Source organism: Natator depressus, chromosome 3, assembly GCF_965152275.1.
Source record: "Natator depressus isolate rNatDep1 chromosome 3, rNatDep2.hap1, whole genome shotgun sequence".
Lineage (NCBI taxonomy): Eukaryota > Metazoa > Chordata > Testudines > Cheloniidae > Natator > Natator depressus.
The window spans coordinates 29555454-29627542 of record NC_134236.1 but is presented as its reverse complement, the minus strand read 5'-3'; positions in this window follow the sequence as shown (position 1 = coordinate 29627542).

Sequence of the window (72089 nt, the reverse complement as noted above, 5' to 3'; positions counted from 1 at the left end):
AGATGGGAAGCCCAAAATGGTAATCGAGGCAGGGGAGATTGGAGCCAAATGAGTGGAGGTGGCAGAAAAGAAGAAAACTGGTCGCAGTTGGAGCAGATACCAGAAGGGACAACCTGAGACCACACCCTACTACCAGGGGCAACCCAAGGCCCCAACTACACCCCAAGGAACACTCCAGACACCTTATCATCCCGCCACACCGTTCTCCAGCAACCCACCTCACCCCAGTGACCCGTCAGCTGGACGATGTTTTAAATGTAACGAGCCGGGGCATGTAAAGGCCAACTGCCCCAAGAGCCCCAACAGATTACAGTTCATTGCATCGGAATCACACCAGAGGTCCTCAGGCCCAGATGCCTCCCAGATACCCTCGGAGCGGAGGGAAACTGTAAGTGTGGGCGGAAAGTAGGTCACCATGTGGAGGGACACCGGAGCGCAAGTGTCGGCTATCCATGCTTCCTTAGTGGACCCCAATTTAATCAACCCAGAGATCCAAGTGATGATTCAACCCTTCAAGTCCAACTCTTTCAATTTGCCTACAGCCAAGTTGCCTGTCCAGTACAAAGGCTGGTCAGGAACGTGGACTTTTGCAGTCTATGATGATTATCCCATCCCCATGCTGTTGGGGGAAGACTTGGCCAATCATGTGAAGCTAGCCAAGAGGGTGGGAATGGTCACCCATGGCCAGGCTAAGCAAGCTGTCACACCTAGCTCTGTTCTGGAAACTTCTACCAGGACCTGGTCAGAGGTAATGGAACTGGACCCCATGCCAACGTCTGCAACGGCAGTAGTGGATCCAGTCCCCAGAGACCCAGACAGAGCCAGTCCCGGAACTGGCAGAACAACCAGCACCAGAACCATTGCCAGCACAGAATCCAGCACTTGCAACCCCAACACCAGAGGGCCCCACCGAACCTGCACTGGCAGCAGCAGATAACCCTACACAAGAGGCTCAGCCGGAGCCTGAACCCCAACATAGTGCATCAGCAGAAAGCGGTTCACAGTCAACGGAAACAGCCCCATCACCTGCATCGCTTCCAGAGGGACCAAGCCCAGATCCACAATCCAATGAGGAACTGATGTCTCCAGCTTCAAGGGAACAGTTTCAGACCAAACAGGAAGCAGATGAAAGCCTCCAAAGAGCTTGGATGGTGGCATGGAGCAACCCATTGCCTCTCAGCTCTTCTAATCGATCCAGGTTTATTGTAGAAAGAGGACTTTTATACAAGGAAACTCTTTCTGGTGGACACCAGGAAGACTGGCATCCTCAGAGACAGTTGGTAGTTCCAACTAAGTACCAGGTCAAGCTCTTGAGCTTAGCCCATGATCATCCTAGTGGCCATGCCGGGGTGAACAGAACCAAAGACCATTTGGGAAAGTTGTTCCACTGGGAGGGAATGGGCAAGGATGTTTCTACCTATATCCAGTCTTGTGAGGTGTGCCAAAGATTGGGAAAAACCCAAGACCAGGTCAAAGCCCCTCTCAAGCCACTCCCCATCATTGAGGTTCCATTTCAGCCAGTAGCTGTGTATATTCTGGGTTCTCTTCTGAAAAAGACACCCAGAGGAAAGCAGTACATACTGATTTTCATGGAGTTTGCCACCCGATGGCCCGAAGCAGTAGCTCTAAGCAACACTAGGGCTAAAAGTGTGTGCCAGGCACTAGCAGACATTTTTGCCAGGGTAGGTTGGCCCTCCGACATCCTCACAGATGCAGGAACTAATTTTCTGGCAGGAACTATGGAAAGCCTTTGGGAAGCTCATGGGGTAAATCACGTGGTTGCCACTCCTTACCACCATCAAACAAATGGCATGGTGGAGAAGTTTAATGGAACTTTGGGGGCCATGATACGTAAATTAGTAAATGAGCACTCCAATGACTGGGACCTAGTGTTGCAGCAGTTGCTCTATGCCTACAGAGCTGTACCACATCCCAATTTAGGGTTTTCACCATTTGACCTTGTATATGGCCGCCAAGTTAAGGAGCCATTACAGTTAGTGAAGCAGCAATGGATTTACACCTTCTCCAGGAACTAACATTCTGGACTTTGTAACCAACCTACAAAACACCTTCGAACCTCTTTAGCCCTTGCTAAAGAAAACCTACAGATTTTCTCAAAAAAAGCAAAAAGTCTGGTATGATAAACATGCCAGAGAGCGTTCCTTCAAAGTAGGGGACCAGGTCATGGTCTTAAAGGCGCTCCAGGCCCATAAAATGGAAGCATCGTGGGAAGGGCCATTCACGGTCCAGGAGCGCCTGGGAGCTGTTAATTATCTCATAGCATTCCCCACCTCCAACTGAAAGCCTAAGGTGTACCGTATTAATTCTCTAAATCCCTTTTATTCCAGAGAGTTAAAGGTTTGTCATTTTATAGCCCAGGGAGGAGACGACGCTGAGTGGCCTGAAGGTGTCTACTACGAAGGGAAAAGTGCAGGTGGCATGGAAGAGGTGAACCTCTCCATGACCCTTGGGCATATGCAGCGACAGCAGATCCAGGAGCTGTGCACTAGCTACGCGCCGACGTTCTCAGCCACCCCAGGACTGACTGAACGGGCATTCCATTCCATTGACACATGTAATGCTCACCTAATTAAAGTCCAGCCTTACCGGGTGTCTCCTCAAGCTAAAACTGCTATAGAATGGGAGATCCAGGATATGCTACAGATGGGTGTAATCCGCCCCTCTGGCAGTGCATGGGCATCTCCAGTGGTTCTAGTTCCCAAACCAGATGGGGAGATACGTTTTTGTGTGGACTACCATAAGCTAAATGCTGTAACTCGCCCAGACAACTATCCGATGCCACACACAGATGAACTATTGGAGAAACTGGGACGGGCCCAGTTCATCTCTACCGTGGAATTATCCAAGGGGTACTGGCAGGTACCGCTACATGAATCCGCCAAGGAAAGGTCAGCCTTCACCACACATGTCAGGCTGTATGAATTTAATGTACTCCCTTTCGGGCTGCGGAATGCACCCGCCATCTTCCAAAGACTTGTAGATGGTCTCCTAGCGGGATTAGGAGAATATGCAGTTGCCTACCTTGACGATGTGGCCATATTTTTGGATTCCTGGGCAGAACACCTGGAACATTTACAAAAAGTCTTTGAGCGCATAAGGGAGGCAGGACTAACTGTTAAGGCTAAGAAGTGTCAAATAGGCCAAAACAGAGTGACTTACCTTGGACACCAGGTGCGTCAAGGAACTATCAACCCCCTACAGGCCAAAGTGGATGCTATCCAAAAGGACTTTGGACTGTCCCAAAGTCAAAGAAACAGGTCCAATCCTTCTTAGGCTTGGCTGGATATTACAGGTGATTTGTACCACAATACAGCCAAATCACCACCCCGCTGACAGACCTAACCAAAAAGAAACAGCCAAATGCCGTTCAGTGGACCGAACAGTGTCAGAAGGCCTTTAACCATCTTAAAGCGACACTCATGTCTGACCCTGTGCTAAGGGCCCCAGACTTTGACAAACCATTCCGAGTAACCACAGATGTGTCCGAGCGTGGTGTGGGAACAGTTTTAAGGCAGGAAGGACCGGATCAAGAATTCCATCCTGTAGTGTTTCTCGGCAAGAAGCTGAAATATTTCTGTGAACAGATGAATGAGAGTGTCAAGCTCTGCCCATGAAGACTCATAGAAGGGGAGCCTGATAGGGTGAAGGGGGTGGTCCAAGCATTCAGTGCTAAAAGAATAAGTGCTTTGGTGAAAAATACTGTTAACCTGAAAATAGGGCTGACCAGATGTTAACTTGTTAGTTATGACATTTAATTTTGCAGAAACAAAGGCTAAACCACTTGCTGGTCTATCCCGCTTTGTGAGCATAACACCTTCTAAAAGAGGTTCAAAGCCTGTGTCACCTGGGGTGCCTCCCACTGGAAATGCCAAGGTCAGGGCAGGCTGCAAGAGGGAGAACAGATACCCACCAGTCTTGGGAGTAACACTGAAATTAAACTCCCCAATCAGTCACAAACTGTGCTTCTGGTCCCCCACACTGGTTATCAAGAAAAAAAAAAAGAAATCTCACAGCCCTTATTGCATTTCAGTTCTCTGGCTCCCAATCAGGACCTAGTTACAGTAAGAAATTATTTTAAAACTCTGCTCGCTATACAAAAAGTTCTTCTGAACCCCAAAGGGTCAGCCACATTACCAGATCAATATAAGTTTGGATCTTACCCAAAATACCATGCTGCCAGCCAATCCTTTAGCATCTAAAACTAAAGGTTTATTATAAAGAAAAAGAAAGAATAAGAATAGAGTTATTAAATGGTAAAGCAGTCACATATATACAAAGATTCCAACTCAGTGTATCAGATTAGCAGTATTGGTGAGTTTGCTGGCTTGAAAGTCCCTTTGGAATACATCCACAACTTGGATGGGTCATTCAGTCCTTTGTTCAGAGCTTCAGTTTGTAGCAAAGTTCCTCCAGATCTAAGAAGCAGGAATGAAGACAAAATGGAGAAGATGCAGCTGCCTTTTATAGTCCTTTGCCATGCAGCTTGTATTTCCTTTGTTACAAACACAAATTGCCCAGCACATGGCATGGAAGCCTTAGACATCTGTTCATATGCATGGCCTGCCCATCCCTGCATGCCTTGCTAAGTCATAAGGTGTAGCCCCTTGCCCTTTCAATGGGTTCATTGTGCAGCTAATGTCCCTTGATGGGCCATCAAGCAGGCTCAGTGCTGATGCCAATCTGTCTGGGAGTGTCACCCAGAGACACAGCACAAGTTTGGAAATACAGATATAACCTATATATCTATAACTCACAATACAAAGGTGATACAAACATATGAACAAGATTATCAGACTTGGTAAATTATAACATTTTTGCAGATACCTCACGCAGCATATCTGGCACAACTCACTGCAGTTTTACAATATTGATATTCATCATATCCCAAAGTGTCCCCCAGATTCCATAGAGCATCACAGCCTGTGTAACAAGACAGTCTGCCCTGTAACAAGAGCAGCTAGCTTTGTTCTGGCAAGGTGGCCATCTGACAAAGCTGGACAGCATTTAGTGATTGTGGCTGATTCCTAGCCAGGGGGTATAAAGAAGAGCCCCAGCTCCGTGAGGGATCCCTAGAACTAGGAGAGGGCTAGGAGTGCACACTCCTTTGGCTGTAGTACAAGGCTGTGAGAGGTCAGACAAGACTTGCAGACTCCCACCATATCCCCCATTAAACTACCAGAGGACCCCCCAAGCCCAGTCAAGAACAGGACTGAGGGAAGAGCTACTAAATAATAAATCCAGTGAGATAGTTCAGCAGTCTCCACACTGACTGAGATCACTTGGGTAGCAGAGTAGACCCATCAACTAAGACCTTTAAGGAACCCCGAGGAGTCACCGGCAGACTGTGAGCCATAGGTTACAGAATCACTAGTCTAAGGGGAGCCAAAAGAGGGGATTGTGTCTTTGGCAGTTCTAGAGCTACAGGTCTCCTGATTCAATTAGTTTTGCAGTTGTCTGTCTTTCAGCATCTTCCTATCATTAAAAAAAAAGAACTCTACTACTTGGTGCATTTAGGCATTGCACATATAATTCTCATTTTATTATTTTCAAATGAATTCTCTCAAGGCTGCTGTGACTAACATTGTGGGATTTCCAGGAAGTGCCTTTGCATTCAATTTGAATCAGTTTAAGGCCAAAAAGGACCTCCAGATCATCTAGTCTCACCTCCTGTATTTCAGGCCACCAACAGCACCCACAAACAGTATCCAGCAACTAAAATGAGGCCAAAGTATTTCAGCCCCCACAAGACCAGACTATTATGGACCACATCCAGAGAACCAGGAGGTACGTATTTTGTAAGTATCTTGAAGGCTCTAAGTCTGGAGCAGAAAGAAAGCAGTAGCACAGTTCAGTACCTGCTGCTGGAATAGATCCTTGTCCATATATCGTAAGGTTTTCTGTAACAGCCATCACCATAGTACCAACATCTTATATCTTCCAATGTGCATATTATTATAAAAATAGCATGTTTTTAGTTCCATACACTTTTTCATCTGGGTTGGGAGCACTGTCTCCATGATGCAACTTACACTTAACCCATGAAGTGTGAGATCTCACCTAGTACTAAAACCTGGTTCTTCTATGGAATGGACAAAACTAATTTGTTTATAGATTACATTTAATAAGAAACTATAAACTCTTCAGTGTTGTTCAGCTTAAAACACATTATCTTATTTTAACTAGTTAAGTATTAATAAACTCATGTTCTTTATCAGAACAGGCTTCATTTTTGGAAAATTATAACTGTTTTAATGTAATTATCTTGAACTGTTTATTAAACTGTATGAAAATACCCCTTGAAGCATTCTAATACAGGTATCAATACATCTTTAGTTATACCTGACAGAGTATTGATCCTTATCAGTAATCACCAATCAATCTACTCAGAGCAAAGTGAACAATTTAAACCCTGCTGGGTTGTTAGTTTGAGTTTGAGTCTGAACTGTAAAACTCTCACGCTATCAAAGGCACTATTATGCAGTTACTGTGACATTTTCCTGGCCAAAAAAATGTGACTGTGGATTGGGAAATAAAAAAACATCCTTAACTTATAAAGCATCACATAAAGAGCGCCGGCAGAGGCAGGGATTGAAATCAATTACCCATGGGGCAGCATTCAGCTGCTTTAACCATGAAACCCTCCTCTTTCTGCAATTCCCTGCCTCATTCACAATGCACCTTTAAACTTCCTGAAAAAATGTGGCAAGGTTGCTACAGACCGTGGCCTCACTAACTACACAACCCTGAATCACTCTCACAGCATTGTCCATCTTGTGCTCTGGCTGAGGCAGGGGGAACTATGGGGAAAAATATGATACATTTTAATTACATGATCACTTGCATATACACCTAAGTGTGTGAATTAAAATTAAACACGCAGAGACCTTAATTCTTGGCATTTCCTTTGCCATATTCATTTGAATACTTGGCTTTTCAAAACTTAAGAAATCATGAATGTTAATGTTCTAAACAACGAAAAACAACAACAACAAATTTTACCATGTGGAACTGCATTGACTCCTCCATATGGTCATCACCAGGATTAGGGCCATTCGATTCAAAGCAGACTTCTATCACTTCAGCTAGTTGTGTAACTCTTCAGCCACTATCCCCCGCACTTGTAAACAGTCTCTCTTTGCTACTGGAGGAATAGCATGGAGGGATCGAGAGCAGAGAATCTCCTGGCTCTTAGTTCCACTTCCTGGCACCGCAGTTGTTGGCACCTAAAAAGAAGTTTCAGGGAAAGTCCCTCAACTCTGCACTGCTGGGCTGGAGTACTCTCAGTGCAGACAAAAATTGGACAAATTTTCCAAGATTCTAACAAAACTTTCCCGAGCGTGTGCAAACTGCATCTGACCAAACTCAGGTGAATTTTCATGGGGATGGCATTGTAGTAAGAAGAAGGCCTGAAACATAAGCCTGTGTATCAGAGGCCTGGTATGATGCCTGAGGCCTGAACTAAAGTATTGGTCAAAACTTTGCCAACATGAAGCAAAATCAGGTTGTGAGCAAGAGGCACACAGAATCTGCTCACAGACACTGGCAAGAACAGGGCTAATACTGCAGAAACACACATTCCTAAGTAGTGCTAGGCACAAGAATATATACGCAAACACATTCCAAAAAGGTGGTACCAGAAAACCTCAATATCAGCACATTCCCCAAAGATAACAGGAACACACTGACACTCCTTAAGGATAAGGTCAGGATGACAGATGTTGGATAGAGATGTTTAGATCAAACCAAGAGGTACAAGGCAATGGGTGGCACCCTAACACATCTGTCACAAATATAAAGGGAAGGGTAACCACCTTTCTGTATACAGTGCTATAAAATCCTTCCTGGCCAGAGGCAAAATCCTTTCACCTGTAAAGGGTTAAGAAGCTAAGGTAACCCCGCTGGCACCTGACCCAAAATGGCCAATGAGGGGAAAAGATTCTTTCAAATCTGGAGGGGGGAGGGCAAAGGGTTTTGTCTGTCTGTGTGATAACTTTGCTGGGAACAGATCAAGGATGCAAGCCTTCCAACTCTGTAAAGTTAGTAAGTAATCTAGCTAGAAAACGCATTAGATTTCCTTTTGTTTTTTGGCTTGTGAAATTCGCTGTGCTGGAGGGAATGTGTATTCCTGTTTTTGTGTCTTTTTGTAACTTAAGGTTTTGCCGAGAGGGATTCTCTATGTTTTGAATCTGATTACCCTGTGAAGTATTTACCATCCTGATTTTACAGAGGTGATTCTTTTACCTTTTCTTAAATAAAATTCTTCTTTTAAGAACCTGATTGATTTTTCATTGTTCTTAAGACCCAAGGGTTTGGGTCTGTGTTCTCCTGTACCAATTGGTGAGGATATTATTATCACATCTTCCCCAGGAAAGGGGGTGTAGGGCTTGGGGGGATATTTTGGGGGAAGACGTCTCCAAGTGGGCTCTTTCCCTGGTCTTTGTTTAAATCGCTTGGTGGTGGCAGCATATCAGGTTTTTAACCTAAGCTGGTTCCCAAGGCAAGAAAGAAATCTGTGTCTTGTGGAAGTTTTAACCTAAGCTAGTAAGAATAAGCTTAGGGATCTTTCATGCAGGACCCCACATCTGTACCCTAGAGTTCAGAGTGGGGAAGGAACCTTGACAACATCAGAGGGTGGCACCCTGATATGCCAGGGGTGATATGTAACTTGTTTGTTTTGGTGTACAAAGATGTATCTCAGAGGGAGTGTCTTTGGCCAGTCTAGGGGGCAGTGGAAAATCCTGCCACTGACTGAGCTGTGTCCATTGTCACAGGCATACATGTGCTAGTGTAAATGTAGACATTGATCCGGGGAGCTAGGACCGTGCTTCATCGGCAGTAAACCTGGCTGGGTGCCTTCATGTCTTAACAGATCTTGTGGTCATTGAGTGGTTCACTTGAGGTCTATTGTGCCAGCTGTCTGTGCAGAGCTGGGATAGCACACAGTGAGAACACACACGCACACAGCCGAACATCTGATGACAGGCATAAGGCCCTTTTTATGCAACGTTGATGTCCTTGTCAAATCTTCAGTCCCTGCTCCAAAGCATGGAGACATAATGAAATGACTGTAGGGATTTTTTTAACATGGAAAAAAACACTTTCTTCTCCCTAATCTTCTTTGAAGTGAATAAACTATTCAGCTGAAAGTTTCAAAGAACAATTGAGCCTGAGGCAATTGCCTAGCATGGCAAATTTCAGCTTGAACAGTTGAAGTCTAGCAAAGTTACGAGCAACTGAAAACAGGGTCTCTATTCTCTTCACCTAACCAATGCCTCACTTTTTACACTGCTATTTATACTGATGCTAGGGAGGCATGTGGTGTATGTATTCTACACGCTGCAGTAAGGAGTAAGCATTGTAGACATACCCTTAGGAGGGAGGAACAAATGGTCTACCACCCATGGGGATCAGTGGCTATAATAGAAAACCTAATACAAGTCTCTTACAAGAGCTGCTATAAATGTAAGTCCTAGGGCTGAATTTACTGATTGCTAAGAAGGCACAAAGAAGCTGAAGTCAATAGATACACGAACACTTAAGTCAGTGGTATAGCTGAGGAGACTCAAAGAGCTTGGCTTATTTAGCCTAACCAAAAGAAGGCTGAGGGGAGATATGATTGCTATCAATAAATACATTAGAAGCTTAAATACCAGGGAGGGAGAGGAGTTGTTTTAGTTAAGGGCCAATCTGGACCCAAGAACAAATGAGTATAAAATGGCCATCAACAAGTTTAGGCTCAAAATTAGGTGAAGGTTTCTAAACATCAGAGGAGTGAAGTTTTGGAACAGCCTTCCAAGGGGAGCCGGGGGACAAAAAACCTAACTGGCTTCAAGACTGAGCTTGATAAGTTTATGGAGGGGATGATATGATGAGACTGCCTATAATGGCGTGTGGCCCATCAGCAACTGCCAGTAGCCAAAATCCCCAATGGCTGGAGACAGGACAGTAGATTGTGAGGGCTCAGAGTTTCTACAGATAATTCTTTCCCAGGTGTCTGGCTGGTGGGTCTTGACCACACGCTCAGGGTCTTACTGATCACCATATTTGGGGTCAGGAAGGAATTTTCCCCGGGTCAGAGTGACAGAGACCCTGGGGGTTTTTTCACCTTCCTCTGCGGCATGGGACATGGGCCACTTGCAGATTTAAACTAGTGTAAATGGTGAATTCTCGGTAACTTGAAGGTTTTAAACAATGATTTGAGGTCTTCAGTAACTCAGCCAGAGGTTGGAGTCTGGTTCAGGAGTGGGTGGGTGAGGTTCTGTGCAGGAGGTCAGATTAGATGATCAAAATGGTCCCTTCTGAACTTAGAGTCTATGAGCTGGTCACCATTCTGTTCTATGTTTCACAGAGTCCAAAGGTCACAGTGTAAACAAAGGTTTCAGAGTAACAGCCGTGTTAGTCTGTATTCGTAAAAAGAAAAAAGAAAAGGAGTACTTGTGGCACCTTAGAGACTAACCAGTTTATTTGAGCGTGAGCTTTCGTGAGCTACAGCTCACTTCATCGAAACAAACATATTACAAAATGTATTTCTGATATCTGTTTTTCCTAACCCTTGCTTACCTTTTACCCTACCCCTGGTTTAGCTAGGCCAGTGCAAGCTTACCATGTACTGCCAAAACTTCCTTTTCACACTGTTCAGCACAACTTTAGTTTCGTTTACTCTTGCAATTTTGATCAGAAGTCCTACAATAATTGGTATATTTCTCAAATCCCCAGCTCTTGGAGAAATGTGAATACAAGAGTATTTACTTTCATTTCAGAGAAGTATGTTTCTAAACCGGGGTGGGCAAACTTTTTGGCCCGAGGGCCACACCTGGATATAAAAATTATATTGCAGACCATGAATGCTGATGAAATTGGGGTTGGGGTGCGAAAAGGGGTGAGGGAGATGGCTGGGGGTGCGGGTTCCAGGGTGTGGCCAGAAATGAGGAGTTCAGGGTATGGGAGGGTGCTCTGGGCTGGGGCAAGGGGATTGGGGGGGAAGAGGGGGAGGGCTCTGGCTGGGGATGAAAGCCCTGGGGTGGCTGGGAATGAAGGATTTGGGGTGCAGGAGGGTGCTCTGGGTTGGGATCAAGGGGTTCGCAGGGCAGGAGGGAGATCAGGGCTGGGGTTGGGGCATGGGGGGGATGGCTCAGGGGTGCAGGCTCCTGGCGGCACTTACCTCAGGCAGCTCCCAAAAGCAGCAGCATGTCCACCCTCTAACTCCTACACAGAGGTGTGGTCAGGCAGCTCTGCTGTACGGTGCCCCATCAGCAGGCACCATCCCTGCAGCTCCCATTGGCCATGGTTTCCAGACAATGGGAGCTGCGGGGCTGGCGCTTGGGGCGTGGGCAGCATGCAGAGCAGAGCCCCTGCCTGCCCCTATGCATAGGAGCCAGAGGAGGGACATGCCACTGCTTACAGGAGCAGCACAGGGTGGCCCCTGACCCTGCTCCCTGGCTGGAGTGCCGGAGCAAGGCAAGCCCCAGACCCTACTCCGCAGCAGGAGCTCAAGGGCTGGATTAAAAAGGCTGATGGGACAGATTCAGCCCATGGGCCGTAGTTTGCCCACCCCTGTTCTAGACCTTGTGATTGTGGAGAGAAGCTTGAAAACATAACTCAAATGTACCCTTACAGGCTTAGAAATTAGAAGGCATATTTCCCCAAACCTCATGATTTTTATGCCATTCTCATGATTTTGGGGGGGCTAACTCATGACTTCTTAACATTTGGTGTTGGCTCTACAGCTGTCTCTGTGAGTGCAGTCACTTCTTAAACCTGTGCAATACATTTACATACGACCTTGCATTGATAAGAGACCCTTCACCATAGGCAAGACCTAAACTTTATATATGTATATATGAAGCCTGCATTTATTTAAGGATCCTAAAGAGGTCTGGGTTGATGATGTGAAACCCATCAGGTTTAGAAAGGAATTTAAAGTTAAGTAAGCAGGGAAAGACAGCAGAGTAGAGGATGGAGGAAAAAAGATGATCTTAAATGAAAGTGACAGCCTCCCACTGCTTTCTTGTATACTGCACATCTAGTTTAGTTGTAGGATGAAATACTGTAAAGGCTGATGGAATGACATGAGGTTGGCTAGAAGTTTGAACCTGCTGAATGAAATATACTAAGCTGATTATGGCAGTGTTTGTATGTCATCAAGTATGTTTATGGCAATAAAGTGACATTTCATTGTAGTTGATAACTATACAACAAATATGATGTGCTAACTCAGTACACTATTTTCTTGGTAAATAATAATTTGTTTAAAATTGTTCATACGTTTATAGAGGATTCCTATAGGGTTTGTAATATGCAGCTGCAATACCTCAGGCTTTGATCTCATTAGATCACAGATGCTAAGAAGTGTCAGGCCTTGTCAGTATTTGACTAGGAGACCAATAACAGGGGAAAAAACTGACTCCTGACAGAAACGGTGTTGATTCTGTAATGGATTAAATAACAGAAGTTAAAGTGCTTCAGAGTCTTTGACTGAAACAACTTCTATATTGAGCAGCTAGTTTTATTCTGAATCTTATTCTTTTGTAATATATACATTTTTGAGTAAATTTCTTCCAAAGACAGTGACATACCTACACAAATACAAAGAACTTCTGATACCAAAATGCTGAACTAAGAATCTTCTCCTTGTGATTTTTTCTCCCTTTTCCCTCCTTAACTGATGGTCCAGAGATATTCAAAAGAATAGGGAATATTAAACAGATTTTTGTTTGTTTTTCCCCCCTAAGTTCCTCCAGTAACAATAAAGGGGGATCTGGTAAAAATGGATTAATTTTATGTTAATAAAAAATGTGCAATGCAAATCCTTCATGAGAGAACCATATGCTCCCCTGTGCCTGCTGAATGGGCCAAATTCTGTTCTCATGTAGCTAAATATCAGTTTCACAAGTAGCTAAATATCAGTTTGACTCAGTGTGAGATACACAAGAGAAGAACCTGACCTATAATATGGGGGCTAGATCTATAACTAGATTTGATTTTTTTTTAAGCAGGTATGAAGATGCCAAATACAACTAGCTACATGCTGCCTTCAAATTATCTAGCCTATGTGTCAGACATTCTAACTGCAATTTAATATCAATTAATTCAACCCTGAAGGTACCATCCCTGTAAAAGTGGGATTTTTAGGTATGTTGCTAGGGAAATGGACTGACTTTTAAGTCCAATAGAGTTAAACTAGCAGCTAATAAGAGAAGAATCTGGCTCGCTTTCCTTTCCCCCACTCGGCCTCCAAGCCCCTCATCTTTGTAACCATTTTTGCCCCTGAATGATGGATTCAGCTTGCATGCCTCATCTCTTGTATAAACCCACCAAAGGAATCCAAGATTGGGGGGGGATGACTAAAGCTTTCAGTGGCATCTAGATCAAGGTTTCCAATTACAACACATGCACTAGCAGAAGTCACTTATTGAAGAGAGTGCACTTTCTGTCTAGTGCTAACAAGGTGTGATTGACAAGGAGTAAATCTAAAAGCTGCCTTTACTCCCTAATGGGTTTACCCAGCAGGCATGGACTTTGTCTTGTTATTTAGTTAAATTTTTTTTTCACCTTTCAAAGCACTCAGCAGTCTATAAATTAGAAATAGCGGCAGCAACTGTGACCACTTTGTCAAACCCTGCACTAATGAGGTTGGGAAGTAAAAGGTGTTTCTGAAAAAAATCTGTTTGCTATGTTTCTGAGCCAAGATTTTTGAGTTGTGATAAAAATGGGGAAACCTTACATGAGATGACTGAAAGGCTTTCGCTTCTTTCGGAGACTTCTTTGGTACAGTTGCAATTTCTCAAAAGCCATTCTCAATACCTTTTGAGTTACCTCGTGGTTTGGGTTTTAGTAATTCCAGTCTTCTCATGAAATACTCACATGTGCATTAGCTCTTTTCTCCAAACCTCTTTTCATCCAAAGATGAACTGTATTGTAGACAACTATGATAAGGGAAAAAATAGATTCCATACACACAAAGAATATCCAGCCTTTTATTTTGTACAGTACCAGCATTATTACACTAACTTACTAATACTGGGCTCTATTTACTAGAAATAAAGTGTAGTCTGCAGCCTTCTACAACTTGCAACTACAAACTAATACTGATTCAGGAATTTAAAAAAAAACCCACAGGTATTTTTGGCTGAAGAATATTAGCATGTGTTTTCCACAGGGCCTCCCATTTCCATCAGCATAAACTTTCTGGATCTGATTACAAATGATCACTTCTACAGCTCTCTATAAATCACGCTGAACTGGAATCTTTTGGAGTCCATCAAAAGCGTGCTCTCCCTGGAGGAATGGAAGAAACTGTTTGTTTAGTAAGCCACAGACAGCCTTAAAAGCCCATCTGAATTAAAAATGGATTAAGGACACGGGGTCTTGAATCAGAAAGAATGGCTTTGTCTTGTTTGCATGGCTCCCTCAACAAAGAATGTTGCCTCCATATCATTGCTCAGAGCTGGATTAAATCCCTCCTGAAATATGCCTTCCTGTAGCTAATGGTCACAACTTCAAATGTTGGATTAATCTAATGTAGAGATACCTTAGGTGAAGATGAGGGTTGGGAGTGGAAGAGAGGCTGATTCTCCAGAACCTTGCGCTGTAACTTACATCTCAGCAAAGAGGTAGTAAAACACTACTGGAGCAGAATGGTAGTGACTGTACCCACTTTGCATAGCTGTAGATGACACACAACATCAGACACTGGAAAACAGGGCATTGTTTGTTAGCAACTGGGGCTTTGCTGAGGGCAGAGGTACATTTTTTAATTCACTGGTCTTTGGAAAAAAATGGTTCATTTTCCACTTCAAACTTATTCCTCTCTTGTTCTCAATCAGAAATTTGTGGGAATAATACTCAAATTTCTCCATGAAGTAGGTAGGTTTTACAGATAGAAACAACAGACATAGGCAGATTTATCATCATAAATATAACACCAGCCAGAGAATTTCATCCAGTCACCCCTATACTGAGCCCAATAACTTGTTTGACTAAGGCATATCTTCCAGAAAGGCATCCAGTTTTGAAGACATCCAGAGATGAAGGATCCACTGCTTCCCTTGGTGGTTTATTCCAATGGTCAATTACCCTGACAGCGTTCTAAGAGCTTCCACCCTATTTCTAAAGATGAGTGAAGTGGAAAGTGTATAGAACATATTGTGGAATAAGTGTGACATATGGGTTCATGCAGCTCATGTAATGAGAAGATATATCTAAACCTCTGTAAAACATAATTATTAGGTAGTATTTTGTACTGCATGGGCAATACAAACACATAAATACCATAGTTAGGCATTCATCACTCCCTAGTTTTCTTGAAGGAGCGGGAAGAAAGGAAGTCTAGCCGTATAGATTTTTAGCTATGTATTATGTCAACTAACTTAAAATGGTAATTAAAAGTTGTACTTTATAGACCAGGAGAGGCCAACCTGTGGCTCCGGAGCCATAGGCAGCCCTTCAGAAGTTAATATGCGGCTCCTTGCATAAGTGCTGACTCCAGGGCTGGAGCTATAGGGGCCAACTTTTCACTGCTCAACCCCAGGCCCTAACCCTACTCCACCCTTTACCCCAAGACCCCCGCCCCTTCCCGCCTCCTCCATTGAGCCTGCTGCACCCTTGCTCTTCCCCCCTCCACCCCAGAGCCTCCTGTACCCTGTAAAACAGCTGATCGCAGCAGGCAGGAGGCATGGGGAGGGATGGAGAGGCGCTGATCAGCAGGACTGCCGGTGGACAGGAGGTGCTGGGAGGCTGCTGGGGGTTGCTGATGTATTACTGTGGCTCTTTGGCAATGTACATTGGTAAATTCTGGCTCCTTCTCAGGCTCAGGTTGGCCACCCCTGTTATAGACCATACACTATGACCCTGTAGCTACAAACTCTTATGCACATGAGTAACTTTACACCTGTGAGTTGTCTTGAACTATGTATTTGAAGGAAAAAGCCCTGTTTGCTTAGTATTCCAGCTTGAACCTTCATCCAAAATTTAAATGAATTTCATAAAGTACCAGTTGTGTGAACTTTTAAAATTGATCATGCTCCTCTAGATATCACAGTGTAACTCCTAAAGTCCTTACTTCAGTGGGGATTTTGCCTGAGAAAGGAATGTATACAAAACTGAATAACAACTTGAGTGATTAGCCCAAAGTCTCTAGATGAGCATAACAAGTTCATGGAAGTTAAACTGTGGTTGGGGAGGTGGGGAGTGGGAGAGTCTAGACTAATTATGAATGAAGGCTCAGGATGGTTTTAAAGTTAGGCAAAGATAATAATAAAAAAACATTTTGTAACACTTTGTTCAAAGCCTGGTACAGGCACTAACCTTCTTACCCTTAAAATGCCTCTGTGAGGTGGATGGGGAAATGGAGATAGAAAGGTAAAGTGATTTAGTTAAGGCCACACAGTTGCAGCAGAGTCAGAATTAGAATTTGGGATTGCCTGACTCACCTCCACCCCCAGGCTCAAGTCTCCAGGCTACACGGCTTTATCATAGCTCTAAATAGTTATGCATAGACTTGTGCCAGCATCTTAAAATCAATAGCGACATAGGCCCCAATCAGCAAAGGCTTATGCATGTGCTTAATTTTTTGCAGTGTGAGGAGCCCCATTAAAGTCAATGGACCCTTGTAGGTTCAGGACTATAATCATGAAAGGATTTTTTTAAAATATCAAAAATCATTTACTCACCCCAAAGAATTCTAAAAATAGAAGGGAAAACTAATGATCAACTTCTTATTTATGAACTGATTGAATTACCTGCAAAACATTACTGGGTCATTTTGCTTTACAGAAGCTGAAGTATCTCCTCATTACATGAGTCAAAGGGACCTGTACATAACACTTACCCAACAAGCTATTTTATAGTCTTTCCATTTTTCTAATCTTGCCTCAGCTCTTATTGCTTTCCGCTTGTTATGTTAACTGCCAGGAAAGAAATAATTTCTCATTTTAATACATTTTACAATTTTTTATTGACCTCAATGGACTTTTGTCTGACTAAGTGTAAGAGGGTTTGATTTAGATTACTGATCAATGAGACATCAGATAGTTCAGCTCAACTGGTTTTATTCATCAAAGGCAAATCAGCACACTACAGAAAAGCAAAAGTTAATACATTACCTCTCCAGAGAGCAGACTTGCAGCTTAATCTATTCCAAACTCATAAGCCAAATTTGTTTTATTTTTTATACCCCATCTATTTACATCAAATAGAAAATAAACCAATTATTAGAGATCTTTTTCTCTTCTCTTTCTCTGTACCTTCTGTTTTCAGGATACAGAGGCTTCCACCTCAATTATTTCGAGCACTTGAACCATATTTATCTAGCATTTTATCTAGTTAAAGGCACCTGTACCAATTATCCCCAGAAGGTAACCAACACTGATAGTTGGCATCACTTCTGAAAGGTTCTGCATACTAAACAGGGGTTACATATAATTCATCATAAGCTTAGCATGAGTGCAAAGCATGTTGGTAGTTTCGTTCATAGTTAGCATAAGTGCTGAGAATACAAAGCCTTCTAGAAGCCTGCTATCCGTGTGTATCCCCCTTGTCACACTGACTTAACATCAGCATGGTATCTTTGAAAAATGAATATATGTAGCTGTTGTTAAAGCATTTAAATGAGGTGTGGGGTTTTTTTCAGCAAACTGTGTAAGTGACAGAACAAAATCAACACAAGTAAAATCAATACTACTTGAAAAACAATTAAAGCCTTAAAAATAACCTCTCTCCATGCTGCCAAACTGTCCTGCAGTGGCTGAAGACCATGAGCAGCACTTCAGGGCAGATTCTTAAGAGGCAGGGCACAAACACCAAATTGGTTGAGTTCTATACTTTGATTTCAGAACCCAATTATCAAGTGTAAATTCCTCAGGCACTTTAAGAGACATAACATGGACTCACAGACAGTGCTCTTGGGTACTCTATTCTATCTTGCCATCCACATGAGCTTACCTTTGTGATAGATAACCCCTTACACCAAGAATCATGACAGTATTCACATTACTCCCAGTCCCAAAGGAACAGTCACTTACCCCAGGTCAATCACACCTTAGCTCTCACACCAAAGACAACACTTATAGCCAATCCTTTTATAAGCTATTAATTAAGCAAAGGAAATAAGAGTTATATACAAGGTTAAGTTCACATCTTAAATTTCAAAAAAGTAATAGAAGCTTCTATAATGAGCAAGGTCCGTATATCCTTTAGGGCTAACCAGTCAAGCACTGGGGATCTTTTACTTATGCTTGCCCCCTCAGAATCTAAGCAGTATAAAAAATATTGTTCCTCCTTGTCAGGGCTTTTTTTCTTCTCCCCCTCCAATTCTGCTTCAAGTTGCAAATTCAGCTGTTGGAATTCACTTGCAGGTCTCCTCTTCATGGAGGGCAGGGGACAGCAATTAAGGAATGCTCTTGTCCCCTTATGTTGAATAACAGTTTGCCTGGTGTTGATGGGCCTCCTTTTTTGGGCAGAAGATCACATCTCTTGTTGGAAACTAGTATTTCACACATGTTAATGCTTCTTCCCTGTCTAGAGACTTACAGTTACAGAGCAAACACCTAAATATTTCTCTTATAACAGGGGATACATATATGAGATTAATGCATGAAGCAATTTAGAAGCATCTGATGAAGTTTAAACACAATATTAGCATTATACCAATTTTAACAATGCTAACACAGGTGAACCAGATTGATTCCAGCTATTTATTTGTCAGAGTTCAGTTGAGACCTATTGGCCTTGGCATGAGCTGACATCTTGTCTTCCAGCATCACACATGTATTAAAGACAAGTATTTCCAAATCACCATCATGGATGAGATTATTCAAAGCCTTTTGTGCATGTCACTGCTAATCTGAATAATAGAGGTGTCTTTTCATCTGTTAATTTTTTTAAGATTTAATGGATCAATACATATATGTATAAGTAGTGTATGTTCCACAGGTTTATCCTGGTGATGGAGCTCACTTTGCATAGCAAAGTCATTGTCTTAGTTTGGAAGGGAACAGGCATAATTATGGTTTGACCCAAAACACTTTGTACATGAAGAGTAAAACATAAATGTGAGTAGGAACATCACAAATGAGGTTTCATACATAAATTCCTTATAATTAGTTATTACACAATACTGTCCATGCATAATATAGGTCACCTTTACTGCTGGACATCACTACATGGTAAGCGTCACCGAACGAGATAGCGGTGGCTAGTTCATCTGTCGCATTTAATGGCTCCAGGCCAGCAGGGCCACATACTGGAGTTGCAAAGCCAAAACCATCCCATCTACATACATTGATATCCCTTAATGTAACAAGAAGTTGTGGGGCCATGCCCTCCAGGCTTGTGTTGCTGAATGAAATACCAATAGCTGTGGTAAACCAGGTGTTTCTTGTGGATACTTCCTTTTAAGTAACCTATTGAATGGACAGATGCCCATTTATCAAAAATAGCAGGTTTAGGGTCTAATATGGATAGAGGTACCATTAAAAAAAAATCTTGGAACTCAACATTGAACAAAACTGGGCAGGATAACATCCTTTGAGGATGCTGTTTCCCTGAGCCCAAATAAGAATTGTGCTAGAGGGAACTTGTTTGCACAATTTAACATACTGCTGGTTTACAAAAGTCTTTGATATATACTGCGGGCAATACCATCTGGCTAATTGTTCATCACTAATAAGATCAGGCAATTTACCCTTTTCCAGATCCCTTAATGAACTGGTTATGGCAGGTAACAAAATAAAAATCATAGAAAATGTTCACAGTTTGCTATTCACCATTAATATTAGAATACTAGAGTAGAAACATTATCTTGCTAGGTATAATGTATATAAATATCCCTATCACTCTCTTTCACAGAAATAGCACAAAATCTCACCAGACTGCCAGTACTTCTCAAGTTAGTCATGGCTTTCAGAATGATCTTTTATTGCCTCCAAGTACATTGAGTTCCTCCTTTTCAGAAGGTTATAGCATAAATGTCAACTTTGTCTCAAACTTGTAAAAGTTGCGGTTGCAATTGTTTCATGCTGTGTGCTTCTGAAATATACTTCAATACATTTCACTTCTACTTGGAAAATACACAAATTATTGTACATAACACTGTCCTTTAAAAGTTCACTATTCAGCATGTCACCAGTACAAATGGGGAGGGTACCAATGGGCCACGCATATGGAATCATCAGAAGGATAAGGCCATACAGTGTCAGCTCTTATGCCTCTGTGACAAAGCACTCCAATAATTGCTTTTTATAGAGAGAGATTCTACAGTCCAAGGAGCTAACAAATTCTAACTTTCAGAGCTTAAAAACAAAAAGAAAAAAAATAAAACTTCACAGTTTTCTGCATCTGCTGAACTCTGTATAACAGCTTTCAATGACTCATTGTTCATATGCTATGTTTACTTTTCAAACAATTATCCCTACAGTATCCGTAAAAATAATACATCAGCAGAAACTAATAAGCTATTTCCTTTAATAGAATACAAGCACTCATTCAGAAGAATGGAAAAACTATTTCTATTCCTCAAATAAGTATAACTTATATAAAAAGCCTCATGAGCAATAAAATTAACATCAAGATCGGGTTCTTCTGTTCTATCTTCACTTTCCTGTTTATTAATTAATGCAGCTCTAGAAATAATTAGTGAGATCAGGTGTGACTAAGATACCAAACACAATTTTTGGAAAATAAATGCAATAGTCAATAAAGCAGATAAAAATAATGTCCTTTTCTCTCTGTAAAATTAATTCATAAATTAAGGCTCTATTGCACAAGAGAGAACAAATATCCTCCTTGAAAAACAGGTATATGGGAATAATTCCAGAAATTAATTACTTAGATATCGGTGTAGTTTAAACAGCGTGCTAACTGCTTTACAGAAATATGAAGACAGTCACTCTGTATTTGACATTGGTGAGACTGATACTGGAGTACTATGTATGGTTCTGATGTCCATATTTTTGAAAAAGGGATGTTGACAAATTGTGGGCGGTGCAGATAAGAGAGCCACAAAAACTGGGGTGTAAAATTACTTGAGATGTATTTGAGGTCTGAAGAAAATGCCTTACATTGACACCTGAGCTCAACTGTTTAGCTTGTCAAAAAGATTGAGAGGTGACTTGATTGCAGTGTATAAGTACCAAGACATGGAGAAAATACCAGGTACTAAATCTAGAGGAGAAAAGCATAAAAGCAATGGCTGGAGACTGAAGGCAGACAGAGCCAGATTAGAATCAGGCAGACTTGTAACAATGAGGGTGATTTAAGCATCCAAGAGAAATGGAGGATTCTCATCTCTTGATGTCTTCAAATCAAGACTGGATGCCTTTCTAGAAGATGTGCTTTAGTCAAGCACAAGGTATTGGGCTCAATACAAGGGTAACTAGGGGTATGTCTATACTGCCTACATCCACACCCCACCCTGAGACAGAGAATTTCAGAGCCTGGGTCAACTGACTTGGGCTCATGCTACAAGGCTAAAAATAGCCATGTAGATTGTTCCCACTCAGGCTGGAGCCTGGGCTCTGAGACCCAAGTAGTGGGTGGATATCAGAGCCCAGGCTCTAGCTGCTAAGACCCACCCCTCTCCTTGGGTCTCAGAGCCTGGGCTCCACCCCGTGTGGGAACATCTACATGGCTAGCCCTGTAACATGAGTCCAACTTAGTTGACCATAGCTCTGAGACTCCTTGCCATGGATTTTCATGTTCACTGTAGATGTGCCCTAGGGTAAATTTCTATGACGTGTACAGAAGGTCAGACTAAATCTAATGGTCCCTTCTGGCCTTAACATTTATTAATCTATTTTATAATCTAAACTTATATGAAAGTCATTAGGGCTCTGCACAGGTGTGTCTATCCATGCATATTCTATGGCAGGTTTGGAGATTATAGAAAATAGAGAAATAAAAGGGAGGCAGGGATGGGCTATAATGATACTTGCATGCTTCATCAGTGGGACTGAACTTGCATCTTGGTAGCTTCATGGGCTTTGTTTGAATTCTATATACTTGAAAACTACATTAAAGTAACAATGGGAAAGAGGATTGTTGGCCTTTTACTGAAACTTAGTTGGTTTTTTTGATTGGCCATCTCCTAGTACCAAAAGAAAGGGCCAATGGGAAATCAAGACCTTGAGACTGACAGGGCCCAGGGCCAATATGCCAATGCCCCAGGTCAGCCCAATTGACAGGGCAGGCAGGCCAAAGGGGGAATCGGGAGCCCTGGGTACCATCTTCAGAGTGAGCTGGAGCTGCGTGAGCCAGAGTGGGGCCCAGCAAAGGGGAGAGCACGTGCCCAAGCTGAGCTGGGAGCAGAGCAGCACCAGTCAGAGCCAGAGAGGAGCAGAGCTGAGCTGAGAGCAAAGCCACAGCAGCAAGAGCCAGAGGGGCCAGAGAAGCAAACCAGAGAGCTGAGCTGGAGCAGAACAGCAGCAGTGTTGAGACAGAGTGGAGCTGGAGCAGGCCAGAGCCAACGGCAGTGAGCAGCTGGGGAGAGCAAGGGGGAACCTGGGCAGCAAGGGCCCATCGCAGGGAGACGCCACCAGCCAAGAGGTCTTGCTGGCTGGACTTGGTGTGGGGTTGTAACTCCGATGGGAGGGCTGATGCCAGGAAGAAGGGTCCTGCCGACTAGAACATGAGGTCACGTGGCCACCTCCAGAGCAAGTGTCCAGTCTGTGGCATCCCTACAGCACAGCCAGAGCCTGGAAAGGAGGCCTGGAATACGTGAGGAACAGACTATGAACTTCCCTTACCTTCCCAAGACTGCTGTTGTGGTTTGCTCATGCTCACAGGGTGGGGTTACTTGTTTCCTTTAGCCTTTCCCATTGTTTTCCTTATTTTTTTCTTAGTTGCTGTTTAATAAATTGTATTTCCTTTGAACTGTATATAGTGATCAATGTGTCAGAGAAGCATCCAGTGCAGAGAGAGAGAGCACCCCAGAGTGGGGACACCCTATCCCCGTCCTAAGTGACCATGACACGACTGGGGGTCCAGTCCCCCAGGAATCCTGGGCCCAGCCTTATGAGGATTATGAGGACCCTGCTGCATGGGAGTGAGGAAGGGGAGTCCTCGAGGTCAGGCAGGCCTCTGGGGAAAGGGAGTGGGAGTGAGGACTTCAGATCCTTTGGCTAGCTAATTCCATCAGTATAGTGTAAAAGCCAGGAAAGTTCCCCACAATAGTGGGACCATTCCCCCACTTACAAATACCAAGGGGGTTATAAAATGTGGAACAATTTCAACAAGAGCAACTGAGGGAGATGCACCTCCAAATATCCCATAGTTCAGTGATTAGGACACTCTGCTGGGGGATGTGAGTTCAAATCTGTGCTCTAAATCAAGTAGAGGGGGAACTGAACCTGTGTCCCACCTCCTGCCTGCGTGCTCTAACCACTGGGCCATAGATTATATGCAGGGTTACCACCTCCTCCCTACAGTTTACTGATTTTTTTTCAAGACAGGCTTAGGCACCTAACTCCAGAAGAGGGTTCATGGCAGTAAACCACAAGCAGAGGGAGATGCCTTTCTCTGACCCAAACATAGTTGCTTAAGTCCCTTTGAGATGTGGGGCATAAGCCACACCCCTCTCCTCAGCACTTCCTAGTGGCTAGCTTAAGCAGTTCCTGCTCAGCATGATGGCTTCAGTGAATTCCATGCTTAGGCACCTAGAGTTAATCATGGTAACAACGAATCTAAGTCCCCCGTTGGGACTCTTGCCTGCATGCTTAGGGTTGCCAACTGGCTAATCGCACAAACCCAAACACCATTGCCCTGACCCTTCCTCAAGGCCAAGCTCCTGCCATGCCCCTTCTCTGAGGCCCCACCCCCTGCTCACTCCAGCCCCCGCCCTCCCTCCATCACTCACTCACTCTCCCCCACTCTCACTCACTTTCATCGTCTTGGGGCAGGGGTGCAGGAGGGTGTGAAGGCTCTGGGCTTGGGGGATGGGGCCAAAGGTTTTGAAGTGTGAGAGTGGGCTCCGGGCTGAGTCTGGAGCAGAGAGTGCAGCAAGGGGTGCAGGCTCTGGGAGGGAGTTTGGGTGCAGGAGGGGGCTCAGGGCTGGGGCAGGAGATTGGGGTGCAGAAGGGGGTACGGGCTCTGGGAGGGAGTTTGGGTGTGGGATGCTGGTTCTGGGCTGGGGCAGGGGGTTGGAGTGAGGGAGGGGATGAGGGGTGAGAGACCATGCAAATAAACACAGCAAAGTGGGAACTATAATGACAAAACAATACAGAAGTGAGGATTTCACAACTACATCTATAAAGACATAAGGGTTTCCCAGCTGGGTCTATTGATAAGTGAGTTCTTACCAGACAGAAAACTATCAGACTAAATTTCAGAGTAGCAGCCGTGTTAGTCTGTATTCGCAAAATGAAATGGAGTACTTGTGGCACCTTAGAGACTCACAAATTTATTTAAGCATAAGCTTTCGAGAGCTACAGCTCACTTCATTTCCTTTTACATCTTCTAGGCTCTTCCCTTTCTCTGGAGGTGATAAATCAGATCACCTTCCTAACAGCCCCAGATTGCCTTATTTCAATGTGACTAGTTTGGAATGTGAGGATGTGACTGTTTGCTTCCCAGCCTACGGCTGCCTCTGCTGCTTGGCCAAAGGCCTTAGCCTAAGAACAGGGCCTCAGACTGTCACCGTAGAGAAGGCCCTTACACAGATTCTTTCTTTTATAACTCTATAACTAGCTAAATGATAAACATATACCTAAATTCTTAAAGTATAGGCCTTTACAGACAGGCTTGAACATCTATATCCTAACAAGTTATTTTTTGCACATAATTCTCATTTGTAAGTTCAACTTTCATGATAAAGAGATTGCACTACCGTACCCTTATTAGGTAAATTGAAAAATACTGTTTTGTTTTTACAATACAAATATTTGTAATAAAAATAAATATAAATGAGCACTGTACACTTTGTATTATGTTTTGTAATTTAAATCAATATATTTTAAATATAAAGCATAAGTATAAGTATAAAACATCCAAAAATCTGATTTTTTAAATTATTTAACAGCACGATTAATCGCGATTAATTTTTTAATCACGTGATTAATCATGATTCATTTTTTAATCGCTTGACAGCCCTATTAAAAATCATAGCACAAAGCAAAAAAGTGGTAGCCACTCCTTCAAACTTACTTAGGTAAACTAGTCAAACACTTCTAAAAAAACTAACAATCCAACTGCATAACGAATTTTGCTATTACTTGATGAAGAATGTGTCTGAATAGTATTATGGAACTGATCTAAAATAAAAAAAGTTAAATATTTTTTTCACAATGAAAACATGGCAAATTTACCATATAATGCATTTGATCAGCTCTGATACTTTGAGTATATGCCAGTTTGGACACTCTTAGACCAAAGTAATCCATTTTATTAAAACCTCAACCCTGCATTGTAGTCCCAGCTGTGAGAATATAATGTTCTAATCCCTGACAATTTAGTTTTGAATTAATACTTTACAGAACAGTAAATTCTGAATCTCAGTAGACCAGGGGATTATATAGTTTGGCAGAGAAGAGGGAAAAACACAAGCAAAGAATTAGAATGTATCATTATAACAGCAGGGCACATAAGCGAATAATTCACAACCAATAGTTTATCCGTGGAATAATTTTCTTTTCTTGAGCATGTTATGATTGTCTTCAATTTTTTACCTAGCCACTTTATTTACAGTATGCATTGATTTTCCAGTGTATTACAGGGGATTGGGCAACCACACCATGTCTGTGAAACTGTTGGCTTGATAGTTGCCTTCAGTGCAGGCTAAATGAGGGAACAATTAAATGTTCCTATTCTTAGTGATAGTAGGAAACCATCTCCCAGGGACCAATGTGTATGTGAGCTTTGGCAGTGGTTGGGCCATCCAATGCAAGGAGTCTCCTGGGGGTCTGATAACAAATGGAGGGGTGGAAGATGGATTTGACTGCAGGTGTGTGTATCTACACTGCACTCTCCTTACTGTGGCATATAGAGTACATGCACTGCTAAAAATAGCATTATAGACGGTGAACAGAATAGACACCTCAAAACCTTAAGGTATGTACCCTATGTAGCTTGCTATACACCCAAGCAGTGTCTCCCTATCTACAAAGCTATTTTTAGCAGTGTAATGTCCCGTTCCCTCTCCACTACCAGATTCTTTTCCCAGAAAGATTCTGGAAAGGGAAGGGAGTGGGGAAGGACTCTGAGAGCTCCTTTATCTGCCATAGGAAGGTGCCAGAGCCTTTCACTGCCAGTGGACACAGCCTGTTTTTTTTCACCATGGCATGTAACTATACATACCTTGCTGCAGCCAGTGCTGTGCACCGTAGATAACAAATCATAGAATCATAGAACTGGAACGGAATTCGAGAGGTCATCTAGTCCAGTCCCCTGCACTCATGGCAGGACTAAGTATTATCTAGAGCATCCCTGACAGGTGTTTGTCTAACCTGTTCTTGAAAATTTCCAATGATGGAGATCCCACAACCTCCCTAGGCAATTCATTCCAGTGCTTAACCACCCTGACAGTTGTAAGGAAGAGATACAAAGTCTGCAAGAGAGTGACCATGGCCAGAAGTAACCCTGCTCCTTATGCCTCCCATCAGGTACAAAGAGGTGGTCTTATTGCCCCCAGATTCAAGACTCACCCCCCTCCGAATGGAACATGACTATATATATTGGAAGGGGTGGTACCAAGTGAGGGACATTACAAGAATAATTCAGTTTGTCAAGAAGAGGAAGCTCCATCAGCATGTGGAGCTAGGGGTTAGAAGAAGAAGGGGTTCTATTGTCGTATAGAACTGTAGTTGGGCGAGGGAAAGAAGAAAACTATCAGCATATAGAGATAAGCCTGACTGATGTGAAGGGTTCGGAATATAGTTAAACTCTATCTGCATATAGATATAAGCTGACTTGTGTGAAGGGCTTCGGAATATGCTTGCTTGTTTAGTCCCAATAAACTCATTGAATTGCCTGCAGATTGGACTCTGGGCTGTTATTTTCCAGTAAACTGCGTCTGGGAACTGAGAGGGAGGAGGGAGCTGGACTCCCGCCAACAACAGTAGGAAGTTTCTCCTAACTAAGCCACATTTGCTGCAACTTAAGCCCATTACTTCTTGTCCTATTCTCAGAGATGAAGGAGAACATCTTTTCTCCCTTCTTGCAACAACCTTTTCTGTACTCGAAAACTGTTATCATGTCACCTCTCAGTCTTCTCTTCTCCAGACTAAACAAACCCATTTTTTCAATCCTCATTCATAAATTATGTTTTCTAGACCTTTAATCATTTTTGTTGCTCTTCTCTGAACTTTCTCCAATTTGTCCAAATCTTTCATGAAATATGGCACCCAGAATTGGACACAGTACTCCAATTGAGGCCTAATCAGTGTGGAGTAGAGCGGAAGAATTACTTCTCGTGTCTTGCTTACAACATCTTGCTAATCCATCCCAGAATAAGGTTTGCATTTTTTGCAACAATGTTACATTGTTGTCATATTTAGTTTGTGATCCACTCTGACTCCTAGATCCTTTTCCGCAGTATTCCTTCCTCAGCAATCATTTCTCATTTTCTGTGTGTGCAACTGATTGTTCCTGCCTCAGTGGAGTACCTTGCATTTCTCCTAATTTAATTTCATCATATTTACTTCAGACCATTTCTCCAGTTTGTTCTGATCATTTTGAATTTTAATCATATCCTCCAAAACACTTGCAACTCCTCCCAGCTTGGTATCATCCATAAACTTTATAAGTGTACTCTCTATGCCATTATCTAAATCACTAATGAAGATAGTGAACAGATCCGGACCCAGAACTGATCCCTGCAGGACCGCACTCAATGTGCCCTTCCAGCTTGACTGTGAACAATTGATAACTATTCTGTGGGAATGGTTTTCCAACCAGTTATGCACCTACCTTACAGTTATATTTCCCTAGTTTTGTCTAGGTTGTATTTCCCTAGTTTGCTTATGAGACAGTCATGCGAGAAATTATCAAAAGCCTTACTAAAGTCAAGATATAACACATCTACTGCTTCCCCCATATCTACAAGGCTTGTTTCCCTGTCAAAGAAAGCTATTAGTTTGGTTTGACATGATTCGTTCTTGACAAATCCATTCTGACTGTTACTTATCACCTTATTATCTTCTAGGTGTTTGCAAATTGTTTTCTTAATTATTTGCTCCATTATATTTCTGGATACTGAGCTTAAGCTGACTGGTCTGGAATTCCCCGGGTCGTCCTTGTTTCCCTTTTTATAGATTGGCACTATATTTGCCCTTTTCTAGGCCTCTGGAATTTGTCCCGTCTTCAATGACTTTTCAAAGATAATCGTTAATGGCTCAACTATGATGGCAGTCAGCTCATTGGGTATTCTAGGATGTATTTTATCAGGCCCTGGTGATTTGAAGACATCTAACTTGTCTAAGTAATTTTTAACTTGTTCTTTCCCTATTTTAGCCTCTGATCCTACCTCATTTCCCTGGCATTCACTATGTTAGATGTCCAATCACTACTAATCTTTTTGGTGAAAACCAAAGCAAAAAAGTAATTTTCACTTCTGCCATTTCCACATTTTCTGTTATCCCCACCCACCCCTCATTGAGTAACGGGCCTGCTCTGTCCTTGCTCTTCCTCTTGCTTCTAATGTATTTGTAGAATGTTTTCTTGTTACCCTTTATGTCTTCTAGCTAGTTTATTCTAATTTTGTCCCTACATACTTGAGTTATTTGTTTATATACATCCTTTGTAATTTGACCTAGTTTCCACTTTTGTTGGACTCTTTTTTGAGTTTCAGATCACTGAAGATGTCCTGGTTAAGCCAGGGTGATCTCTTGTCATACTTCCTATCTTTCTTACATAGTGGGATAGTTTGTTTTTGTGCCCTTAATAATGTCTCTTTGAAAAACTGCCAACTCTCACAAACTGTTTTTCCCTTTAGACTTGCCTCCTCTGGGATCTTACCTACCAAGTCCCTAAGTTTGCTATGCTTCTTGAAATCCATTGTCTTTATTGTGCTCTTTTCTCTCCTACCATTCTTAAGAATGATGAACTTTACCATATATAATAAGATGATGTAGTGTATGTACTTGTGTGTAAAGCTGCGGAAACTCCACAGAAGGCAGCAAGGAAGACAGGCAGTTGTGTAGTGGAGCATGATTAAAAAGTTGCATTCCCTTTCCTTTTCTAGCTGATCAAGGAGGAAGGAGATTTAACTTCCAGGAACATATAGACATTAATCTGTGTCCTGAGAACTAATCCTTTTGGCAGCCAATGAAGCCACATTGGTCTAGCCAAGTCCCTGTAAGTGTTGCCAAATGGATGGCTGGTATCGTATGATAGCAGTGATAACTCAACTGTCTTGAACAAATAGCAGAAGGAGAGATATGTACTTCTGAGAGGCCATCTCCTCCTTTGGCCTTTATTTTCTTTAAGGTGAAAGAGGGAAATCTCCTAATGCCATGGAGGAGCAATCTGATTATATGCATATCATACAGTGGGAAGTCAGTATTTTGCCTTTAAGTAAGCTAGGTCTGATGGAATATCTGATTTAAATATAATGCCTCTTCTTCCACAAGATGTTCAGCTCAGAGAGGACTGCTGATCACTGCAGTCCAAGACATGGAAATAGAAATACTAATGTCAGATGAAAGTGCTTCCTTTCTGTTGGGTTGAATATTTTCTGCTTGTTCTTTTTGTTTGAAGTTTGTTCCCCCAAATAAAACTATTCCTGTGATTGAGCCACAGGCTTAGTTTGTTTCCAGCCACTCTGTTCCTCAAACAATGTCTGAGAAGGTATTCCATTTGTAGGAACAGATTGTGGCACTTTGATGCCAAGGAAATAAACAGCTCTTTTGCCAGCTTCTCTGTAATCCCGAGTCACACTCTTTCTCGCTCTTTTTTTTTTAAAAAAAGACCTTGTTAATCACTTTCTTCTTTTAAATATCTTTACTGAACAAAGACTGAGAATGAACAAAGATAGCACCTTAAATGACTGCCCATTTCCCTATTTAGTGGTTTGATATAAGATACAAATGGCTGGATTCACAAAGGGGACTTGGATGTTGCAATATTGAGCACTGCAACTTTTAGGCACCTTGCCACTGAGTGGATTTCACAAACCCTGAATTAGGTTCTCAGGTTCTCTGTGTAAGAAAGGGGAGAATTAGGCACCTAAGAATGTGATTCACAAAAGCCAGCATGGGGAGTAGGGAGTTGCCTAGGCTAGTCATTAGGCCAGTCAAAGGAGAGGGTGTGTCCTAAACCCTGTCCCTCAAGGTGAGTTAGGCACCTATTTCTCAGATTTAAGACTATGGACCCTCTCCTGCAGTCAGGCTCTTATACTTTCTTGGAAGAAAGATTGCATTGTATACCTAAGTGCATACAAAATGGCAGGAGGGTGGAAGGGGGAGAAATTGAATAGAAATTTTAACATGGCGTTTAGCTGCGGGTTAAACTGAACACTGGTCTAAAGAACTAAAGATAAGAGAATTCAGACTTTCTTTTGCCCTTATCTGGTGTGAGGGAGACAGCAGGAAAGGCTCATTTCATTCTTCTACCCCCAGCTTTAAGTGTGGAGTTCCTGCAGTGGCAAAACAAGCCCAGTGACTCTCAGAGGAGACCAGCATGGAACAGTTTCATATGATTGAGAAATGGATCTTCCATGAGCCAAGATCAGTGGGAAGGTAGGATGACCTCCCTTTAGCTTGATGGATAGAGTACTCCTTCAGGACATGGGAGACCCCTGGTGCTTGTTCCTGCCTTTCTCCTGAGGAGGAATAGAGATCAGCCACCTCTCAAATGAGGCTCATAACTACTGGTTATGGGATATTGTGATGTGGGGAGTCTCTCAGTGTCTCCTTCTGAAGTTGTTACACTTGAATTAATTGGGCCAGTGAAAAAATGACTCTGTGGACTAAAAGTTAGGGTACTCATTTGAAAGATGGCAGTTCCTATTCAAATCCCTTCTCCCCCTTCCTGAGGAGGGCACTTGAACTAGTATCTCCCATATGCTGGGTAGGTATCCTAGCCATTAGGCTAAAAGTTATGAGGAAGCTCCTCCCCCTTACTGGGTTTCAGAGCCCAGACTCCACTCCAAGCAGGGCAGAAATAGCAATGCAGACATTCCCATAATGTGAGCACTGTGAGCTCAACTCTGACTAGGGCTCTGAGACTTGCTGCTGCAGGGATGGATATACATATTGTGACAAAGCTCTGTCCTTGCATCTGTGGGTCCCATGTTTCCTGGCGGATTTCGCTAGCCTCAGAGGCTCACTGTGACCCTCCACGTAAACCTTCTCTCTCTAGAGACAAGGGTCACAGTCTACTGAACCATTTTCATCATAAGCCAGTGAGGAGAAGTTATCCTTCCTTGCACAGTCTCTGTTGTCTCCCAGTCTCAGTGATTAATCGGGGGCAAACCCAGGTCCACCCTCTACTGCGGGCTCCAGCCCAGGGACCCTAATAGTATCAGCTATGGTAGCTGATCTTTTAGAAACGTGACATGTACTATTCCCTGGGCTACTTCCCCCACAGCAGCCCTCCTCTCCTCAAGCTCCACTTCACCTTACCTCAGGGCCTCCTTCCTTGTGCCTGATATGGTGTGTACTACTCAGCCTCTCCAACAGCGCAACTTCCTCCCACACTCCTGACATGCACCCCCACCTGACTGACTGGGAGGCTTTTAACTGGTTTGAGCCAGCCCCTGATTGGCTTCAGGTGTCCCAATCAACCTAGCATTCTCCCTGCCTTCTGAAAAGTTCTTAATTGGCCCAAGGTGTCTTAATTGACCTGGAACAGCTTCCATTTCATTTATCCTGGTACCAGGGATTTGTTTAGCCTGGAGCTAATTTATCTATCTCCCACTACTTTTCTATAGCTATCTGGCCTTGCCCCATCACAATATATAATATTTGCAGTGCAGATGCACCCTCATCTCTTATCCAAAGAGAACAGAGTACTTTACAATATTATAATTAAAAAGCCTCTTAGACTATGTCTACACTGTGAGCTAGGGGTGTGAGGTAGGGATGTCTGCACTGTGAGCTAGGGGTGCTCATCTACACATATTTTCACTAGCTCAAGTATATAGCAATGTAGCCACAGTAGATTGGGGATTGGCAGCGGAAGAATGGCTGAGCCATACTGAATACATATGTACGGGTTTCAGGCTTTTGTTTTGGGCTCAGCTGTGCTCTCTGCTGCTGCTATTCATGCTACCATGGCTATTCTTCTATTTTTATGCATGCTAGCTCACTGAGTGTGTACACAGAAGCGGGGGAAACTCACCCCTTAGTGTTGACTGAGCTTTAGGGCTAGTCTACACTGGCAACGTGTAGTGCTTTAAGCTGTGGCAGTGCTTTAACATGGCTTGTGTAGTCGTGGCAGCTCTAAAAAAAAACCCATCTCCATGAGGGGCGTAGCTACCAGTGCTGGGAGCACGACACCCAGCACAGCACTGGTGCACTGTCTACTCTGGTACTTTACAGCGCTGAAACTTGCTGCGCTCAGGGGGGTGTTTTTTCACACCCCTGAGTGAGAAAGTTGCAGCGCTGTAAAGTGCCAGTGTAGACAAGCCCTAAGTCTCAAGCTATTCCACTGGAACTTGCTTTGTGCAAGCCCTGTGGCCTGAAGCTGTAGAGGTTAGGGAGCTCGCTACTGCCATCTGTTGGTAAATGAGGAAAGGAGGCCCAGAACTCCAGTGTCTCCACAGGGGAGAGAGTAAGCTATTGCTGAACAAGGGGAAACAACTGAATGAGCCAGGCCTCATTTGCACTTTATTATGTGATGCTTTGGGTCATTTGGGTCAAATTCAGTTAAGTTTTGAGATTAAGGGTAATGAAACAAACTATTGCTGAGTGACAAAGGGGCAAGAGAACTGTACCGAATGTACCCTTGATAGGGGCTCACCTGAATCAAAACTTCTGTCTGGCGTGGTTTGATAGTGGAGCCTGGCTACAAGAGGCTGAAGAGAGGACATTGGTATTTTGTGGTGGGCTCCACTACCAAACCATGCCAGACAGTTGTTTCCCCTCGTGCACCAATAGCTTACTCCCTCCCCTATGGAGCCACTGGAGTTCCGGGCTTCTTTTCCTTATTTACCAACAGATGGCAGTAGCGAGTTCCTTAACCTCTACAGCTTCAGGCCACAGTGCTTAGCTCTAAAGCACCAGTGTAGACACTCCCAGCACTGGTAGCTATGCCCCTCGTGGAACTACACAAGCCATGTTAAAGAGCAATTGGCAAGGACTCTTCCTGAGAGGTGTCCTTAAAGAAAGGCCTATACATATAAGATCACTAGCATTACTTTTGTGGAAGTGAGAGCTTATTTTTCAGAAAGCTTCATTTTTAATGAACAGATCCATAATATTCTGGGGGAAAAAAACATGGTTGGCAATTTCCAGTTTATTCTTTAGATTATGATATTGCATCAGGATGTATCACTTGTGTTCAGCCTGCATGAATTTCTTTGTTCTTAGGCAAGTCATGCTAGTCAAACAAAAAAGATATTTTTATGCGGGAAAAGCAAGCCAACTAATATTGTCACACTATAAGTGTTACTGAGCTACTGTAAGACTCCATCATGTCTTGGAAAAATGGATGTTATACACCATAATAAATATAATAAATAATAATGCGCCTAGGCTTGCAGAAGGGAAGAGAAGGTTTTATTAATATAGCCTGTGTCGCTGTGGTTATTCAAGAGTTTTTCTTATCAGCTTTAAGCACCAGAATTTTTTTATGTTCAAATTAAAGTTGACACTGCTATAATGACTCAGTGAAGGAAGGCTTTCTGAATGAAGAAATTTCAGAAGTCAGGCAAATTAGATTATTCAGCTAATAGAAAAACTTCATAAGAGCAGCTAAGGGATGCCTATTTAAAATTATGTTAATTTAGTCAGAAATGTTGTATGTGATGAAACAAGAAAAAATCAGCTTAGGCAAAGAGCATAAATGCCTTCAGAGATGGAATAATAGTCTTATGAGCAACAAAGACCTCTTCCCATATGCAAAATGTTCTTTACCTTGACAAACTGCAGTGCAGTGATACAGCTCACACAAAAGCTGATAAATTCCCTTACATCCACCCTTACATGTAAGCTGGATGATTTTTATTACTTCCTAATAGCAAGTCAAGGGAACTAACAATTGAGAAACTGTTGTACTTTATTTATTACTTTCCAAACTGGTTGTTTATTTGATACATGTCGTGATTCCTCAATAAATATACAAAATATATTATCAAATGTGACCTTTTGGGGTAATATTGTGGCCATAATACTTCTTGCAAAAGTTCAGGTTAAGTTTATGTCATAGTCTCAAGCCTTCTAGAACCTACACGTTTTACAACTTTTTTTTGTGACAAGCAATGAAAATACAAATTCTGGTTGGGAACCAAAAAGTTTCATAGTCCTACGCACTACAGAATATTTAACAGTCAACTATTGACTACATTGAAGATATGCCACCAATTCTCATCTTGCTTAACCCACTGTACCTGGGGAAAAGACCCACTGAAATGACTAGAGCTACGCTGGTGTAAAATTTGTGTAGGGAGAGAATCAGACCGATATTTTTACATTTCCCTCACCTTTCAGTCCTACGTCTCAGTTTGTTAATGTGAAGATTTCAAAACCATATAAAATGGGGAAGGAACCATGGCCCAGATCCTTAAAGGTATTTAGGCACCTACCTCCCATTGAAATCTATGGAAGTTAGGCCTCAAATGCCTTTGAGGGTTTGGGCCCGTGTCTATGCTTGTGCATCACCTAGCACAACTGAAGTATCCGGGTGCTATCATAGTGTACCAATGACTGTGTACCAATAACCAAAACTGAATCTTGCTTTTCTGCCAAACCTTCTTTTCTCCCTTTCTCTATCACTGCTGACACCATGCCACATTAAGTGTCTCCAAGCTTTGCCACCTCATTGTCATATTTTTAATTCCCCTCTAGCTCCACCTCCCTTCACATCTAAGGCATTGACAGATCCCTCTTCCATTTCTTACAGCAGAATTACCAAACTTCTCCATTGTTGCTGGATGCAGTGACTGCTATTGGAGCAGGATTCAATAGGAATATAAATTGAAGATATCAGTATGTGAAATTAAAATAAGTAAAATCCTGTGTACCGGAACACTTCCACAGGCAGCAAAATCTAACTTATGGGTATGGGAATTTGATGAAACAGCATGCTCTCTCACACCCTCCTTCTTGCTCTTTTGAATTTAAACACAATTTTTCCTGTTTCTACCACCAGAAAGAAATTGAAATGTCTCCCAGCTAGGTTGAGAGAAAGTTTATGCCAGAGTGTGCATAGAGAAGCTAGTTGGATACTTGCAGTAAACTCCATCGCCCCATTGGATAGATTAGTCTGACCTATCCAACTTTGCAAGTGGTGCTTGCAGTTTAAGTAATAAAATAGCCTAACTGCACTGTGTGGGTATGAGATGTGTGCTAGTCATGGTCCCATAGGTTCACAGAGGTTGTGAGAACCCTTCTTTCTGTTCAGTATTCTTTGAATATGTACAAGCAATCTTGTATAGTGGGTGGCAGATTTATACCCACAGTACTGAAGAGCTGGGCCCTCTTTATAATAGTCTGAGCCAGAGCCTTTGACCCTGACACCCGCTTAGCTATAACTAAATTCTGCAATGCGTCCTGAAGATATAGTCTTCTATCAGGCCCCACTTTTTCTTCTCTCTTCAAGTTTATTACCTTGTTTCATTCTTAACAGTTCTTGAACTGGATGCTTTGTCAACTCTATGCCCTTGCTTTCTGGATACTTCCTTGGCTCTGTCAGCTTCCAATTTTTCAGAGGATTTTCTCTTGGAATGTATCCAGTACCTTATCTGCCTGTTTATGGAAGCTAATAAAACAAATACTGTGGGAGCCAGAGTGAAGTTTGTCAAGTTAGGTCATTCAGCTCTGAATTAACTGGCAGTCAATCAAAGCTCTTTGCCTAAAGCCTAAGAAAGTTTTGAGTTTTTACTTGTTCAACAAATCATTAATTCATTTAGTAATAATATTTTAGGATTGTTAACCACTGATGGTAAAAGTAAGGATTTTCAAGTGGAGACTTGCCACCTCAACATACTCAAAAAGGTAGGGTTTTTTTCAGATTATCATCCAGTCTGGTTTTGACAAAACAATCCCTTTTCCAGTTTTTAAGGGTCATTCTGGCAATCCTAAAAAATTGACTTTCTCCATGCATTAAAAATACCCCTCACCCTGCTGCCCATTAATTGGGAAAAGACTGTTATGGCAGTATGATAATCTCAGTCCTTTTTATATTTATTTAAATTGTTTTGGGGGGAACAAATTCCATACTGTTATATTCATTATTACTACTACTATATTCTGTTTTGTTACGAATATGATACTTGATTAATGCCCCTGCTCAGTGAGCAAGCAGAAAGTTTTCAGTAAAGCCAACTCATAAATATGGTATTGTAACTTCAATAGACTAGTGTAAGGGACAATGTTTTAGGACCTAATCCTGAAAACACTTATGTTTGTGCTTAACTTTTACTGGGACTACCTGTATACTTAATGTTAAGCATGTGCAGGAGTGATTGCAGAGTGGGAGACTCTGATACTATCCCTTGTAGTCAATGGGAGTTTTACCATAGACCTCAGTGGGACCCGGATTTTACCGCAGGAAAATCAGAATTTCCCAAGTTCAGAGTAGGAATCTCTTTGCATGGTGTCAATGGCTTCAAAGAGGTCAAGTTACAATTATCTAGAATAAAAATTAATGTATGTTGTAGGAAGGTGTTGGGTTTTGCTCTGTATACAACAGATGTAACGTGAATCATAGAATCGTAGGACTGGAAAGGACCCCAGGAGGTCAGCTAGTTCATTCCCCTGCATTCATGGCAGGACTACTTATTATCTAGACCCCATCCCTGACAGGTGTTTGTCTAACCTGCTCCAAAAAATCTCCAATGTTGGAGATTCCACAACCTCCCTAGGCAATTTATTCCAGTACTTAACTACCTTGACAGTTAGGACGTTTTTCCTAATGCCCAACCTAAAACACCCTAGATACAATTTAAGCCCATTGCTTCTTGTCCTATCATCAGAGGTTAAAAATAACAATGTTTCTCCCTCCTTCTTGTTACAGTCTTTTATGTATTATGTGAAGGAACCACAGGGGAACAGAAGGGACCAATAACTGTTTACTAACTATATACAACAGGCAAGGCCTCACTATGTATATACACATGGATGCTTTAGCAGTGTCCTGGTGGCTTCTGAAACATAAACAGTGTAGTCTGTGAGGGCTCACAAACTATTTAAACAGCTACTATCCAATTTCTGTACATTACAGTAAGTTGCAATTAAAATCACTGGCCCACCCAGATAACTGACCCAGCACTGGTCACTTGTGCACATGAAGACTGAAGACTGTTCTTCATCCCCCAAAATCCCAATTTGAATGAATTTCAGTTTTCATTATTTTTAACATAAATATCTGGCCCATTTCTTTCTGCAGATCCTCTTGAAAGTCTACCTTGATTGCTACAGTGAAAAGTTTGTCCCTGTTTTTCTCCAAAGATCACCAGTTACTTACAATGCCCTACAGCGACCCAGCATGTGCCTCTGTAATACGTGGCAGTCCTCTGATCTGAGCAAAGATCACAGATCAGGTTGTGACCATGAAGCAGTGCTGGGCAAACTGGCATTAAGATTCCCTGCAAATTCCCCCTCCCTACAGGAGTGTTGGTTCCTCAGCTGGGCAGTCAGTATGATGTGTGGAAATAATGAAAAGGAAACTTAATACCACATGAGACTATATGTTCTACAGCTCTAAGTGCAAGGGACTCCAGCGTGTTTAATACCAGCTCTGACATTGACTCTCCTTGTGGCTTTGATTAAATCACGTACACTCTTTGTCTTAATTTCTCCATTGGTAAAATATGAATAATACGCTTACCAAATGGAAACAAAAGTTTCTGGCAGCTGAAACCTAGCAGTGACAGACCCCAACTAACCAGGCCAATTATCCATGCAATTTTTTTAAAGTATTGCTGTCTATAAATCAATCTCAATACAAACATCTTGGCTTTTGTTCTCATTCAGGATGCCTGAAGAAACTCCACACTCCAACACGCCATTATAGAAAATTGGTTAAGCTTAGCTGAACCTTAAAGAATCACTTGTGAATCTGTATGGGGAGACTTTGGCAAACCAGTAAAGTGCCTGAAACCACTATGACTTATTGCTAAAAGCAGCCAAGTCAGCAGGCTGTAAATTAGCCAAGTCAGCAGGCTTAGCTTAACCAAGGCAGGAGGGGGTGCCACAGAGAGGGCAGCTTGACCCCGCGTCCTTCCTGATAAGAATTGTGTTGAAGTTGCTGATACATGCATCTTAGAAGAGCAGGATGTGCCCCAGGAATGTCTATTGGGGCCTCAAGGCTGCAAACGCTGGAAAAACCCACGCCTGGTTAATCGATAATCAGAAGGAACCTCTCGCTTGACCATTGAAACTGCTTACTTAACAAGTTTGCTTTAAGGGACATGTCATTCTATTACTAATGTATACATAAGGGGAAAAAGTTTGAGGTAGTGGGACTCTTCAGGACTGGATTCTCTCTCTCTGGATGCATCTTGTGTTTCCCAGTGGCAGACAGGCTGCCACTGTGCCACTCGAGAGCCACACTCAGCTTTGATAATTATCAAGGGTTGGGGGTGTTTTACTAACCTCTTGCAGACATGTGTATAAGTGCTTGAGACTAAGTAAAGTTTAGCTTTAAGTGAAAGCACTCTTGTGTTGTCCTGTTTGTGCCAGCCATCTATCGGTTGGATGGCCGTGTCTCCCCTGATTTATTTCCTGACACCACCTCGCACAAAGTAAAAGTTTCCAACAGCTTTGGGTTGAAAGAACCCCGGGTAACAGAATTTGGAGGTCCCAGCGAGGATTGGTAGAGAGGAAGTGTAGGGAGCCAGGGTGGCTCCCCTCCGAACCAGAGGGTAAAGAGCCACCCTCTCAGCCTGAGTGGGCGCGGCCAGACCAAGCTTACGCCAATCCCCGGAAGGGGAGGGGTGGGACAGGAAGTACAAAGGGCGGGGCCCTTTGCCCAGTGAGGAGAGCACCAGGGAGGGAGACAGGCACAGGCTGCTCCCTCGCGATCCTGCTGCTGACCCAGGGGAGGCCCTGGGCCAGGAGGAATCTGACCGGGAGGAAGGCCTGTGGTGACCAGGACTGCCAGCCGCTGAGTACCCGGAGGACCTGGAGGGGCCCGGCTGCAGCCCGGGCCAGCGTGAGTCCGACACAGAGGGGGAGCTGGAGCTGCCAGCAGCGGAATACCCGGACGAGCTGGAGGGACCGGAGAGACCCTCTTGAGAGACCGGGTAGGAAGTAGCCCAGGGGCAGAACTGCACCGTGGGGGGGGGAGTGTTTGGTCAGCGGGCGCTGATGGCCCCCCGCTGACCGAGCGGCGGGACTTTCAGCTCCCGCCACTGTCAGGGCCCTGGGCTGGAACGCAGTGGAGTTGGATGGGCCTGCGTTCCCCTACCCCGGCCAACCGGCCTTGGGTGGCAAAACTGTGCGCTACAGACTCGGGCCGGCGCTCCCCTGTGCGCTGAAGACTCGGGCCGGCACACCTTTTCCCTCTAATTCCCCAGCACCCCAAAGGTGTGACTAAGGCCCGCCAGTGGGACCATAGCTCTCCATCGCCCCCTAGGGGTTCGGAGGACCGATTGAAACCTGTCACAGGAAGGAGACGGATGGTACAAACAATTTGTAGTTTGTCCATTGCAATAGGAGGTAAAAGACAGCGGGGTGGGGCCGCTCCCTACAAGTTCCTGTGTCGCAGTTCGCAAGTTAATTTACGTTACTGGGACTCAGAACTCAGGCTGATTGCCTGCTCGAGTGGAGAAATTATATCCAGAGACAGGGAACCAACTCCAGGACACAGCCCCAAAGATCAGAGCTGTCAGACCTTAACACTCTGCCAATGACACCATGGAGAGACTGGAGTCCCCCAGGTGGACCTGATTCTGACTGGTCATATAACTGTGTAAGGCTCTTTCACTGGTAAAAGACCCCGTAAACCCACAAAAGTTTAAGCCCTGAGTCCACAGGGAAAGGGAGTTTGCTCTGAGTCCACAGGTAATGGGTACTTGCCCAGAGCCCATGGAGGAGTAGAGCCCAGAGCCCACGGAGGGGTAAAGTTAGGTGCTTTTTGCCTGGAGCCCTAGGAACTGGGGAAAAGGTGGGTGCCCTTGAATGTGTGAGTAACAGAGAATTTTGTGCTGGTAACGAATTCAGTGGAGACACTGCAGGCAGCCTAAGGGCTTCTGGACTGAACTGATAGAGTCTAACACACTAAACAATAGCAAAGTACCTGTGCCTTCTGTCAGAAAGGGTCGCTACCTATTTGGCAGAATGACCACCTCAAAGCAACAAGAGAGAAAGGGAACAAAGAAAAGGGACCAAGAGGGGTGGGAGCTAGTTGAGGAACCCACCCTCCTTGCTAAATTGTTAGTGGGATAAAGCTTGTGCCCATGGGAAGGGGCAGTTCAGGGAGGAAAGCAGGATCAGGCCCAGACAAGTAGGCAGGCAACAGATAAAGAGAGTGAGAAATTAACTCTGCAGAGGCTGGAGGGAATTAAGCAGCTGAACCTTGTACAAATGTTAACAGAAAAAGTGTTATAGTAAAAGATTCTTGATTTCTTTGCAGCTATTCTGAAGGCAAAATGGGCCCTTTTCCAAAGGAATGTTTGTAAATAAGCCAGGCAAAAAGACAGTCTGCTTTGAATCATTTGACTGAACAATTTAATCAAATTTGCCAAAAGAACATAAGGGGTTTCCATTGGAACTTACCTGACTCCACATATATACCAATGTAATCTATGTACAGCTGTGTAAAAATTAAAGCAGTGTAAGTGATGTGAAGCAGAAGAGTATGCTTGTATCTCTGTGCGAGTGTGTATATAGTTATACTATGTAAGTGTGTGGAGTGTTTGGGACCAAAGCCAGTGCTCCTGGCTTGTGAAACTCTGTTTTGTGGGTTTAAGATAAATTGTTTTTTGGTTTGGTTTGGTTTTAAATAACACCACTAAAAAGCCATCTGAATCTTTCATTCAAAGTTGCAAAACTGAGAAACACTTTTTTTGCCAGACAAAGGTGACTAGTGTTGTTTGGCTTTGGTATTTAGCATTTAACCCTTAAGGTACCTTAATGCTTTCAACAGCAAATAGCAAACAGTTCAATATTTTTTTAAAAAGACCCAAGTCCTGGCTGCAACAGGGCAGCCCAACCCAGGAGAATGGGGAGAAATTCTGGATCCGTTTTTTTTGGTAACAAAATAGCAGATAAGAGCTGTAGTATAAGACGTTAAAAAAAAAAAAAAGACAGTGCCCCTCTGGAGGAACTGCAGGGGTGAGGTGCACAAAAAAAAAAAGAAGCAACATTAGAAACACTGAGCCTTAAGGTGGCTCTGAGTAATCAGACTGTCACTTTGATAAAGGTTCATGGAAACTGTGAGCACAAAAGAAACTGTTACACCTTATGTAAAAATTGATATGGCTAGTATAATGTTATAGAAGTTAAACTATGAAAGGAATGTGCATTTTTCCCAGGACATGTGCAATGTATATTGCAGAAAGGGTAAAAGACATGCAAACAAAACATGCTACTTAACTAAAATCCTATTGGGGCTCTAAAGGAAGCCACAATAGATTGTTTTCTTTTTCAGATCATTGTGTGTTTTGGAAGCAGAAGTTGAAAGTGAAAAGAAATCAAAACTCAGGTGGAAGTTGACTGTGTCCCCTTTTAAGAGAGGGTCTGTGACCTGCTGATGGCTTTGGATCCAAAAGCAAGCCAGAAAGTATCTGTGAAAATGCAAATTACCTTACTGATAGAGGAAGGTGGAAAAAGAAGTCAAACCTGAAAATGAGAGGGACAGGTTAACCCTAAGTAGGAAAATATTCTTTTTGTGCGTGTATGCAGGGTTGAAATCTGAAGTTTTTAATAGATTTGATGTTAATATTAAACATTGGGATAATTTAAGGTTAAGAAGTACCCCTGTAACAATGGATAGTGTGTATGATTTTTGAAAACCTTTAAGGTCATATGGTAATGATGCTTCTCAACTATTACCTGTGAATATACTTAAAACTTAACACAGCAGAAAGAATATTACAAACTTGGTCTGCTGTATAAGAAGAAAAACTGAGGTACACCACCTCATGAATTTAATAACTGAACAGTGGGATAATTTCCCCTAAACCCTTAAAAGGTAGGAGCCATTGAAACCTGGCCTGCCTATAGAACAAACACACAGGGAAGTATGGGGGTAATTCCTCTGTTTTGCCTGCAATACGGTCTTAGGATGCATCAGGTGAGGTATTTCCAGCAGAGATAAGGAGGTGTTAGTACCATTATACAAGGCACTAATGAGACCTCATCTGGAATATTGTGTGCAGTTCTGCATTTAAGAAGGATGAATTCAAACTGGAACAGGTACAGAGAAGGGCTACTAGGATGACCCGAGGAATGGAAAACCTGTCTTATGAAAGGAGACTCAAAGAGCTTGGCTTGTTTAGCCTAACCAAAAGAAGGCTGAGGGGAGATAAGATTGCTCTCTACAAATATATCAGAGGGATTAAAACCAGGGAGGGAGAGGAATTATTTAAGATCAGTACCAATGTGGACACAAGAACAAATGGATATAAACTGGCCATCAGGAAGTTTAGACTTGAAATTAGACGAAGGTTTCTAGCCATCAGAGGAGTGAAGTTCTGGAACAGCCTTCCAAGGGGAGCAGTGGGGGCAAGACATATCTGGCTTCAAGACTAAGTTTGATAACTTTATGGAGGGGATGGTATGATGGGATAGCCTAATTTTGGCAATTAATTGATCTTTGACTATTAGCGGTAAATATGCCCAATAGCCTGTGATGGGATGTTAGATGGGGTCGAGAAGGAATTTTCCTCCAGGGCAGATTGGCAGAGGCCCCCGGGGGTTTTTCACCTTCCTCTGCAGCATGGGGCATGGGTCACTTGCTGGAGGATTCTCTGCATCTTGAAGTCTTTAAACCACGATTTGGGAACTTCAGTAGCTCAGATATAGGTTAGGAGTTTGTTACAGGAGTGCGTGGGTGTGATTCTGTGGCCTGTGTTGTGCAAGAGGCCAGACTAGACTATCATAATGGTCCCTTCTGACCTTAAAGTCTATGATTCAATCAGCAAGGATATTTGTAAAAGGAATGGACATTTTAAGCAATCATCTGCCACCCCAAAAGGGGTAGAAACATGTTCTTTTTGTCTTTCAGAGAATCAGGAAAAGCTGGTACCAGCTAAAGAGCAACCCAGAATACCATGGATCTACTGTCGCGACAAAGATTGTGTTTTATGTTTTGTCTTGCTGCTAGCATTGTTGTGTATTGTGTTACAAAAACAGAAATACTACATTAGGCAGAAAAGGATTAACAAGCATTTTAACTGTATTTACAGAAATCCCAGTCTGTTAACAGGAAAACATCCTTAGGCGGTAAAGGCACATTTAAAAGCAAAATATGCATGAGACAAGGTGTATCTGTTGGTGGGAATAAAAGGATGGATATAAAAAGTTTTAAAGCACAAAGTGAAATTACCAAGGGGAAAAAGGGTATGCAAAAACATGGGTTACTAAAAGAATAAGACTTGTCAATTATTACTTCCTACTAAACTTCCAGCATGGAAGCCCATGTTGTATGACATTGGATATAAGGAAAGAAAGGCCCAGTGACGGTATAGCTGCCCTAATACTATCTCAGTGTGAACTACTGAAGGCTATTGGATTTTGCCTGGCAGCCAGGTGGGGTGGGTAGCCTAAAGAAAAAGCTCCCAAGAAATGTATTGAACTGCTCTGGATGAAACTGGATTAGAAGTTGGAGTGCTGGATGCTACTAACATAGAGGTATTGGCAGACAAATGAAGTTATGCTATAAATGTTTCTGTCATATTATAGCAATTAGGGGATGTGATTTCAAATTTCATGTACCCGAATTTAAATATAGTCAGTTAAAAGTGTCTTATACTTTGTATTCTATTGTAAAACCTGTGCCCCTTGGGATGGATTTAACTGCTTTACAAACAGTGCTTGTACACCCTGATTTACAAAACCAGTTACATACTGAGAAACAGGAAGGGCGCAAAGTCACGGTTACTGTGCATCATAATGCCAATGAAATTAAATGGGTATTTGCAAGAATTGGCCAGGACCTGACACACCACTGGTGGGAAGTGTTATTGGGATGGTCCCCCACTGGCACAGGCATCCTGAATTCGCCCCTACACCCCATCATAGTAATATTGGGGTGCCAAATAGTAGTGGTTTTTGTGCCACTCGAGAGCCACACTCAGCTTTGGTCATTATCAAGGGTTGGGGGGTGTTTTACTAACCTCTTGCGGACGTGCATATAAGTGCTTGAGACTAAGTAAAGTTTAGCTTTAAGTGAAAGCACTCTTGTGTTGTCCTGCTTGTGCCAGCCATCTTTCGGTCGGATGGCCATGTCGCCCCTGATTTATTTCCTGACAGCACCTCGCACAGAGCAAAAGTTTCCAAGAGCTTTGGGGTGAAAGAACCCCAGGTAACAAACCTTCCCCCAAATCCTCAGGCTAGCCCTGTGCATTGTGGTATGACTGCAATAGACAGGAGTCTGTTGTAGTTTTCAGGAGTAACACACTTTTTCACAGAGCTATCCAAAATTTACTGCTAGAAATATCACTTCTAAAACAGTGCTTTTCCCTGAGTGAATCAGTTTGCTTTGGTTTGGTTTTTTAATGGGCAGTAATTCTGGTAGAGATGAATTTCGTGACCCTGGTGGACACTGAAATTGGCGGTACCAGAGATTAGTAAGTCAAAAACACTTGATCTAAGTCCTTGGCTAATGCGTGTTCATTATATCATATAATCTATTTTATCTTTGTCAAAAATCTTTGCAATTCCAATTTCATTTTATCAAAGTAAATACATTATTAATAGTAATGGAGTAGAATCATATTTTTCTTTTATATGTCTGCTCATTGTATCTTCAGCACACTTGACAGCTGAGGGACAATGTATTGATTTCTTCTTTAGTTTCAGCTATAAGACTGGAAGTTTGAGAGTCAGCCAACCATTTGACAATTCAGGATGAGTTGTGACCACGAAAGATGTGGGATTTGTTTTCTCTCTGATGGGACTATTCTTCAGGCAAAGGTGATATGTTGGCAAATTTTAAAAGCTGCTCTAAAGCTACCGAACAGCTCCACATATATTAACACAAAAATCCTGTGTTTTACATTCAAACTGGGACACAACCAACTGAATATTGAATTCATCTCCTTTGTTTTTTTAAGATGAGAGTGTAACTGAATGGGTACAATGCATTGTAAAAATCTTTAAAGCCATCATGAGGCTTTGCATTAGTATCTTGTAATAGATTATAATTGCTATCTGCAGCACACAGACTGTAGGTCAGGCCATCTGGCCTCTGTTCAGCTTCTACCACAGACTTGATGTGTGGCCTTGGGCAATTTGCTATAGGCTTGTGAAGAGAAGTGTGAGTCAAGATCTATTGGACTTCCTTACAGAGTGGTTGGAAGAATGAGATACCGCTATGAGAAATTCTGCATAGGAAGAGAAGGCAGTGAAAAACCAGTTAAGACAAAAAGAGCCTCCAGGGAGAAGTCTCTATGAGATGGTGCTCTACCAAAAGAACAAAGAACTTTGCAGTGCCTGGGAATAGGGGTGAAGGGCAGGAAACTTCTACATAACCCAAGTGGGGCAGGAGAACCACTTGTTTGAATGTTTATTTGAATTTTCAGTTGGACATCTGTTCCCTTCCAGTGTAACAAAAAATGAAAGTTGACCTTGCAGAGGGTGTGGCCATGGAAGATTCAGACACCTATTGAGTTCCTGGGGATGGGTGTCCACAGGTCCACACACATCTAAAGGCCCCTCCTCCAGCCTAAGAGGAGGAGCTACTGACCCACGGATGAGAGGAGATTGGGGGACAACTAATGAAAGACAGGGACAAGGGTCATAGGGTCAAAATTAGGGAGCCCCAGGGGGACACAGAGCAGAGAACACTGGACAGCACCCATTGCTCCTCAAAGGCTTCCAGGGAGCCAGTGGGTGTGGCCCAGAGGAACTCTGTTGGGTGTGCGACCTGAGGAAGGAGTGGAAATAGGCTCCGCAGTCACAAAGCACCTCCCATCCAACACCAGGAGGAGGCTGACAAGGAGGTCTCACGACTTCATGGGGCCACAGATGGGGTGAGTGTGTATTACAAGGTGTGGGGAAAAGTGCAACTAGAACCTAAAGAGAAGGTTCTGGAGGTGCCGTAAAAGGGGCTTCAACCTGGCACATTCAGTGTAACTATGCTCCAGGATCTCCCTCATGCCACACGTTTCAGGAAGTGGGGGGTGAATTGTGCCAGGTACACGCCTGTGTTCATGGCTCTGTGAAGGCGCTTCCAACTAACTTACCCAGTGGGCCATGGGATGAGGGTGGAATACAGACTCACCCTCCACAGGTGGTAGAAGGTCCCACCTTGTGATGTTGGGGCGGGATATGAGGGTGAGGAAATGAAGGGTATGGGGCACAAACATGTACAGCTGTTTCCTAGGCGCAGCTCAGAAATGAACCAGCTGCAGGTCACACAGCTGGCTTGGGTGGTCTGGAGGGTGCAGCCAGAAGGACTTGTGTGGCAGGGGCCTGATGCTGATGTCCAGAGGACCAGGCATGAGGAGCAGGCGGGGAGCACCCTCCTGCAGGTCCCACTCAGGAAAGGCCCGAGTGGCAGGCGGTAAGGCTGTCCTCACCTCCTGGAGTACGTGCTGGTGGACACATGCCAGGCATGAGGAGTGGAGAGCCCCATATACCGACTGAGCACTAGGGAATCCACCCAGTCCCCCCAGTTATAGTCCAGGAGGTCTCCAATCTTTGTTGTACCTGCCAGGACCAACCTCCAGCAGATCAAGGGGGAGTCCACCACCTGCACACCAAGCTGAAGGTTGTGTAGCAGGGGCTCTGCAAGGAGGTCCTTCCCCGCCTTGGGTACCATAGACCTCGTAGCTGAGACCAGCTTACAGTCCTGGAGACAGTCCTGGTAGAAGACTGGCAGCTAGGAGAGGTATTGAGGAAGACCCCCTCAGATGGAGATAAATGAGATGGAAGATGTAGATAGGCACAGATGAAGACTATCAGACAATAGGGGATGCTAGAGTGGAAGAAACCTGGCAACACCTTGGTCGTGAGTCCTTCCTATTACAAGCAGTCACAGAATAAGAATTGGATTGGGAGAAGACAGTGCTGTGAAACACAAACAGGATGTCAGAATATTTAATCAATTGTCACTGTGGAATAGTCAAAAATGAGTATGGGCTATGGAACCCCTGTCTTGGTTTAGAAGAGAAGACAATGTTGAAGTTGATTAGAAGGGACAAAAACCAGACTGAAGAGGATCCCAGATGAAGTTAGGGGAGAGGAAGACGAGACAATGGCTATACATGACTCATTCAATGAGCATATGGGTAAAGAGGAGAAAAGAAACTGAAGAGACAAATAAGGACAGTTTTTCTTTTAAAAGAAGGGAAATACTTGGACATGGATTTATTTAGAGGAGAAAGATCCAGAGAAGAGAGGTTTTGGGTGAAGGAGAGGGAGAAGAAGGAAGTGAATAGGCTGGATAGAGAGGGAGCAAGAGAGGGTAGTCATGAAGCGGGAATAGGATCAGGAAGACAGGTGAGGAGCTTCAAAGGAGAGAATAGGGGAGCATATAATTACTTGTTATTATTGCAAATATAAATCAACGGCATAACCTAATCACTGCTTCACTTACACCTATCACCCCCAAGCTAATGTTTTCACTTTAAAACTCATTTTTGGGGGAGGGGAGGGAGAGGAGAGGGAATGTGACGAACTGATATGGCAGATGCAGGTAACTGATTGATTACCTTTTGAATGTGCATTGATTAGTGATAAAGAGTGAACTTTTCTATTACTCCCAAGCCCCTCAACTTCCTGAACTCTGAAATATCCTCCTTGAAAAAGGAGGTATTTTTCTTGATGCAACACCAGCTACCATGATTACTGGCCAAGGACTGGTATTAAAATACAGTAACCCTAGCTTAAATCAAATCAGAGCTGTAACAGCTGAAAAACTCTGATCAAAATTAGTTTTGAGCAGGCTGGTCAAGGCTGGATTCAAATACATTCCCAGCAGAATAGCAAATAGATTAACTTTAAATTTTAGTCAGTGAGAAGCACTGATTCCCCCCCGCTTCCCCCCCCCCGTAATACAAGATTATTCTTTTTGGAAAAACACAAGTCTATAACAGTTAATGGACTGAAAAGAGATTGACAGTGAGTAACTGGGAAATGAGCAAAGAAATGAAAAAATATCCTTACAAATATGACACTGCTTATTTTATTACATATAACGTATTAATGTATTAGGAAGGAAGGAGGCCCTAGGATGGCTTCGATCAATCAGCGTCTCTATTTTTGTGGATACAGACTAACACAGCTACCCCTCTGATACATCTATAGCTAGAATCTGTTGCATGCAGGATTTCTTCTACTTCCTGAACCCAACTCATTCATGAATATGCTCATGGGTGCAACCTCTCTTGCTGCCTTTTATAGCCTTTCCAAGTATTTTAACACTGGTGAGTGTTTGTATATTATCTGTACATGTTTGTGTATATGTGTATAAATATACAATTATATATAATGTTTGAAGTTGCAGTTCAAAAACGGGTGACAGACTGTTTGTGTCAGGTATAGTGTAAGCTTCTCCAAACAGCACTGAGCCAAAAATCTGTTTGTACCTGCACCATTGTTGTGACTTCAAATCTTGTGCTGTTTGTTGTGTCAAACTGCATGGTGGTTTTTTGATGGTCCTCAAACTCAAATTTGTGATCTATTTTAGAGTTTGAACCTGGCTCTACAATGGTGAAAGTTGTGCAGTCCCCCACTAGACTATCTGCTACTGTTCAAAAGTTTGTTTCCCAGACCTGAAGAAGAGCTCTGTATAAGTTCAAAAGCCTGTCTCTCTCACCAACAGAAGTTGGTCCAATATAAGATATTACCTCACCAACCTTGTCTCTCTACAATTCAAATAAAGCTTTTTCTCTAAAACTCTTTTAGTTCCAAGTTACTACATTGTTCAGTTTTGTGCCCTTTTCATTATGAAGCCTGTTACCTTCCTGAACAATTTTTTGAAATCCACCTTCTCCATCCTCCTTAGAATTGTACTTCAAAACTGATTATATCTCCTAATGCTAATATTTTATTGATGACAAACCTGATATCTGTAATGCTCCAGGTGAACATTCTTTAACGTCTAAGGATTTTGCCAGCCTACTGGTATTTTTTTTATGTACCATTTCCAGTTCTCCAATATCCTTGTAGTATGGAACCCCCAATATGTGTGATTTAAGTACCTGCTGGATGGTGCCATAATGATTTCTTCTGATCCATTAATCTGTTGATAGTTTCTGTTGCTCTGTTTGGTTTCTTGACTACTGCCAGAAATTGGACACACTTTTAATTTTCTGTCTGCTATTTCCTCACATCTCTTTACTTTTCTAGTAGTATAAATCCATTCAGATAATCTGTGAACAGACAAGAACTAAACTCACCAAATAAATTATTTGAAGTGAATTGTTCCCTGAGTGTTACTGTGTATACAAGTCTAAAAATATAGGAACTTTAGAAACACGCAGTAAGGCAAACAGTAGGATTAAGAGAGAAACACTGGTATGTTGTATAGGAGAAAATGCCACGAGCTCTGAACCAAATGTTCAAAATCTCTTTAGTTCAGTACTGTAAAGGTTTATCCTTTAAACACAAGCCTATTTTAAGTCACTGGCAGTATTGGAGTTATAGGGTTACAAGGGACTTCAAAGGTCATCTAATCTAACACCCTTCCAAGATGCAGGATTTGTTATGTCTAAACCATCCAAGACAGATGGGTAACCAGCCTCCTTTTTAAAACCTCCACTGAAGGAGCTTATTTCTCTTAGTCATAAACTATGGTGAAATAATCTTATACACTGTGTCTTTTCCCCAGCAGAAACTGATGTGATCACTATACATAAAGGAAAAAGTTTTGTAGAAAACTTCTGTGCATAAGTCAAACCCATTATGCTTATCCAACCTAGTGTGACCTCAGTGAAAAGGGGTGTGGCTTTATAGCCAATATTTTGACACATTTCTGAACCCAGTGAAATAAGCCCCTCATTGTCCAAATGCATTGACATTTACCTGGTATGTTAACTTTCCACTGGGCATCTGAAAAAGTCCAGCAATGAGTTAGCTTGAACTCCCTTCCCACCTCCAGAAAAATCACACCACTGAGCCAGTGGGAAATTCAAACTACTTCAAGTACGGTAACAAGTGAAGCTGTGGAAACATAAGGGAGCAGTCAGCATAGCATTCAGTGGATCATGATCTTATTCCAAACATTATTTTATTTTTGGTATTTTTGGGGCTGTCCTAAGGCATATAGTGTGTGTCTGTGGAAGGAGGGGAGGAGAGAAGGAGGAGGGAGAGAACAATAAGAAGGGTTGTGGGAGGGAGAGGCACTGTATGTGAAAGAAAGTATAAATTCAAATAGGGTAAAAAATGTCAATGAATCTAACTTCACCATAGAATCTCTATGGCTAGATATTCCTTGGTTGAATAATAAAAATAATGCATTATACACTACAGACAACCTGACCAGGATGGTGATGGTGATTGTGAAGTACTTCAGATTAAAGAAGCTATAAAAATAAAAAAACTCAATTATAATGAGGGATTTCTACTGTCCCCATATTGACTCAGTATGCATCACCTCAGGAATTGGATGCAGAGATAAAGTTTCTTGACACCATAAATGACTGCTTCTTGGAGAAGCTAGTCCTGGAACCCACAAGGGGAGAGGCAATTCTTGATTTAGTCCTAAGTGGAGCACAGGATCTGGTCCAAGAAGTCAATATAGCTGAACTGCTTGGTAAGAGTGACCATAATATTATTAAATTTAACATCTTTGGGGGAGGAAGAAGAGGAAACACCAAAGAAGCCCACCACAATAGAATTTAACTTCAGAAAGGGGAACTACACAAAAATGAGGAAGTTAGTCAAACAGAAATTAAAAGGTACAGAGCCAAAAGTGAAATCCCTGCAAGCTGCATGGAAACTTTTTAAAGACACCATAATACAGGCTCAAATTAAGTGTATACCCCAAATTAAAAAAAAACATAAGAGGACCCATAAGGTGCCACCATGGCTAAACAACAAAGTAAAAGAAGCAGTTAGAGGGGAAAAGGCATCCTTTAAAAAGTGGAAGTTATATCCTATTGAGGAATATAGAAAGGAGCATAAACTCTGGCAAATGAAGTGTAAAAATATAATTAGGAAGGCTGACAAAGGATCTGAAGAACAGCTAGCCAAATATTCAAAAAGTAACAGCAAAAACATTTTTAAGTACATCAGAAGCAGGAAGCCTGCTAAACAACCGGTGGGGCCACTGGACGATCAACATGCTAAAGGAGTATTCACGGAATATAAGGCCATTGCAAAGAGACTAAATGAATTCTTTGCATTGGTCTTCATTGCAGAAGATGTGAGGGAGTTTCCTAAATTTGAGACATTCTTTTTAAGTTACAAATCTGATTAACTGTCCCAGATTGAGGTGTCATTAGAGGTTTTGGAACAAACTCGTACACTAAACAGTAATAAGTCACCAGGACCAGACGGTATTCACACAAGAGTTCTGAAGGAACTCAAATGTGAAATTGCAGAACTACTAACTGTGGTATGTAACCTATCATTTAAATCAGCTTCTGTACCAGATGACTGGAGGATTGCTAATATGACACCAATTTTTAAAAAAAAGTCTCCAGAGGCGATCCTGATAATTTCAGGCTGGTAAGCCTAACTTCAGTACCAGGCAAAAATTGATTTGAAACTATAGTAAAGAACAGAATTATCAGACAAGTAGAAAAAACATAATTTGTTGGAGAAGAGTCAACATGTTTTTTGTAAAGGAAAATCATGCCTCACCAATCTACTAGACTTCTTTGAAGAGGTCAACAAGCATGGATATAGTGTACTTAGATTTTCAGAAAGCCTTTGAAAAGATCCCTCACCAAAGGCCCTTAAGCAAAGTAAGCTGTCATGGAATAAGAGGGAAGGTCTATGATTCTATGATTCCTCTTATGGATCAGTAACTGGTTAAAACATAGGAAAAAAAGTGTAGGAATAAATGGTCAGTTTTCAGAATGGAAAGAGTTAAAGAGTGGTGTCTCCCAGGGGTCTGTAGTAGGTCCAGTACTGTTCAACATAGTCCTAAATTATCTTGAAAAATGGGTAACAGTGAGGTGGCAACATTTGCAGATGACACAAAACTACTCAAGATAGTTAAGTCCAAAGCAGGTTGTGGAGAGTTACAAAGGGATCTCACAAACTGGGCGACTGGGAAAGAAAATGACAGCTGAAATTCAACATTGGAAAACATAATCCCAACTACACATATAAAATGATGGGGTCTAAATTAGCTGTTACCACACAAGAAAGAGACTTTGGAGTCATTGTGGATAGTGTTCTGAAGACATCTATTCAATGTGCAGTGGTGGTGAAAAAAGCTAACAGAATGTTGGGAATCATTAGGAAAGAGATAGATAATAAAACAGAGATTATCATATTGCCTCTTTATAAATCTGTGGTACACCCACATCTTGCATGTTATCTAAAGTTATTTCCTCCTTCTCATAACACAAGAATTAGGAGTTGCCATATGAAATTAATAGGCAGTAGGTTTAAAACTAACAAAAGGAAGTATTTCTTCACACAATGCACAGTCAACCTGTGGAACTCTTTGCCAGAGCATGTTGAGAAGACTATAACAGGGTTCAAAAAAGAACTAGATAAGTTCATGCAGGATAGGTCCATCAGTGGCTATTATCCAGGATGGACAGGGATTCAAAACAATGCTCTGAAGTATTCCTAGCTTCTGTTTGACAGAAGCTGGGAATGGGCAATGGAGGATGGATCACTTGATGATTACCTGTTCTGTTCATTCCCTCTGGGGCACCTGACATTGGCCATTGTCAGAAGACAGGATACTGGGCCAGATGGAACATTAGTCTGAGCCAGTATGGACTTTCTTATGTTATGTTCTTGTGTTCTTTTTCCTTTTCTTACCTTGATAGAGAATTTATGCTTAAACTTTTCATTTACATTTAAATTAAATCATTTAAACTTTGGAAAACTCATTATTGGTCTCCAAAGCAAGAGACTTGCATTATTCAGAGTCTGGAGAAATCCAATATTAAAATAATAGTACATTACATAGGCCTGCATTGGGTGGGGATTATTGTATAGCAAAGGACTTCAGTTCAGTGCTTCAAAATCAACCAGAGACGCACTGTGTTGATATAAAAAAAAAAGCTGACTATTTTGACTTCCCTAGAAGAGATGTAACTGTGTTTTATTAGCCAGGACAGAAATTTCAGAACAATTTTTTTCATAATTTATAGGGCTAACAAAGATTCTGAGACTGTTTCCAAGGTAAGAAAGGAATCAATTAATCCAATTCTGGAAAAAAAACAGCCTTTTCATGTGAATTTTACTGAGAGCTATGACAAGCAGGAGTTGTGTATCTTCATCTTTGGCCATCTGATCAAAAAAGGGATTATTATGAGCTTTGAAGATATCCATGGGGAATTTATTACTGGGATTTAAACTGCTCTTTTACCATTATGTGCAGATCAGGGCCTCAAATTATTTGCTTATGCTAGAAAGAAATAATTAAATTGCCTATTGAGGGCCCAATCCATCTCCCATTTAAGTCGATGGCAAGATTCCCATAGATTTCCAAAAGAATATTATTGGGATCTGAACCTGACTTAGTGATTAAGAGTAACTTTTTTTTTCTAATTAGGGTTTTTTTTATATCCTGTATCTACATATGCACTTGGCAGTGTTCTGGGACTGTTTAACAGAAAATGTAGATACAGGATATAAAAAAAACCCCACTAATTAGAAAAAAAAAGTTACTCTTAATCACTAAGTCAGGTTCAGATCCCAATAATATTCGAATTCGGTTCAGAGTTGACCAGAATGACCATGAAAGGTCAAATCCAGGAACCTTTTGCGTGGGATCTGGCACAAGGTGTTTATTATTTAAGTCTTGTTTAGCCAAATCTGCTTTCCAAGCCTCCTTCTGATCATAGCCTGATTGCATGAGGCTAAATGAATGTTCCCAGAAAGGCTTGCAGGAAGAAAGACATTGCAGGGGGGTGTTGCAAGGTTTTGATGAATAGGAAGACATCTGTTTTCCTGGATTTGCTGAGCTCCGCAGAATGTTGCAGCAGTTCAGAGTATCAGTGGGCGAGTGATCTTAGACAGGACAGGTAGCCATGGTGTTGGAGTTGACTTGAGGGTTCCCATGATGCACGACATCACTGTATTTGGCTGGGTATTCACAAGTCGTATATGGCTGCATCTGCTCCCTACCAGTACACAATATTCAGCTATTGAATATACAAGTGCTATTGCAGATGTTCACAACACTGATGCTGATGCACCCTAGGTTGTACCTACTAGTTTCTGGATTATGTTGGCTCTCATTTTTATCTTTGCAGCTACCTTCTCAAGATTATCATGGAAGGAGAGGGTCCGGTTGAGTTTCACTCAGGGATATGCTGGAGTATAATCATGTTGCACATTTTTACCACAGAAATCTACCTTCAGTGGGTTTGGGGGACTCTTATTATCAAGATGAAATGTGCTTACTATTGTTTTTCCAGGGTTTGCTTTGAGCCTCCATTTCTGGAAATATTGTTCCATATTTTGGTGGTTCTCAATGTCATGGAGGTTTGATGCTTGGATTCTCATGGCAAGATCATCTCTATATTTTCGTGATTTAGTTGGTGGCATGTCACTTATGTAAATATTAAAAAGAGTTGATGCAAGTACAACGGCTTGTGGTAGCCTGTTGTTTATGATATGGGGTGAGCTGGCCTTATTATCCAGGTACACCCGCAGACATCTGTTACTCAGCATGGTCCACAGCTGTCTAAATGTTTGGTAGCAAGGTATAATTTTTAGCAAGTTTCAGCATCAGGCCTTTAACCCATACGGTATCATATGCAGATGAAAGGTCAACAAATACTATACCAGTCTTTAGGGTTTTTTTGATAGCCAGCCTCAATGTGTGTTTTGAGTGCCAGAACTTGGTCACAACAACTACATTTTGGCCAGAAGCCTTCCTGTTCAAAAGGAATAATTGTTTCAGTAAAAGGGTGTATTCTTTTGAGGATGATACGTTCAAGAAGTTTATAGGTCATACATAAAAGAGAAATTGGCTTCCCACTTCATCAGGGGGATTTCCAGGCTTTGGAATGGCAATTACCATTGCCTCACGCCATATTTCAGGGTTCTTTACTGTCCTTAAAGAAGTGGGGTACAATGTTACTAGCCACTGGAGTCCTTTGGGGCTGAGATGGTGGAGGAATTCTGGCGGAATACCATCAGGGCCTGGAGCCTTCCCTTTTTTCATTGTGGCAAGTTCTTCTTTTACTTCCTCAATGCTGACAGTGGAAGGTTCTCAGGGGATTAATGCAAGTGTTTGGTAAAGTCATTGATACACTTCTCTTCTTGTGTGTTTATCAAGTAGTCCTTTTGTGTATCCAGTTTGGAGGCTATTGAGTTTAGCTGGATTTTTGGTGGCCAGTACTCTGTGGGATTCGCAGTCCCAAGACTTCATAGTAGTGTCCAGGCTTAATGACTTGAACATGTAAAATCAACGTTTTCCATGCAATTAAGCCAGTGCTGGCATTTTGTTGTGTCAAGGGAGCATAGCAGGGTGTTTGTGGTATGAGAGCTCCTGATCTGATTGTATGCCGGAGCAACTCCTGCATCTCTCTCATCCAGCAGGGAGTGTGCTTTTTCTGGAAGCCTCCAGGAATGTTCTTCTTTCCTGCTACTTTCAGGAGCCCTGCAACCCTTGGTCTTGCTGGAATCCTTGCAACAGTTCTCAACAGTCTCTTTGCAGGCATCCCAATCAGCTTTAGCAAAATTCCATTGTGGTACCTGTTTTGGAAAGAACACAGGAATTTCAATGCCTATGTAGATTATAGGCCTGTGTTGGCTATTTGGAAATAGCGATAGTATTTTGTGTTACGATGAGAGTGTTTCCACTTTGGTCTTTAGACATGAATTTTAGGTCTGGATTGTACCCATGTTGCCAGTGGCTTGAATGGAATATGGATTGTTGTTTTAGTTCATAGATTAGTTGTAAGTCTTGTGCAGATATCCAGTCCGTGAGATCTTCACCATTGGTTTCATTTGTTTTAAAGCCCCACATAGTGTGGTGAGTATTAAGATCACCTGCATACATGCCTGGAATAGGAGTGCTGGTTTTGGCTATCTTGTGCTAGGAGCTTTATAGACGTTGTTAATGTGGAGCTCCCCTAATTTGATAGTTGTGGTAAATGTGGTCTCCTCTTCAGTTGATGGAATAACATTAATATCTATGATGGTGTCCTTGATGTATATTGCCAAGCCATATTTAGGATGATAACGACTAGTCATTAGGTTGTATCCATAGATTCGGTAGCGCCTAGCCTGTTGGTCATTGCCAACATGGGTCTCTTGCAACATGAGGATATCAATGTTGTAAGTCTTCAGCAAGTTTCCAAGGTACTCACATTTTGCCAATGAGAGTCCTTCAACATTAAGTTGCAGGGTTCTTATTCCAGGGCCTATCTGGCACATTGTATGGCCCTGCGGAGGAACCTTAGGATTTGTTGAGTTGCTGCTCTGATGACTAGGAAATTGGTGAGTGATGTTTGGTCACTGAGTTGATGGCATTCATTGTGAATTCTCACTTAACAGAGTGGGCCCTGTGAAGGCTGCCATCTTCCACTCATTTGGCTCAATCAACATCAGGTGAAATTGTAGTTGATGCTCTAAACCAGCCATATAAAAGAAAGAAGAAGAAGAAGTTGCAGATGGAAACTTTAAAGAAAATATAGTGTGCTATTGCTAATGTACCATACAGAACTCTAAAAATTCCCCTTTTCTGCTTCCAGTATTTTTGGTCCTTAGTTACAATTTAAAGGTAGTTAAGAAAAAAAGTTCACTCTTGATATATGATCCCTACATGTAATATTAAAAGCAGGGATGGCAGCATCACTTAAATTTAAGGTTTCCTGACATTTCTCATGATAAGACCCTGTTTTCAGTTGCTTATAACATTGCCAAACTTTAACTGATATTTTGAATGCTAGGGATCTGCTTCAAGTTGATTTGTTTGAAATTTCAGTCAAAATGGTTCAGTCTTTTCTGAGAATGAAGCAAGGATTTTTTTAAATTTTTTTTTATTTACAATGTTTGAGAAATTCAGGTGACCTTTTTGTTAGCTTTAGCACTCCCATGCTGTGGAATCTGAAATGAGAGAGGGTGCTGGCCTTTGCATCAGGGATGTGACTTTTATCTGTGTAAAAAAAATCTGCCCAAATTTGGCTAAATAACAAGCCTTTGGGGGCAAAAAAAAATGCAGTTTGCACTTGCTTGTGCATCACAGCTCTGTTTCTTGATGATTCCATCCACACTGGTCATGCTCCAGCCCAGGGCTGAGTAGGACTTTCCCTGTAATTGCCAATCCCTGTTTCTGCAGTATGGACACCTGAACTGAGAGCAAAGCTGTGCTCTGAATGACCCCCTGTGGGGCCCAAGCAGCCTAGGGGAGAAGTTGCCTGACTCAAATTCAGCAGGGACAAAAGTTGGAGTTTGGGGGAACAGGGTGTGTGTGGGGAGCTTGGTGGTGGAGACTGAAACTGGTGGCTGACACAAGGTGAGAAAGGGAGACTGAGACTGGTTTGGGAATGGGAGGGAGATGAAGAAATAGTGGGGGCACAGGTAATTAGGGCTGGTTTGGCAAGGAACCAATGTGGGGGGTGATTGAGATTGGTTGAGGAGTGAGGGTAAGAAGACAGGGATTAGAAAACAGTGGTGTGAAGGAAAGGAGGTGGAGGGGAAAAGGAAATAAATATGAGGAGCCAGGATGTGAAGGGAGAACTGGGAATGGCTGGGCAAAGAGACTGGTTCAAGGAGTTGGTGGACACATGCTGATATTGGATGAGGAGACTGGAGACGGAGTCTGGGACTGGGGACCAGTGGACATGCAGCACGTGGGTGATGGGGACAACTGGAGGTCATGATGGGAAGAAAGACAGATTGGACGAGGAGCCTGGAGAGTTGAAATGGGCGAGGAGACTGGAGACAAGGAAATGGGGTTGAACTGGGAATGGCTGGGCAATGAGACAGGGAGTGGCACAATGAGGAGAATGTGATTGGGTTAAGGATCTAAGCTGCAGAAGACACAGAAATGACACAGGGATAGGTGGAGGGGAGGGGGTCAGGTTTGGGAGAAAAGACAGATGAAATTATGCTTACTAGGGTACAGTCCACTCCAAAGCCTGGAATGGTTTCCAAGATTTGAGTCTCACCATTCTTCTGCTGTGAGCAGATATTTGTGAAACCCACTGGCCGAGTGTCTCATCTCTCTCTAGTGCTGGTCCACAGAAAGGATTACAACCTACTACTGCTGCTACTTACTCTGTTAACTCAAGTGACAGAGGTCTGTGTAGCAGTCTAAGGGTCCCAACCCTGCTGATGACCCATCTGGGTGTGAATAAGATAAACTGGAAAAAACAAATTCCCTTTTTCTACCTTGAAAGAACAAATAATATTTCAAATTCAAGCACTCAAAAGTTAGGAAATGTAAGAATTAATGCAAGTACAACCTTGTTTCAGCCCCCATGGACATATGCATTATGATTCACTCTTTAGTTATATCATTACATATGATTTTTTCCATAGGTCTCCTGCCTTATTCAGTGCACAGGATTGACCTGTTCTGGGAATGAACATGGCCCCTGAAGGTTAACAAACTCAGCTGTTATAGATCACTGGGCAACATTAGTTCAAAAGGCTTACGGTGCAATCTTTGTTACTTCCATCCAATATATATATTTTTTTATCATTAAATGCACAGGATGGACAATACCTCCTGAATGATAAACTATTCCACATAATGGAATGAGTTAGTGTCATGAGATTCCCCACATGTTCACATCCTCTTAATGCAATAAAAGACTGAGAATAATTGTGTTTGCAAATTAGGCTTGCATTTGCACAACAACTACTTAAAACTCTGGTCTAATAGCTACACTTTTCAAACTGCATTCCCTGGTTCATAGCAAAATCTAACTGATTTGCATGAAATTTTGTATGCATAATATGCCAAATGCCTAGCTGCTTTAATGAAAATAAAGGAAAGACAAATTTCCCTCTGGGACATGTTGGCTATTCATTTTAGCCATACATATGGCATCAATCAAAATGATTCATTATATGGGCTGTCTAGGTGACTAGATCTGTGGAAAAATGAAAAACAAAAACCAACTCCAAAAGCTTGATATTCTAAGGGCAATATTCCAGATTCCCTTCAAGTTGGGCTCCGAGTAGACAGTAATGGATGGTGCTGCTCTTTGTCTAACTTGGTTTGAATCACTACTTATGACTTTCAGTGTCCCTGTCCCTATACTGTCCCTATTTCAGCACAGGGGCTGAAATAGGGACAATCTGAAAAAAGTAATATGGGAAACAAGACTTGTAAATCAGTTCATCAAACTAGATACTTTTGAAGAATAAGGAATAAAGGGCAGTACATCTGCCAGGTAGATTTTAAGCTGGTGAAATGTCTGTTGCTCATAAGTTTTTAGAGTTGAGAAGGCTTTGGTGGAAGTGTATAGTTAATCAGAAAATAATGTTTTGCTCATGTATAATCTCTCTCCCTGTCATTCTTTATTTGATATAGGAAAGAACTGGAATCTTTCATCCACAACCTCTAACACCAACTTCAAATGGTGCAGATAAACTTGAATCCAGGTGTAAAGTATTATCTTTGTATTTGTATTTTATTTATTTGAAAAAAGACACCAGAGCAGTGAGGTTTTGCAAAATCAAAACCCAGCCGCCTTGGCACATCTCTCATCTTAATATTTTAGTTTACATGCTGTCAAGGTTCCTTCCCCACTCTGAACTCTAGGGTACAGATGTGGGGACCTGCATGAAAGACCCCCTAAGCTTATTCTTACCAGCTTAGTTTAAAAACTTCCTCAAGGTACAAACTTTGCCTTGTTCTTGAACCCTATGCTGCCACCACCAAGCGTGTTAAACAAAGAACAGGGAAAGAGCCCACTTGGAGATGTCTTCCCCCCAAAATATCCCCCCCAAGCACTACACCCCCTTTCCTGGGGAAGGCTTGATAAAAATCCACACCAATTTGTACAGGTGAACACAGACCCAAACCCTTGATTCTTAAGAACAGTGAAAAAATCAATCAGGTTCTTAAAAGAAGAATTTTAATTAAAGAAAAGGTAAAAGAATCACCTCTGTAAAATCAGGATGGTAAATACCTTACAGGGTAATCAGATTCAAAACATAGAGAATCCCTCTAGGCAAAACCTTAAGTTACAAAAAGACACAAACACAGGAATACACATTCCCTCCAGCACAGCGAATTTCACAAGCCAAAAAACAAAAGGAAATTGAATGCATTTTCTAGCTAGATTACTTACTAACTTTTTACAGGAGTTCTGAGCTGCATTCCTGATCTGTTCCCGGCAAAAGCATCACACAGACAGACAGACCCTTTGTCGTTTCCACCGCTTTGAAAATATCTTGTCCTCATTGGAGATTTTGGTCAAGCGCCAGCAAGGTTATCTTAGCTTCTTAACCCTTTACAGGTGAAAGGGTTTTGCCTCTGGCCAGGAGGGATTTTATAGCATTGTGGACAGAAAGGTGGTTACCCTTCCCTTTATATTTATGACACATGCAGATTAAAACAAGTTCTGATCTCCTGAGGCTGCATCTTTCTTCCATTCCCAGTTGTAGTTTCTGAAGTGTTTCATAGAAAATACCTGCTAGAAGAAGGGAGACCAGGGGGAGAAAAACTCTTGATATGTCAGACTCTTTAAATATTACACACATAAACCTATGTTAGAAGAATATCATTAAACGTTTAAGCCAAGCCCTCAACATTTAAGAAATGCCAGAATTAAAGTTGTCCATAGAAGTTTAATTTGGCCCCCTTGTGCATATTCATTATGATACAGTCCTTAATTACATTATCATATACTACTTTTATTCATTCAATGAATAGGATAGACAATGCTTTCTGAATGAGGAGCTATTCAATATTTTCTTTTTTCCTCTTTGTTCATTGTGTGGCCATATGCCATATTTACTATTCCTACACTTATCTGGAAAGAGAATTATTAATTTCCTTATGGGTTCTTCTTTGGCACCCATCACTTTAGTCTATGAGTGCTTCACAGACATAACACCTCTGTGAGATAAGGGAGTGTTACTCACATTTACAGAAGGGGAAGGGAGACAAAGAGAAATTAAAGGAATCCTAAGCTGAGATACCTAGGGCCTGATTTTTCCACAGTAGTCACCATTATAGAGCTTTTTATATGTTCAAAGCACATCTCTCATTGACTGAAGTTGCAGCTGTGAGTGTTCAGTACTTCTACAAGTCAGACCTCAGTCTTAAATTGTGCACCCAGAAAAGGCAGCTATAACAGAATAGCCAACAGAGCTATTGCTTCCTCATGCTCTTACACAGTGCCTTGCTATCACACTGCCATTGCTGAATAATTAATTCTGCTGGTGTCAAGTAAGAAGATATTTTCACAGTAGCATTGTGCTGCCAAAATGTCTACATCAATAGGCAATACATGGAGCATTCCTTAGGGTAACATACTTGTGCCAACCCCCATATCTCCCTCCCATCCCCCCACTCCTGCTGCAAAAGTTACCCTCTAGTAGTCCATGTCATGGGGTCACGCACCACACTGACACGTCCGGCTGGGCATTTTGGGTATAAACTCAGTCCCAGCAGGTGAGTCCTCAGGTGGTGGTAGCTCTCCCACGCTCATCTCTGCCTGCAGATCAGTTACAGCTCCTTTCTCTTGGCATCTGCTTCATGTCACAGTCCTCTGCTGTGTCACCATCTGGTTCCCCCCGCTTCTGGGGACTCCTCTAACAAGAGTCCAGCCACTTCTCACAGTGCTTCAGTGGCTGGGAAGCAGCAGGCCCACCCACTACTCCAGGTCCCAGCCCAGAGACCCTACAAACACCAGCTTCCTGCTGCCTCTTCTTTCCAGCTCGCTGTCTCTATTCCCTGAGCCACTTCCCTGGAGCCTTTTGCTCCTGCCTCTGGCTCCAGCTCCTTTGCCCTCTTCCCAGGGCCTTGAGCCTGTAAGTCCTAGCAGCCCACCAGGAACTCTCCCTAGCTCCCCCAGCCCACTAGCACCTGCCCTTCCCCAGGTGTTAGTCTTGCTGTAGCCCTCTAGGAAGCCAGTCTTCTCCCTAGGGCTCCCTGCAGCAGACTCCCTGCTCTGGTCTGCAGCTTCCTTTTATATGGGCCAGGTAGGCCCTGATTGATTGGTCCAGCCACTGCCCTGACTGGCTTGTCCAGCCGCCACCCTAACTGGCCGTTTCCCCTGCAGCCATTCCTTTGGCTGCCTGCTGCTCAGCCTTCCTAGGCTGGTTTTAACCCTCTCTGGGTCAGTGGCGGGCAGGCACCCTGTCACAGTCCAATACTTGGGTTGAATCACTTTTACATAGCCTTGAAAAAGTAAAGCAATCCTTGCTAGGAACAGAGTAAGAAACATTATTAAAAAAAAAGTCAGGATTGTCCCTTTCAGGATTAAAAAAATGGTTGGTTACTGGTCGTCTTCTTTGAACCCATTCCAGTACATGAGTGCTTCTCTGAAGGAACTGAAACTAGAGTCTCTTTCATCCCTCCAAATGGGATACAATTTAGTATGTTTGAAGAGTGAGAACAGGAGAGTGACAGGCTAAGCTTTAATGTATCTTGAAGCAATTAACCTAAAAGAACATTACTATTGCAGAGCACTGTGGTTAGGACTGAACAGAGATTACATTAAAGAGCATACCACAGAATGGAGTGAATGCTCCATGTCCAGTTACTACTGCCCCAAATTGAACAAGTGGTCTTAGTATTCTAGGTCATTTCAAAGCTTTCAGTTGGCATAAGGAGTAGCGTGGATAGCAAAGTGTATGTCTCTTTGGAAGTCACTCAAGAGTGAATGTGGCTCTTTATTGTGTTGTAAATGCAAATGAACAAAATTGGAAAAACATCTTTTCATCATGTTCCTTTTAGAAAGACACCAATTAACCTCAGTTGTTTAGACATGATTACTTTCCCCTTGCCCTCACTTTGGGAGAATAAATGAAAAAAAATGTTATTAAGCTAGCAATATTTGCCTCCTATTTATTTTGTGAAAAGTGGCTTTGGAGCTGAAAAGAAGTTTTTCCCTCACTTGTATACTGTTTAGTATATGGCGGTGTAACCAGTATGCCTCCAACTCTTGTCTACTGGTGAGTCCTTTGGCTTCTTTCTTTGTGTCTCTCCACTGTAGCCTGAAGGCAACATAACCTTCAAGGATTTGACCAAGACTGAAGAAGGAAGAGAGTAGATGCTGAAACTTTTTACTCTTCAGCATCTCTCAGGGTATGTCTACACTGCAATTAGACACCTGTGCCAGCTGACTTGGGCTCGCGGGGCTCAGGGTAAAGGACTACTTATTGTTTTGTAGATGTTCAGGCATGGGCTTCAGCCTGAGCTCTGGGACGCTCCAACCGCTCAGGGTCCTAGAACCCATGCTCCACCCTGAGCTCCAAAATCTACACTGCAATTTAACAGCCTCTTAGCCCAAGTCCCATGAGCCAGTGTCAGCTGTCTAACTGAAGTGTAGACATACCCTCAGATTTCTCTTTTTTCTCCAACGATGTCTTTGTGAAATTACCCAAACAGTAATCTTAAACACAAGAGTTATTAAATACTGAGATACAATGACATTTTAAAAAACCTTTCTCTTTTTTAATCTACCTATACTCATCCTTCTCATAAACTAAGCTAGATAAGACATTCACAGCTTAGTTACAGAGTAAACAGAAAATGAATAGCTTATATCCCTCAAAAGCAGCCGCCTCTCTCTGGACACTTTGGTCCACCTGACAGCTTCCTTTAGTGACTAGATACCAAACCCTTGCTGTGTCCAGATATCTCTTACCTCCCCCTTCTTATGCTCCTTTTTCTACATCAGCTTATGTGTCCAGACCTGCCTCCAATCCCCATCCCCCTGACTCATTATGCATTGTTATGATATATGAGGCAAGATAACAAGATAGAGCTCTCCCCCCTCCCCCAAGTATGTCCTTGGCCACACAGGGATCTAGATTGAATTACACAATCCTACAGGAGAGAGGGAAGGCTCTAGGGTATGGGCAGTATATGATGCATTGAGTTCTTCCTTTTCCTTTTATCTTAAGAATTTAAGTCCCACCCCATACTTACTCTGATGTATTTCTGGCCAAGGAACGTTGACCAACCTACAAGAACTCCAAAGAAAGAGAGAAAATGGAGCAAAACAAATGGAGGACTTGGAACAAGAAACTACCACAGAGGCCACACAAGAACCTGATTTGAAGGCAGTTAGGGTCCAACACCAAGCTCTCATCAGGTTAGCACAAGTCTGTGTACCCGAGCTGGGAATCACAGCCCTAACTCTAGTGCTGACATAGCCACACTTTCAGCCCAAGAGGATGTTTAAAAAAGAAAGTTACGAGCAGGTGAAAGCTGGAGATTGTTATTAAGGTGGAGTTACAAGCTCTGTATAGCTTTTGGGACTGCAGTACCCATGTGGCCAACATTTTCACAAATTAAAGCCTGAAGTTAAGTCTTTAAGTTCATATTTAGCTACCTAAATGAGGCATCATTTTCAAAGGTGGTGAGCAGTCAGCAGTTTCCATTAACTTTGAAAATCAGGCCATTTAATTGGATGCATACTGTGACACTGTGCCAGAAAGGGTTAAGCGACTAGCAGGCTAAATGACCCAAGTTCAACCTTTTAAGACATATTAGACAAGTATGTAAACGGTAATTAGGGCCATTTCTTATAAATAACTAACAAAACTATGTTAGATAGTCTAGAGCTTTGAAATACAAACCTGTATGGTAGAGAACTAGTAGTAAATAGTGGTTTTATTTGTATGTGTTTTCCTATATCTTGTTAGATGTTAACCATATAACCAGATTAGCTTGTGGATGCCAATTCCCTTTCATGTCTTAATTACATTATATTATGCTTGCGGATGGTTCAGTTAACCTTAAGATCAAAGATGTAAGATATTGCAGGAAATAATACTACTTACATTGTCTACAGCTTAAATTGTCTGTGCCATAATGGAATGCCTTGATAGTTTGAATGGATAATTGCCTTATGTTAATTATACTACTAGTTTGTCTATGTATACAAAGGAAAAGGGATTTTTTTACTTCAAAGCAACAATGTGCATTACCTATTCTTCATTCAGGGAATGCCTGCTGTGTTATACTGTCAAGAGGCTATTGTAGTCTGCCAGAGATCTATAAAAGAACTCTAGGACCTGATCCTGTTATCTCAAGTCTGCTTGGACTTTATCAGGGGAGGTTATGAGTCATAAGACTGAGATCTCTAGGTATCCTGGACTGTCACTGAAAATTCTTAGGGAAGGATTTGAACATACTCTACACATGAACTGCCTATTTAAATTATAACCTGTGAAACTGATTCTGAAAGAATTTTTTGCAACTCAGCGGCTCACCATCTCTACGATGAAACTGACCGAAGCACTTTTAACCAATACTCTCTCTCTCGCTCTTCTTTTTTTAATAAATCTTAGTTTCATTAATAAGAATTGGCTGTAAGTGTGTACTTGGATAAGATTTGAAATATTCACTGGTGGGTAATGTGTCCGATCCCTTGGGATTAGTAGAACTTTATATATGGTGAATAAGATTTTAAATAATCCTCACTATATTTGACTTGGCTGTCTGGGTGGGAGCCCAGAGCTGGATTGCTTTAAGGCAGCAGTGTTTTTGGCTTCTGGGTAACCAGTTAGGTATTGTAGAAGCTGTTTTGTTGCTGTCTTGGTGAATCTAATTATTAGAATAACCATCAGTGTTGGGGATCGTCTGCCCCATTCTTTGCAGTTTGCCCAGATAGAGCAATCTCAGCGTGCCCCCCTCAGTGACCATGGTCACACATGGTATAGACTTGCAGCAACATTTTCAAAAGCTCCTAAGGGATTTAGGAACATAAGTGTCACTGGGACTTATGCTCCTAAGTCATTTTGGAGCTTTTAAAACTTTACTCTTGGAGTCTGACTTTCATCACTCACTTCTGACAGTCTTACAATGTATAATATATGGTAGTGCATTCAGTGTTTTGGTGTTACTGCCACACTGGAATCATGTGCACATTCAGACTGCAATTTTCCTGGGAAAAAATAAAACTAACTCTGGACGCTGGATTTTTCTATATCCAGATGGTTGGCTTTGAGTATCAGTGTCTGGTTCCTCTCCCAAGTTATTAATGCATAATTTGCACTGGCAATAAAAATTATGAGATGGGGGAAGAAAGAGCTATCTTCAAGGTAATTGTCTTTTAAATCCAGTCTGATTGCCATACAGCATGTGAAATCAGCTGCACTGCCAAACAGGTTGAGAGCTCACTGTGCTGAATTCATTAAACACAAGAAAGAAATTCTGCCCTGGATTTTTCCTTATTTTTTAATCCCTATTTGTTACAGCTTTGTTGGCAGAAGTAGATACGAAGTTCTAAAATATATCATACATACAGTGTACAGTTCTTGAGCTTGTACAACAGAAGCTTCCCCATGTAGCCAAAAAGTGAAGGAGAAATGGGAAGTATTTTTGAGAATGGCCAGAAGATATTGCCCCAAAACACACCATTATAAATATTTGAGTAACAATATCAGAAAACAAAAATATTTCACTTTGGTGTGAATAACAGCAACCCATGTCTTCCTTCTGGTTATATAGTGTCCTTGTATTCCTGCTCATCGATCAGTGTTCCAAGCCCAGTCTTTGAAATAAGTTCTGTAATCATTTGGAGATCATACATCTTGCAGCCTTTTCTCAATGTAACATTGTCATAGGTCTTGTCACAGGCTAGGCTGAGTCCAAGATTATGCAATCCAACTTTGAGGGTGACAGCTACTTTTTTCAGACCCGACAAACAGTATGTCCCGTTAGAGTACTTGTTCATTTAGCATGTCTGCCAATGAATCTTATATGGTTTCTGGGTCAATATATGTTTACCTAGAACACATATAAAATATTTAAAAAAGAATTTACAAGTTTTTTGAGTTTCAAATCCTTTAATTGATTTATGAGCTGTCATCCACAATTTCACTCATTCTTTTTGCTGTCACTTATCTGCAATATGTGATATTTCATCATTGTGAACTTATATGTAAATTAAGCAGAAAATAAGCCACAATGTAGCAAAAATGCAGATTGTTATTATCTGGATCAAACCTTGTTATGGGTTGAGTTCTAACCTCATTGAAATTGATCTATGAACGTGCCCCTCACTTGAGAATGCTGTACGAGACAGTTAAAGGGGCCATACCTAAAAGAAGGCCTAATAGAGCCTGCCCAGAACCTAGTGCCATGTGGGAGGATGGTTCCACTGGATATTGTTCTGGAGTGTGCATGTTAGAGAGAGAACTGAGGTGCAGACAAGAAACAGACTGAGAGCAGAGAAAGAAAATGAAGGAGCAGCCTGTAACCGTGGGAGAAGCGTAGAGAAAGGTTCTGCACTGGGGATACTGGCTGAAAGAAGCTTGAGTCTGTACACTAAATAACTGCTCCTTTTGCTTTTGGTTCCTCCTGCATTCACAGAAGCAGGACTTTGTACATTCCTGATAAATAAACAAGATTGCATCAAAGAAAATACCAGCCTCCATCATCAGTTCCTACTGCCGGCTGGAAGATCCCGAGGAGTCCAAGCACTGTCTAGCTCCTCAGGTTAAAAAGGGGATAGCCATATAAAAATTTAGCAAACAGGAGTCAATATAAGAAATCTAATTAGGTTGGAGCCACAAGAGGTTCTGAATGTATTTCAAATAAGTAAGGATAAGATTTAGTCACAGGTAATTTTAGTAAAAGTCATGGACAGGTCACGGGCAATTAAAAAAAAGTTCACAGCTTGTGACCTGTCCATGACTTGTACTATATACCCCGACTAAATCTCAGGTGCTCTGGAGGGGGGCTCCAGGGGCGGCGCCATGGGTGCTCTGGGGCAGAGGGCGGCCTGGAACCTCTGCTGGTGCTGGGGTCAGGCAGTGGTGCAAAGCCCAGGACCACCGCTCGTGCTGAGGGGTGGGTGTGGTGGCCCAAGACCACCGCCGCTGCTGCTGGAGTGGTGGGAGCTCAGTGGTCCGAGACCACCCCATCAGCAGCTGGTGCAGCTGGCCAGGGGCCACCCGAGCTACTCAGGCAGTCCTGGGGTCAGACGCACCAGCCACTGTAGAAGTCACGGAAGTCCCAGAAAGTCACGGAATCTGTGACTTCTGTGACCTCCGTGACAGACTCACAGCCTTACAAATAAGTATACCAACATTGAATGCTGTGTCATGGAGTCCTGAGGGGGTCAACAAACATGTGGACAAGGGGGATCCAGTGGACATACTGTACTTAGATTCCAGGAAGCCTTTGACAAGGTCCCTCACCAAAGGCTCTTACATAGGTTAAGTTGTCATGGGATAAGAGGGAAGATCCTTTCATGGATTGAGAACTGGTTAAAAGACAGGGATCAAAGCGTAGGAATAAATGGTAAATTTTCAGAATGGAAAATTGGTCCTAGGACCAATCCTATCCAACCTATTCATAAATGATCTGGAGAAATGGGTAAACAGTGAGGTGGCAAAGTTTGCAGATGATACTAAACTGCTCAAGATAGTTAAGACCAAAGCAGACTGTGAAGAACTTCCAAAAGATCTCACAAAACTAAGTGATTGGGCAACAAAATGGCAAATGAAATTTAATGTGGATAAATGTAAAGTAATGCACATTAGAAAAAAATAACCCCAACTATACATACAATATGATGGACTAATTTAGCTACAACTAATCAGGAGAAAGAGCTTGGAGTCATCATGGATAGTTCTCTGAAGACGTCCACGCAGTGTGCAGCGGCAGTCAAAAAAGGAAACGGGATGTTAGGAATCATTAAAAAAGAGATAGAGAATAAGACGGAGAATATCGTATTGACCTTATATAAATCCATGGTACGCCCACATCTTGAATACTGCATACAGATGTGGTCCTCTCATCTCAAAAAAGATATACTGGCATTGGAAAAGGTTCAGAAAAGGGCAACTAAAATGATTAGGGGTTTGGAACGGGTCCCATATGAGGAGAGATTAAAGAGGCTAGGACTTTTCAGCTTGGAAAAGAGGAGACTAAGGGGGGATATGATAGAGGTATATAAAACCATGAGTGGTGTGGAGAAAGTGAATAAGGAAAAGTTATTTACTTGTTCCCATAATATAAGAACTAGGGGCCACCAAATGAAATTAATGAGTAGCAGGTTTAAAACAAATAAAAGGAAATTCTTCTTCACTCAGGGCACAGTCAACCTGTGGAACTCCTTGCCTGAGGAGGTTGTGAAGGCTAGGACTATAACAGGGTTTAAAGGAGAACTGGATAAATTCATGGAGGTTAAGTCCACTAATGGCTATTAGCCAGGATGGGTAAAGAATGGTGTCCCTAGCCTCTGTTTGTCAGAGGGTGGAGATGGATGGCAGGAGAGAGATCACTAGATCATTACCTGTTATGTTTATTCCTTCTGGGGCACTTGGAATTGGCCACTGTTGGTAGACCGGATACTGGGCTGGATGGACCTTTGGTCTGACCCAGTATGTCTATTCTTAAGTTTTTATGTTCTTATAAATACAGCTGGCCCATGACTCCTTATTATAATAATCTTCAAGACCAGGTCTTTGGCACATACAATAAAACTCCCCTCTCTAGTGTCATTTTAGTGCTGCTCCCCATCCAGACTGGCTCTCAATCCCAATCTTCCTCCAAATACAGACTGGCTTTTGGGTAGGGAATAGTAGTGGAATAACACCACAGTCCATCTGCACCTGTTTGGATGCCTCACTGGGTCAATGAGAGTGAGAATGTGAGTTAACTATTTAAATTGAGAAACTAGTGAATGGTAGCTGATCTGGGAAAATGGAGAGGAAATGGGCAAGGGAATTTACCTATTGTGAACTTTCTGGGGGTGAAGCACTTTACATTCCATGTTGTGGGAGCTGGAAATGATCCTACAGCACTTATTCTTGGACATTGCATCATCACTTCCCCCGGTATAAAAGCAAATGAGATCAGCTCCTATTCCTTCCTGCATAGTAGACACATTAATATGTGTTGGCTGTCAATCACGCACCAGAACAATAAAGTGTGCATAATTGACAGCCTTTCCCCTGCATTGCTTTAGTGGGGTGGATGAGCTTGTTTCTGTGCATATACCTTATGCAAATGAGTTACTGTGTATATAGTGAGTCCCCATGAAATGCAATGGGACTACACATGCATAGAATCAATTGAGAAACAGGATGGTCCAGAAGCTAGGGCACCAGTTTGAGAGTAATGCAATCTGGTTTTAGATCCCTGCTCCACCACAGGTTTCCTTTGTGACCTTGAACAATTCGTTTAGAATCATAGTGGATTAGGGTTGGAAGAGACCTCAGGAGGTCATCTAGTCCAAAACCCTGCTCAAAGCAGGACCAACACCCACTAAATCATCCCAGCCAGGGCTTTCTCAAGCCGGGCCTTAAAAACTTCTTAGGATGGAGATTCCACCACCTCCCTAGGTAACCCATTCCAGTCCTTCACCACCCTTCTAGTGAAACAGTGTTTCCTAATATCCAACCTAGACCTCCCACACTGCAACTTGAGACCATTGCTCCTTGTTCAGTCATCTGCCACCACTGAGAATAGCTGAGCTCTCCTTCCCCCTTGCTTTGGAGCCCCCCCTTCATGTAGTTGAAGGCTGCTATCAAATCTCCCCTCACTCTTCTCTTCTGTAGACTAAATAACCCCAGTTCCCTCAGCCTCTCCTTGTAAGTCCTGTGCCTTACGATTCTATGATTCTATTCTATGATTCTATGAACTATACACACCCATGTAGGATCTAGCTACACATTGGCTCTGACTGGGTTCTGATACTTTTTGGAAACCTAGAATATGGTGAGCCCCACTAGAATGCCCAAAATATTTAAAGGGATACTGCTCTAATCCTGTACACTACAGGTTGTTGTGGGGATAAGTATATTAAAGTTTGTGAGGTATTCATATATTACAGGAATGGGGACATATAGACAGAGAGCTAGTTCAGGGCCATAGTTTATTTGGGGATTCATCTGTGGTTGATGAAAACCCAGGCAATATGATACTGACCTATATATAAACGTATTTTAAAAATGGATAATAAAATTAACACAAAAGTTCCAAGGATTGTGAAGGCGGAAGACTCTACAGAATGATGTACAGTCTCTAATAACAGAGCAGTGGAAATTAAAAACTGAGACTGAAATATCTAAAAATGTATGGAGTTCTTTCATTGAAGAGAATGCATTAACATATAGGAAAATCATGTGATGGAAATGAAACAATTTTGCGACTTACAAAAGTTTTCTGGGATTTGATCCTTCTGTGAATTTCTAGCTTTATTAGAAAATACATACAGTTTAGGTTTAATCACTTTGAATTGGTTTATCAAATAGTGTATGTATGGAATGGTATGAAGATATCAACCAAGAGTCAGAAAATCATAGAATCATAGAATATCAGCGTTGGAAGGGACCTCAGGAGGTCATCTAGTCCAACCCCCTGCTCAAAGTAGGACCAATCCCCAACTAAATCATACCAGCCATGGCTTTGTCAAGCCTGACCTTAAAAACCTCTAAGGAAGGAGATTCCACCACCTCCCTAGGTGACCCATTCCAGTGCTTCACCACCTTCCTAGTGAAAAAGTTTTTCCTAATATCCAACCTAAACCTCCCCCACTGCAACTTGAGAACATTACTCCTTGTTCTGTCATCTGCTACCACTGAGAACAGTCTACAGCCATCCTCTTTGGAATCCCCTTTCAAGTAGTTGAA